Source organism: Saccoglossus kowalevskii, chromosome 7 (assembly GCF_978046115.1).
Source record: "Saccoglossus kowalevskii chromosome 7, keSacKowa6.1, whole genome shotgun sequence".
In the NCBI taxonomy this organism is placed as follows: Eukaryota; Metazoa; Hemichordata; class Enteropneusta; family Harrimaniidae; genus Saccoglossus; species Saccoglossus kowalevskii.
In genome coordinates this window covers 5,005,731-5,066,781 of record NC_140647.1, presented here as the reverse complement: position 1 = coordinate 5,066,781, position 61,051 = coordinate 5,005,731, and the positions used below count along the sequence as shown (strand labels likewise).

General features: G+C 34.3%; 3 protein-coding genes and 1 long non-coding RNA gene across 5 annotated transcripts; 3 read left to right on the top strand and 1 right to left on the bottom strand.

Annotated features, from left to right (window-relative positions):
- Positions 1-2,376: 2,376 nt before the first annotated feature.
- Positions 2,377-40,150, top strand: LOC100376120 (plastin-3-like). Its single transcript, XM_002736566.4, has 13 exons — positions 2,377-2,518; positions 14,558-14,713; positions 15,716-15,869; positions 23,595-23,700; positions 25,888-26,098; positions 26,459-26,719; positions 28,113-28,193; positions 28,952-29,087; positions 35,377-35,465; positions 36,148-36,343; positions 36,678-36,787; positions 38,345-38,491; positions 39,390-40,150. The coding sequence occupies exons 1-13, from the start codon at positions 2,432-2,434 to the stop codon at positions 39,540-39,542; spliced, it is 1,887 nt and encodes a 628-aa protein (XP_002736612.1). The 5' UTR covers positions 2,377-2,431; the 3' UTR covers positions 39,543-40,150.
- On the bottom strand, positions 21,989-23,339 carry LOC144344813 (uncharacterized). Its single transcript, XR_014929958.1, has 3 exons — positions 23,119-23,339; positions 22,486-22,675; positions 21,989-22,017 (listed from the first exon to the last, which is right to left on the bottom strand). It is a non-coding gene; the product is annotated as an uncharacterized LOC144344813 (long non-coding RNA).
- Positions 40,151-44,276: 4,126 nt separating the features above from the next.
- On the top strand, positions 44,277-52,235 carry LOC100376427 (peroxisomal trans-2-enoyl-CoA reductase-like). 2 transcript variants are annotated; one of them, XM_078010840.2, is made up of 8 exons: positions 44,277-44,417; positions 45,532-45,665; positions 47,553-47,718; positions 47,921-48,002; positions 50,287-50,383; positions 50,617-50,721; positions 51,104-51,218; positions 52,091-52,235. In XM_078010840.2, exons 1-8 carry the CDS (start codon positions 44,288-44,290, stop codon positions 52,183-52,185), a joined length of 924 nt encoding a protein of 307 aa, XP_077866966.2. In that variant the 5' UTR covers positions 44,277-44,287; the 3' UTR covers positions 52,186-52,235. The 2 variants fall into 2 exon arrangements, with proteins under 2 accessions (XP_077866966.2, XP_006818808.2); XM_006818745.3 differs by lacking the exon at positions 44,277-44,417 and adding an exon at positions 44,863-44,990.
- Positions 52,236-56,481: 4,246 nt separating this feature from the next.
- LOC144355827 (uncharacterized) lies at positions 56,482-60,759 on the top strand. The gene is made up of 5 exons (XM_078010846.2): positions 56,482-56,710; positions 57,164-57,413; positions 59,022-59,162; positions 59,310-59,484; positions 60,363-60,759. Exons 1-5 carry the CDS (start codon positions 56,703-56,705, stop codon positions 60,542-60,544), a joined length of 756 nt encoding a protein of 251 aa, XP_077866972.2. The 5' UTR covers positions 56,482-56,702; the 3' UTR covers positions 60,545-60,759.
- The last annotated feature ends 292 nt before the right edge of the window (positions 60,760-61,051 follow it).

Below are 61,051 nucleotides of genomic sequence, written 5' to 3'. Positions count from 1 at the left end.
AATACATAGATGGCTCTGTTCTGTAGAATACTATATTCTCACTTGGTATTTAGTATTATTATAAATTAAAAAAGAATTTCATGGGCAAACAAGTAAATAAAAAAGGTGTGTCACTGCACAGTTTTTGCATCTTGGAACCTTGGATTAGTTGCAGTTTGCATTTATAGAAGTGTATTTTACCAAGAATGAGAAGATGAATTGTGGTTTGAGACGATTCTTTTCAACCGAGTATTATATCCTGAACACTTGGGAGACCATCTGTTGAAATGCATTCTGGGAACCACCTCAAGAATTTTGTCCAGAAATTACGGGAGAAGGTACAATGATATATAAATGATACATTTTCAATTTTACAAAAAGTACACAAAGGGTTGTCAAGCAGTGGAGAATTAAATTTAAAGAGATCTGAATTAAAGTACAATAAGAAAATTATATTTTAATGATCTAGCAAATAATTCTTTTTTCAGGGTTTCTGTGGGCTTCTATTGAGGATGTGCTTCTAATAAAACAAATATGATATATGGAGTAAACACAACCAAGGTTCTTGTGATAAGTTAATCGAAAGAAAGTATTTCATGTTAGCATCTTGATTGGTCAAAAAAAAAATCATTAAAAATTAAATGCATTTTCTTTGTATAGTTTTAGTGGAAACCACTTTTCAGCAGACTGAAAAAAATGACAGATTTTTCTGGCTCCAAAATTGTATAGTTGCACAGTTTTTCCTTTTTTTCTCATTTTACAATATTTTGATTTTTTTTTTATATTTTTGATGTATACATGTCATAGTAATTACAGTTTCTAGGTGTGGCAACAATTGTGACAACAGATGGCACTTCTGATTCACGTCAGTGTACCAGATACCTCTCAGGTATATATGCAAATTAGCAATGGTATGCCCATATATGGACTTTGTGATGGCAAGCTGAAATCTTCAATAATAATGTTTCATTTTAGAATACAAGTGCATATTATCAAGCCACCTTGAACTTACAAGGTTGTTTGTTTAAAAGGATAATTTGAAAGCAATTTTAAATGTACCCAATTTCTGATTCATGTACCTCCAATACTCACAGGAGTTTTTTCTAAGCTTTCTTCGATTTTTCATTTGTATTCACGTTTGTATTGTAATTTATTTCAACTTCGAATGTGTTTGCATGTGTAGCTATTTAAAATATATATAGCCATATACTTTCTTTGATACTTCTATTATAATTATTGCATGTTCATGTTTATTAATTTAACTTTATTAGAGGGTCGACTTGGGGTATTTTTATAAGCTGTTATCAATTATTTTTATTTTCGTAATAATGTAATTTAAATAAAATAAATAAAAGGTGAAAAATGTAATCAGCTATTTTATTCGTCCGTAATTTTATTTTTTATAAGCGTATAAAGCATTTTCTACATTAAATGTCTCAATTCGTACGCAATTTCTATTTTTTATTCTTAAACACAAATTATCAAAAATAATATAAAATGTGATTAGGAATTAGCTTTATCTGTAAAGTGTAAAAACCTATTTTTTACTGTAAATGGAACTTTCATTTATTTCCTGTAAAAACGTAAAATGCCGTTTTTATTTCCTGTAACCTGTACCAGTTACCCTCCCCCCTTGCCCACCCCCTTTATTAATTTAACTTTATTACTCAGAGACTAAAAAGATTGTAATTTCTTTTCACACTTGAGGGCGCCACTCTGAGAGATTGAACCAACAGTAGTTATCCTACGAGTGTGGGAAAAATGCTACATGACATGACATGACATGAACCAAGAATTAATGGTTTGAAAATTATGTTCTAGTCTGTATGCTTGCTTGCTGCGTTCGCTGCAATTTAATATCGAAATTGATGTCAAAACTTTACAAGCAAACTTCCATCCAATCCCTGTTTACTCGTCTGTGCTCAAAACAAAGCCAGACGATGATTGGATTATAACGCAGCCGAACAATGGAATTATTGTAGAATGAATGTTTTCATTTCCATCGTCATCATCAATATCACTCATTCATACATTCAACATTTCGTCAAAAATATAATTTTAACCGCACATTGTAAATATCAGCCCCATTCTTCCCCCTTCCCAGGAAAAAAATAGCCTCTATAAAAACCCGTATTGGAACATGCAGCTAAAGATGGTATGATGTCAAAGTCGTAGAGCCTAATGCAATTATCTAGACGCAAATTCGTTCATTTAAGAATCAGTGTATTAACCTAACGTTTAAAATTAACGTTTTCAAATTTGTATATGTAAAATAAAATTTAATCATGAAAGGGTTTATCAATAGAAATTTATTTTACATGTTGCATTGATGTGAGCATTTCTTACCGATAGGGAACTACTGATAATAATTCAATGACTTCATTCACGTACCGTGGACCCACCCATTCTGTTCAACTCAACTCAGTGGTTCAGCTAGCATTCCTGGTACAAGATGGCGGATTTGTCGGATGATGAACTGTGCGAAAAGTATGGTATTACTTTGGACACCCTCGATGAAATTAAGACTCAATTTCAGGAGGTTAGTAATTTTATCTAAAAGCCCAATTGCTTACTGTGTCGTGTTTAACTTCTAATCGGGAATTGTTGGCTGAACAGTGGCTATGTGTCAACCTCGTCTCGCCCTCACCTCACGCAAGACCGGTCGGTATAAAAACTCGGCTTCTCGAAAGAGCACTTGCACTAAAACTGCGGGGCGCCTTTCGTATAAACATAGTGCGCACATCGTTGATTTGCGTGCATAGTAGAGGTTCTTTCGTACTATGACATTTTCACAAAATCATTTTATACATTTTATATTTCTACGACTCCCGAGAAAGTCTGTTATATTGTCTAAAATCCACGCCCTCCAACAACGACTTGTAACATTCTGGTAGACTTTTTGCGAGTGAGATTTTTTTAATTATTTCCTTCGTAAAATTTCTAGTTTTAAACATTCCAACTAAACCCGTTAATATCACAAAGATATTTTTTAATGAATTAATTTTATGACGAAAAATTGGAATTTTAATAAATAATACTTTTATTACGTATATTAAATACTGATATTGTGTAACTCGATTTGTTATTGTGCAGAACACATTTTCATGCTGTAACATAATATTGAATTCATGAAATATTTTTTTCATATTTTAAAAAAATTAGTAAAATGTTTCAAAATAATAATTTTTGACTTTTTTCTGTGTTTAGCATCACATGATTATGAATTTCAAGTTTCATAACATGATCTCACTTCCTCTCTAAGTTGTTATAATATCAACAGGAAAGTGTTAGCATAATTATTAATTTTAGAAATTGTTCATAAATCACATCACACCTGTCAGTGTGATTCCAGACATTCCTACAGCCTCAGATTTATATGTGACACAATAAAAACATGCCCTGTTTATTAGTTTAGGTGCCTTTTGTTTCCAGTGTGACCATATATGGTATAACAGTACCTGGGTTAAAGGTGGTATCCCCCATATGCCATGTGCTGTTGTGTCTTGACTCATAATTTTATTGACAGTTTATCTATACAATAAAAGATTCAGTTATCTTGGGCTAGGTTTAACCCCCAACTTTGACATTAACTGCCAGTTCACTTTGCATGTCTAACTGAATTAGTTCGTCTAACTGGAATGCATGAATGGTGGGAATTATTGATAGTTTCATTGTTGATGCTATCTTTTTAATAATTTAATAATAAATCTTTCAACAGTGCCATTATTTTATGCATAATGTGCAGTGATAAGACATTGCGATTACTAGTGAATGACATTTCTGAGACTGAAACTGTTCTCAATTTGTTATTCTGAGATCCACTGTTTGTACCATGAAATTTCCGCTATTTGCGAAAACATGTCTCCCGCAGTTGAAGCAGTTTACTGTTTTAATTTTTTTCCAATTTAGAAATTTTTTCAATTTGTCAAATGACCTTGGGTTGAGTGTATGCTCACCATAGTGGGGTCAGTGCACAGGTAAAGGTCAGTAGTTATAAGGAACTCCTACTTTATAATGGGAACGTAGGTTTTTTTTTTGAATGAAAACTATTTTCTTTGTTGAGACGCAAGGGTGTGATGCAAAGTAAATAGCTTGCAGTGTAAAACAATTATTTTACTGTATAGCAGTGATGCCTTAATTCTAAAACCCCTCTGAACTATTGTAAAAAAATCTATAATTTTTTGGCTACTCGTGATTTTTAGCATAAAGCTGTCTTTATGATTCATCTTCATTGTTCCTGCAGTTGAATAACAAGCTGAGTTGACATTATGACGGCCTCCTCCGAGTCTTCATTACTCATCAAAAACCTATCATTTTTATTTGCAGTACAGTATTCAATCTATGTATCACCAAAATTTGGTTTTAATTTGTGACAAAAAATACTAACATTTCCAACAATGATTTATTTTTTTAATTAGAATAAGCCATCATCAAGACTTGATAATTATGTTACCAAATAAAAATGGGATAGAGTGATGTTTTTTTTTCTCTGCTTTTGAATGGGGTCAATAAAAGAGTATACGTAACAAAAATTGGAATTAAAATGGTTTCATTTTTGCTGATAGAGAAGTTGTAAAAAAAAAATGAAATAAAGTGAACCCTTCCGGGGTTGTAAGGGCGATGGTCTTTAACATCTGTTGTTCGTTATTAACATATTTAATGTTTATGTTTACGATTTATTATTAGAAATAAAATACAGTATTCTAGACTAAAATAAAATGTCTGGGTTTTGCTATGTTTTGGGTTTATAAAATAAAATAAAAAAAATGTGTTATGAATATTATCATTTTCTGGTCATCAGTAATTTATCTCATCCACTCAGTAGTTTCAGTTAAATTGTGGAGTAACAACACAACAAAGAAATTATGAGGCTGTTTTTAAATATGCCTGTAAATTGGCAGACAGTTTTCCAGTCATTACTTTCTAGAACATTCATGCTTTGAGACCACTTCCTGCATAGAAATGGAACAATAGCATACAAGTGTAGGCTAGACTATTTATAAATATCACAACGACTCTCAGCTCTCACAATTTAAATGATTAAATTCTAATAATTCAGAATACATTGCTTAGATCTGTTATTCAGTTCATATTCTGTTTTAATGTGCTTATTTTACTGACTACAAAATGTACCAAATTTAAACCAAGGGAACGTCTAATTAACATATAGATTTAATTAGTCTTTTGATGAAACTGAATTTAAAACCCAAATATTGAAATTTTGACTCTGAATACAAATCTTATTGTGTGCATTGGTGGAAACTTGGGGGGAGGGGGTAGTGTGAGGGGAAAAAATCTTCAGAGATGTATCCATTTGAAAAAAAAAAGTGCAATACAATGAAAAAAATATATGTATTAAAAACCTCTATTACTAAAAGCAGCAAAATTGGTTCTCGCTTAGTTTGAGATTCTGATTGCAATTCAAATCTGTTGAACCATTAGTTTGTAGCAGCTATTACAACAACTTGAATAATCCATGTTATGATTCATCATGCAGTCCGGTGCCAATGTTTATAGTGTATTATGTATATAATGTCAATATATTCTATTCTTTTTAACCGTTAACCATGCAGAATAATATTAATGGGTACATACATGTGCCCCATGTTATATCAATATTTGATATACTCTTATTTTCCAGGAATTTTATATAATTTGTTGTTCTTGGTTCATTGAACTCTATTACCGTACCCGGTATTGTTATAACAAATTAATAACGTGACTGTCATTTATAGATTAGAAAGGATAGTTTTAAAAATATCCATTTCATCATGTGTTTTTGGTTAATTTGATTTGTTTTAATCCTGTACTGGCTTAAATTGTGAGTCTCAAGACGTAATTAGATTCTCACGAAAAAAACAAAACTGATAATTTTTACTGCCATTAAACAAATAATTTCAGACATGAAGTTATAATTTTTGTAATTTAGCAGTAAACACACAAAAAATTAAATCAGCCGTTGTTACATGTGCAAAATACAAAGATATTTATTTGCACTCGTCTGCAAACAAAGACTTTCAAAGTAAAAATCCTTTTGCGAATGGCTGACTAGCCAGACAGAGACGTGTTTGGCATTGGTAATTACATTATATTTATTCTGAGTATAGTGTTTCACCAACAACTTAGCTGGTCAGTTGCTGTCAGTGCCTCGTTTGCCACTGAATTTTACAGACAGTAGAACTAAATTATTAATGCTCTTGGCGATGTTCCATGCCTTGCTGGTCTGTATTTTGCATTTTCTTTATATCTAAGATACTTACCAAGTATTTTTTCAAATAAAAGAAAAACATTCAAGTTTCCTAAAAATTGTGCTTTATAAATATTCAGGGTTCGAAATAACAACTTTTTTGGAAGTATGCTGGGCTACCAGTTTTAAGAGTTGGTAATGCCATAGTAATATTGGGTAGTTCATCAGGTTTAGTAGGTACTTACACCCATGCAAAAAGTGTACATAGAAATAAATTAATGTCATTTGGCTTAATTTGTGTGGAACCCCCATAATTTGGGGACAAATTGATTTGTTTAGAAAATGAAACATTAATATTTTGTAAATTTCTAGTAGTCCAGGTAGGGTACTAATTCCGAAAATGGAAGCCCTAGGTCAAGATTTAAGTAGTCTGCGTGCCTTGGGCTTTTGTTAATTTCCAGCCCAATCTGGGAGGGGTCATTGTATCATGAGCCCAGGGACTGAATCATTGACACTTACACTATCCTGTAAATAATGTTTAATGGTAGTGCATTATACCTTCCCAATAGATCATGTCTGAATATAGTGGTTCACATGTGATGGTTGGCTGCATACAAACCAGCATTGCAAAGTCATCCCAGCCCATACATATTTAGTATATTACTCCACCAATGTTTAAAAACATAATACGTATTTGAACATCATACTGTCTGAGGGTGTTTGATGTATAATTACTATTTTATTTTCCATTATTTGGCATTGCTGTTAAAATTATCTTTGAAGGTCACGTTGTATTTTACATTGTCCTTGAATGATTAATGTTCAGGTGTTGAAACCGATAACTCTCTCGTTAGTTGGCTGCTTTGTCCATTTTCAGCTACATGTACCCCATTGTTGCCTTTATGGCTTTAATTTATTTTGGGTTTCCAGTTTGTTTAACATACACGTATCACCACGGTGTCTCATAGCTAGCTTGGTGTAAAGTATCATTGATGATGTCGTAGGTTATCTGAAGGAATTGACTTTGGCATGTTGCAATAAAAAAAAATGGCATAATTGCCATTCAGATATGCTATGTGTCGTTACTATTTGTTTTGGAGTTTTAAGGGTTTTAGGGGTCATCAGAGCATGTATGCAATGAGCATTCATCTTTGTAATTTATCTGAAGCATAGCACTATTTATATGTTAATAGAATAGTAGTTGGTAGTGGAATTGCGTGCCAACTCCATTTCAATAAAAATAAATTACGATAACTCAATGTTGAGCATGTACATTATTAGACTTGGCTGACATACTTTGTCTATTCAAAATATTTCTTAAATCCTGTACCCTGACAATATATCTGTGCCTGCCATACATTCATCTCATTCCCACGTGTGCTTTGATAGCTGACCTATATATTCAGTTTGTACAAGTAGGGCCCATACTTAATTTGCTATCTATGTCAAGAACTTACCCTAGCAACGGTCATTGCCATAGGAACTCAATTCAGTTTATTAAAATTTTGCAACTGGAAATTAAGAATATTGATGATGTGCTTAGAAGTATATTAAAAACCTTTCTAAACTAAACATAGATGAACAGAATATTTAATTGATCTTCAGTTTATCGAGTTCTGTTATCCAGTTTTCATGAGGTTTGGTTTCCTGATTTTACATTGGCTGGTTCACAGTGAAATCTGCTAGTAAACCTATTGTAGATATTGTTGCGAGGTGGTTTACTGTTAATAGTATTAGATTAGGTGTGTGTCAATTGAGGTACATGATTGTTGCTCTGGTCATTGGACAAAAGTCAGATGACCCAAACTACCCCACAATTGGTATGTTACAACTGGATGCAAGTTGTTCAGATTGAAACAGAAATGTGGTAATTTTGAGTTGCTTTGAGATTATATATTGTTTTCTCGCCAGGAATCATCAATCACTAATACCATAAGACTTGTCGTAAAAAATGGTATTTGCTCTATTAGAAACGCATATATTTACATAAATTACAGACCGAGGTGTTTCTATGGTTAAAATTATTTTGCAGCAGTAAACGTTTTACTAGTGTACCTGGTTGTAGCAGCAAAATTTAATCGTCACGAACACTAGTTAAACACTTTGAACACTATAAATTTTTCCAAACAAAATCAACTTTTCTCACCATTCACATTATAAACCCACATAATTTTTTAGCATGGAAATTGTCTATTTGGTTTGAAAATTATTAGAAAAATATATTTGTTAGCTCCGCTGTCGAATTTGTCGAGCGGAGCTTATCATATGAGTGATTGTCTGTCGTCCGTCGTCCGTGTCAATGTTTTACTTTTTCGACTTCTTCTTGAAAACTACAAGCCTGAATGCTTTGATACTTGGTGTATATGTACCTTGGGTAGACCTCTCTCAGATTTGTTCATTTCATGATCATATCTTCAATTCTCGAATTTTGGTGAATATTTTTGTCATTTTTGGTAAAAAGTGATATTTTCGACTTCTTGTTAAAAACCGCAAGTCCAATTGCTTTGATATTACATATATAGGTACTACATGTGGATCTCTCTCAGATTTGTTCATTTTGTAATGATATCTTCTTTTCTCTAATTTTAATGAATATTTTTGTCATTTTTGGTAAAAAGTGATATTTTCGACTTCTTGTTAAAAACCACAATCATTTATGGTGAAAAATAATATTTTTGAATTCTTGTTGAAAACAGCAAGTCCCATAGCATTGATACTATGCATATTGTTCATTTTCTAATGATATCTTCTGTTCTTTAATTGAAATGTGCATTGCTAACAGCGGAGCTATCTTTTAAATAATATTTTCGTAATATTTTTCCAAAATTTTGTCTCTAGACTTGTATTGTAGCCAAAAGATAATTATTCCTGTTTAGTTCCAAAATTATCTAAACAGTTTTAGATAAAATGAGCAAAAATATTGCACCAAAAATTTGGCGAGAATAATTAGTGCTCAAAGGGTTTGTATTTTTCAAAAAATTTTGTTTAGAACCAGATGGATATAATTCCCCCTTTGCCTTTTATCCTTGACCAACATTCAAAAAAATATGCAAAAAAATTTAGCAGGTTCATTATGTGAAATATGACTTCGCTGTTCAAAGGGTTAACCATCATATTGCAAAAATGTTTGGTGACAAATTTCTGAGCTTATCTGCTTTGTTCCCATCACCTGGAATAAATTGTGGTGTTATGTTACAGTACAAATGTATCCTCTTACTGGCATTCTATGTCTATTCAATGAACCCAATGTACTCTACCAGCTGCTCTGTAATTTGCATTTCACATCAGACATGGCTCATCATACCTGCTTGAATTATTTTTTTTTTCTGTTTTCTTATAAAATATTTTTATCATAAATTTTTAAATTTTCAACTTCTTTACTCCAATATGTTTCAACTTCCTGCAATAAAAAAAGTAGAAAATAGTTCCTGTAACACTAATAAAACCAGCTGATTATCTTTTAACTCGTGAGTAACGTGTTAATGCTAACAATGTATTATAAACACTAGGGATTGATTCAGAATTTTCTTTTCATCTTAAGAGCAAAAGAACTAGTTTCCATGGATGCCCTCAAATATAGGCAAATCTATTCCCATTTCACTCAATTTTAAATCTTTTTATGTTAATTTCCAATGAAGTCCTGATTTTTTTATAAGCTATCCGATGATTAGTGAATTTCATGAAGGCATGAATATGTTTTATGGAAATTTATAAAACATTTACCCTGAAGTCCCTTGTATTTCATTCAGACCCAAAGAATGTACTTTATTGCCTTTAAAAGCCAATTGATAATGCCAATTATCATACTCGCAAGTCTTTGTGGGTTTTCTTACTCATTGCCCAATTTACTGCCATTATTTCATTAAGTAATGATTAGTAAATTTTTGTTCAACTTTCATTTGAAATTTATGAAACTGCTATAAATGTTCATGCCCTCATGGAATTTACTGTAGACTGATCCATCATTTGATTAAATTTGGTGGCTTGAGAAATGTATATGTTGGTTACACTGAGAACAGGTAGTCAAGAATTCGGTGGCATTTTTAGGGCGTTCCCTAACTTGGTGTTTACACATGTACATGTATACATATGGCTTGTCTCCATATAGTCAATACAATCTCAGTACAAACAGTAACTTGTGTTGTGGACCAAATCCATGTAATGGGTTAGGCTGTAAAAAAAAAAAAAACGTGGCAGGGTGTGGTGCATTTTGAAATAATTGAACAATAAAAAAAAATCTAATATTATCGTGCCTGTATGTGAACCTCAAGTATGCGCAACTAATGGTGCAGAGTCCACAATAACCGCCAAGATCACATTGAGATTGGTAGAGCCACAGCCCCAAATTGTGTTCCATTCTCGTTCGTCATCTCTTCCCATGACCTATATAACGTGGTATTAAAGCCGATGAATGCTATGATGGGAAAGAATGAAACTTTATTTGAGAGGTTAAAAACAAGTCGCGTGGTTGTCTCTCCAAACGAGAGGTCAGTGGTCGCTTGCGTCTAAGGTCTATTGTTACTTCACAATTGTCAACGGTCATAATTGCAAAGTATAATCATTTTGAGCAACTCTTTGCTCAGCAATATGATATATTGTCATGAACTTTAGTACACAATTATAAATACTGTAGTATTGAAAATTGGAAATTCCATTAAATCAACACTTAGCTCAGATTTCCTTGTAAACAGACTAGAACAATTCGGCCACATTCCACTTGCATCGCAGGAAGTACAAATTAAATACTACACTTGTAATATTTGGGAAATGAGCCAATAACTGTAAGAACTTAGTTTCAATGACCTTATCAGTGATAACCTCTCATTAGGTCACTTTAAAAGGTTAGATGTTGTATACGAAAAAAACAAACTAATATACTCAGTTAAATCTTTTTCTGACCCACAACCTTTGCCATATTTTCGCAAATTTGATTATGAAATTAAACCAGTTACATAGTTGTCTTATCCTTTTCACCACCATACTTTCTCGCCCAAATTATTCTCCACTTTTTAGCTCCGCTGTTGACTTTGTCGAGCGGAGCTTATCATATGAGTGATTGTCTATCGGCGTCCGTCGGCGTTGTCCGGCGTCCGTGTCAATGTTTTACTTTTTCGACTTCTTCTTGAAAACTACAAGCCTGAATGCTTTGATACTTGGTGTATATGTACCTTGGGTAGACCTCTCTTAGGTTTGTTCATTTCATGTTGATATCTTCAATTCTCTAATTTTGGTGAATATTTTTGTCATTTTTGGTAAAAAGTGATATTTTCGACTTCTTGTTAAAAACCGCAAGTGCAATTGCTTTGATATTACATATATAGATACTACATGTGGACCTCTCTCAGATTTGTTTATTTTGTAATGATATCTTCAATTCTCTAATTTTGGTGAATATTTTTGTAATTTTTGGTAAAAAGTGATATTTTCGACTTCTTGTTAAAAACCAATAGTTCAATTGCTTTGATATTACATATATAGATACTACATGTAGACCTTTCTCAGATTTGTTCATTGCGTGATGATATCTTCAATTCTCTAATTTTGGTGAATATTTTTGTCATTTTTGGTAAAAAGTGATATTTTCGACTTCTTGTTAAAAACCAAAAGTTCATTTGCTTTGATATTACATATATAGATACTACATTTAGACCTTTCTCAGATTTGTTCATTTCATGATGATATCTTCAATTCTCTAATTTTGGTGAATATTTTTGTCATTTTTGGTAAAAAGTGATATTTTCGACTTCTTGTTAAAAACTGTATTAAAGTCCGATTGCTTTGATACTATACATATTGTTCATTTTCTAATGATATCTTCAGTTCTTTAATTGAAATGTGCATTGCTAACAGCGGAGCTATCTCGGCCGATAGGCTGCTTGTTTCTTATATTCTTCAATATTCCTTGAAATAAACCCTAATTTTGGAGCCAACAAATAAGATTTGTGTCAATTTTCAGTGTTGACTAAAAAAAATGGCTATTTTTGCCCTAATCTTCAAAGGAAAAGTGCAGACCATAAATGAGAATATTTGTGTTGAAAAAAGGGAATTAAAAGGTTAAATGATAGCTAGTATGGGGAGAAACTGATTCTATCTACCCCATCATCCCAAATTATAAATATGCACTTGTTAAAAATTCTTCTTTCAATCATAAATCATCTTTTTCTAAAAATATATCACTCTCTTCTACTCTATCTCTCAGGTGAGTATGTAACTATTTTAACACTACTAACAATGTGTCTTTTTTCTGTTCATTAATTTTAGTTACTAATTATTTAATATTCTCTTTGTAGGTTAATATTCTTCATTTCTTTTATTTAGTTGTCATATCTTTTGTTGTAATGTTGCCACCACCTTCCAATATAAACACTGCTTTGCTCTGACTGCTTTTGCTTATCATAACATAAATCCTTCTGAATCAGTAAATTTTTAGTTACTCCATATACTAATACATTTTATTTAATATTTCTTAGCTCACTCTCACTGGGTTACACAATCTCCAATTTGTTTAGTCATTTCCCATCTCAATTTGTCAATTTGCTTCAAGCTGCAATGTGAATCTGGTTGGTTAATCAAGTTAATTAACAGAATAGGGAATTAACTGCATTAACCTGCAAGGTTCTGCCATTTATATATAATACAAATCGTGATGATTTATATCACCTAATTATGCTTGGTGAAATCGAAAGTCTTGTTCGTGGAATCATGATTCATTCTCGGAAATTTATGAATATTTGAGATGCATTGGGGGAACATTACTATGAATCGTAAATTTCTATAGTCTGTACAAGCAAAGAGATTTCTCTGTTTTGGAATAAACAGTACTAATCAAAAATTCGAGAGATGTTTATTAGCTCCCAACAGCTTTCTCTTTCTAAACACACTCGCTGTCATCCTCAGCCTTTTTTTGGAATTTTCATTTTGTTGTGGTTGATGGTGTCCTTGTCTACTGTAAAATTATCAACTTGTGGACTTGCATTGACATGTGTATATTAATGATTGATATTACTTTGCAAGTTCTAAATTTGTAATAATCTTGGATGTAACCTGTCTTTGTTAGTGTTATGTTGTTGCCATGTAATGGTGTGTAATCACTCAGCTCAGATTTGTAATGCTCAGAATTGTTCATCAATTCTCAACATTACAGGAAATTGATTGATTGGGAAATGAGCTGAATTGTTACACCACTGTTTGTGTATTTTGTACAATGAACCATTGTTTATATATACCACACATGATTATACCACTATCATTTGCCTGCACTGCATATGCCACACTGTTATTCCACTTACATTTATTTCATGCATTTATTACATGCAAATCACACTGTTGCTTATACCACACATACAACATGAGTGGATATACCATGCTGACACTCTTATACCACACGTATTTATATTCCACAAATGCTAATACTACATACTTATACCACTCTTATTTACACCATACACCCTTTTATACCATGTGCTTTAATACTTCGGTTTATTTTAATATATTTTTTAATTTTATTTTTTGATTTGTTTTTTTCCTCTATTAAAAAACTTCCGACTACAATTAAAATAATAAGTCATTAATAAAAATAAAACTATTTACTTTATCAGAAACAAATGTATGACCCGAAAATCTAATTTCTTTTGACAAACTCGTACCAATGTAACCAAGTCTGTGGATATTTATGTATGTGTTTGTGCATCTAGTAAAACAAATATGCAACAACTATGGATCCTTAAGATTGCACTTTTCTGAAACCTAAAAAATTTACTAAATGTACGTTCTTCTGAAACACTCTCTCAGTGCATTTAAAATCTTATTTGGATTTTCTGGTCACATAATAAACACCTACTATTCTGCATATTCTTTGTTACATCTGACCAATCATCAATCAGATTAGCTTCTAATATAGTTGCGTTATGTTTGGATTGAAATGCGACTCTATATAGGTTTGCGATTTAATTGGAGTTTAATTAAACTCAATGCAATTCAACATCAGGTTTAATTAAATAAAAGTGGAAATAACATCATGCATCCTGTGACTTAACATAAAAGTGTTTGCAAAGCTTAGCGTTAGTAAAGGGGATACATGTAGGTATTATACAATTATTATACCATACCTTCTTCCTTTACTTACCCTAAGCTATGCAAACTTGACTTAAATTTGACTATAAGTATTAATATTAATTATGAAAAATAGGTGTAAAGTTAAATGGACATTGCCACAATGTTGATAATACAAACGCGCCCACATGTACACATACACACACACGCATGCATGCACACACTCGCAAGAACATGCACACGTACTCACACTTGTACATACCCTGGTCTCCATTGTGTTGTACTGCTTCTACCCCATGCAATGACACAGTAGAGTTGGCTTCATCTTCATACACACAGTTTGACTTGGATGGCAATGGCAGCATCACAACAAAAGAGTTAGGCACAGTTTTCAAGAATATAGGTATGGACTTACCTCAGTATAAAGTTAGAGACCTGGTGGCCTCGATTGACCGGGACAAGAATGGAATGATTGAAATCAATGAATTTATTGAGGTGAGTTTCTTTTTACTTTTTGTTGTATCTCTATTCCACATTCTGGCATTGTGTCAAATTGATACATCTGTACCAAAGGCCTTTGTAACTGTGTAATGTATGTAACTGTCTTATTGGTGTATAGTTTAGACAGATTTCGTGGTAATACCAAAATTTTTGTTATTTTGTTCAATGTACTAATCACTTTATTCTGTAAACTGTTTAATTTTTTTTTGCTATGAATTTTCACAAATTTGAGGATTTTATGGCATTCATGAAGAGAAAAAAAATTTGCTTAAAGTCGCTGTCTCTTAAATCCTTGTGTCTGTAGTTTCATGATTGCGATCCAGTCATTTTGTTGTCCTGAATAAACATGGTTGTGTGTAACTAAAGGCAATTTCTGTGAAACTTAATATTCTTATAGTGCGTGAAACTATCTGAACCCACACTCAGAGACTGAGAACTTGTTTTTTTTTTTTTTTATAGATTGGTTGTGTTTGTAGGTTTTTTTGTTGAATGACTTTGTTACCATTCACAAATAAACATTTATTCCATGTTTTCTTCCAAAATTATGATTATTTATGAAAATTAGGTGTCTATTTGCAGAACAATTATAAACGTAGAAGGAGCACTTTGCTGGAAATAGTTTGTCATTGATGTTAAATGTATGTCATCTATAGTGTGAGGTTACTCGTTAGGAACTTGTCAGTGATCGTACTTATTGGCATTATTATACCTGTACTTGTTACTGGGCAATACACTGAGAAACTATTTAACTACTGAACAGCACTTGAACTATTTTGTTGAATATTTACAGTTTGCCGACTTTAGTATACATGTGCACATATCCATATTACAACTCAAAATACTGGGGTAGGTCTAGGTACTTTTGGATGAAACATCACCTCAGAAATATTAGTGCACTTGCATATTATATTTTATAACAAAACTGAGCTGGACTAAATCTTGGAATTGCTACTGAATCTTGTCTAACATGTACTAATTGTGTATTTGTCTCAACAGATGTATTCTGACATGAAATCTAAGGAAATTGCACAAACATTCAGACAAGCTATCACTAAGAGGGAAGGTATTGAAGCTAAAGGTGGCACATCATATGCTTCAGTGGAAGGCACAACACATTCTTTGTCTGAGGAAGAGCAAGTGGCATTTGTCGGTTAGTACGCAGGATCTTCATGAGATTATGCTTATGCAGTGTTCTCCCCAGCATTCAATTTGTGTGCGGGGCCGCCACGCTGCTTTTCCTGCCCGCCACTGTGGTCTCGAGCCGCCACGGTGATTAGTAAGACCGCCACAGTGCTTTTTTCATTGTTCATCCTGTGAACTGTATTACGAAATATAGAAAGAAATACGTAGCTATCAGGGATCTTGCCACACTTCCGACCAAGACTATTGTCCGACGTACCGACCGACACACATCCTGCCAGTTGTGGATTATAATTTGTAAACAATAGACGTAGTCGCACGATGTGGTAGTGACTTATAAACAATACAAGTTAATTTTGTAAAATTAGCACCTCTTTGTTCGTAAGTAAATACTTTAACGATCGACGCAGTCTTTAGATTGAAAGCTAACATTTTTTCAAAATCAATTCCACCCCGATATAACATGGGCAAAGCGGAGTTCACGATCTGTTTACGCTACTCAAGAAAAAAACAACGTGTTTATTGCGTGATTGGGTAAAATACATTTGAACTTTTATCATCGCGAATCGTGTAAAAACTCTTCTTTCAAGACTTCTTTTACCTTTTAAAAATTGCTTATCACCTATTTCGAAAACCGTCATGCAGTTTTCATCTGAAATCCATACCAACACATCGTGCTACGACATCACTTTACTTCCGCAATGTAATTTTTATGATCACTACCATTCGGAAAAACTTCGGGTTCTGCTGGCATTACCATGCGGTATTCTGATTGGTTAATGGCGTTTTTGACCCATCGGGTCAAAGGACACATGCCGGTCAACTAATACGTCACAATTATCATGGCGATCTTTGTTTTTCACCGTAGCGATCGAGTGATCAAAAATAATCGCTCAAATTTTACGTTTATATCATATAAAAAAATAAGTAACATTTTTTCATGGCATGAATGAGTATGAGGAATTATTGGTATAACCGGTGTATAACATCGCGAAGTAAGTTAAGTCACGTCGTAACTTTGATGATCGTTTGGAAGTTTTATTTGTTCGTTCATTACTGTAAATGTAAACGTTTGAGAAGCTGATGGTACGAATAATGAACAATTTTTTGAAGGAGAATGGTTTTTGTAGTAAATAAGATCATGGAAGTCGAGAACATATTCCTGGCTGAAATGCGTTTCATTTAGCCTTTTACAATTTATTTGTTTGTTTTTAATAGTCTGCAGCATTTCCATTTCGATTTGACAATTTTTCATTTTTAAATTCAAACTCTTCTAAATTGTGAAACATAATATTTTGACTCCAATAGAAAAAATATTTGCACTGTGACTGAGCTCATTAATATCCCAAAAAAATAGTATTTATAACACTGTATGAAACAAATATGTGCCACATTGTTTTTGAAAATATATGTTGTTTGTTATGTGGATGTAAATGTGCTTTGGGCAATCTCTATTATTATGTAAATGATATGCAAATTAGTCCGCCACAGTGGTTTAAATTCCTGGGGAGAACACAATCTGATTAAAATAAGATCCTGGTTTGGGCTTTTTTTTTTTTTTTTTTTTAAATAATATCATTCATATTTTTTTCATATATTCTATTTATTTTTTTCAAAATTTATTTGCTGGTATTTTTTTGAAGTTTTGGTAATCGTGAAAGCCCACAAGGATCTGACCAACTACCTATACAAATCACGTTCAAGTCTCGTAGAATCAGCAACCAATCAGAACTCGTGTTACAAATCACTTTCTAGAGCAGGAGAAGCGACACAACAAACAAACACATGAACAATGGTGGACTTGTTTTTTTGCTGTATTTTTTCAGAAGACGTATACTAAGCTACATTGAACAGTGCAAATACGTAAGTTATCGCTATCGATTTCAGTAACCATTCACGTGCCTTGTTTTTTGAGCTGCCATTCACTAATTAGTATAGCTTAGAAAATGACTAACGTTATGCATTATTGATTTGATTGTAAGATTTCCGTGCCGTAACGAAACAATCATAGGCGATTTTAGTATGTGGTTGGTTGCACAGGCGCTCGGAACGTTTCCTGGATAATAAAAAAATGACCTAAACTGGGATCGGCATAGTTAGTCAGTCGCCGGTTCATTGCCGAAATCATTAGAACTTAAAAGACAAAAGGTCTCTGCCGAAATCTAGCAGGAAATAATGCTTATAAATGACACTAGTTATACAGGGTTGGCTTAAAACGTAGTAGCGGCAATTTTGGGCGTCTTTTATCATTTATAAACAATATTTTCTACTATACTTCGGCAACCAACCGCATACGTTAGATCGTCAACTTCACGTCCCAGTAACACATTATACTACTAGTAATTGTGGAGGTAATTGGTTTTGTATTTTTTCCACACAGATTAATCATGGCAACCCAAACAAACCTGTGTGCAGTTTGTGATTTGAAGTTCCACGATAATCCAGATATCTAATGTGATGTTTTACAAGATATACAATTACCATCATGGTCTCTATGTATACAGTTGGTGTTTTCATCGACCTAAAAAAGGCGTTTGACACTATAGATCACAAAATCTTAGTCCAAAAATTATGTAATTATGGCATTCGAAGTGTTTGGATAACAGGTTACAGCAGGTCTGTATTGATGGTATTAACTCAGATCTAATGAGTATAATTCATGGCGTTCCGCAAGGTTCAACTTTATTTATACTATATGTAAATGATATCTGTAATGTATCATAATTGTTAAAGGTTATTCTATATGCAGATGATACTAACATATTTTTATCTAGAAAATATGAATAATTTACACTTATGGTTTATGGCTAACAAATTATCTTTAAATATTACTAAAACTAACTACATGATTTTCTATTGTAAAAATGTAAACAGTGTCCATCCAATCAATGATGTTTATATTGAAAGAGTGTATCATACTAAATTCTTATGTGTAGAACTGGACTGTAAATTCCAGTGGAAAGAACATGTGAAAAATATTTAGTTAAAGTTGCTAAAAACTTAGGTATTCTTTAAAAATTAAAATACCTGTTAGACTCGTCTGTATTTAACCCTTATATTGCCATATCTTGTATATTGTTGTGAAATCTAAGGACATCCATATAAAACTACTCTAATTTGTTTATTTTTACTCCAAAAAAATCTATAAGAATTGTTACAAAAGAGTGATACTTTAGCCATACAAAACCGTTATTTTATAAACTAAATGTATTAAATCTAATTGAATTAAGAACCATGCTTGTAATGTATAATGTTTATCATAAAAAAGTCCCAGAAAACAACTTGAAGTACTTTACAAATACCCATGAAGTACACAGCCATAGTACAAAACATTTAGATTTCTGTATAAAATATAGAAGAACTACTCAAGTCAATGTGTATGTCATGTTATGGAATCAAACTTTGGAATACTACCGGTAGTAATATCAAAAATTATATTAAATATTGCTATAGTCAAACAAAATTTAAACACCTCTATGTAAAGAGTCTGTTAGATAAATACAATATCTATTTAATGTTTAACTTATTTTGTCAATTATTTACCCCTTATATTATTTACCAGAACCTTGCCATGCCAAAATCATCACATTCCCTATAATCACAATGTATACAGGTGGCAATGCTTCTTGTTGCCCCTTTTCTATAGCTGTTATATCTATCTGCTTGTAATTTTAATTTATTTTTGTATGTCACATTTAGTGCTATAGAAATAAAAGGCTTTATTTTGGTTATCATCCATATGTGTGATTTGTATGGGTTTTAATGACAAGCTTGTAAAAGCTCAGAATACAAATTGGAGGTGTTCATGATGTAAAAATAATTTGCACGAGTAAATTATCCCCAACAGTAATGCCATGTAGACACATCAATGTATAATATCCCTATCAAATTTGGTGCAAATCCTTTGATTTGTTCACAAAATAATTTTCTGGAACACGCCTTAAACTCACACTTGAGCCAAAAATGAATCATATAATTTGTAATAAACAATTATTTATTTACATTAATGATGTGTTTTTTTTTACTCTGATTTTAAATGCATACATGATCAACAAAGTGATATGTACATGTACATTGATTTATTCAGTTTGGTCTGCTTCCAAACTTTCATTAGAACATGAAGACTGTAATGAATCTGCCAGTACAGCATCCAATTCTAAACTGCACGTGACTCATCACTCTCTGTATTGGCACAGTAATGGACCATATATTTTTCTACACAGTTAGCATGAGAGTCGTAATTACTACAAGAACAGTTCCGTTCACATATATCACAGCAGTTGTGATGTGATTCCTTGTTTTTTAAAACACTTAAGTCTTTACTGGATGTAAAATCTTCAAATAATTTAACTCTCCTACAAAGAGTATCATTTTTGACATAACTTTTCAGTTCTGGACCACAGTCCCTCTATCCCCGGTCTAGAAACGGTCATTGTATTAGGTGTGAATTGGTCTCCTTCCCTGGCAAAGGCGCATTGCGAGTGTGGGCAAAGCATTGTCACGTGATCAGTACGTGATTTGACATCGTCAGTGTTATGTATTTTTTTTACAACTTAGTTGTTTATTACAGAATTCGTACTTTTTCACATAATTTTTTAATCAGGATATCTGTATAAGGTCATATTTTAGCTGGCGAGTAGTTCTTTAATTCATATATTTTACCAGCAACGACACATTTTCGTAACAAATTTTCATACCTTTACCCAGATATTTGTCGTTTTTGATTTTGGGGTGATTGAAATTAACTCAATTTTATTTACCATACTTCTCGGCGCGAAAACAATATTTGTCTTCGATTTTGACATTTTATAATCGAAACATATCATTAAAAATTGGTGGGCTGATTTGTTATTTGTTACACCGCATTTTATTAATGTTAAATTGAGCGATTTTTATGGATGCTTTTTAGATCGTAAATGCAAATGGCGACGTTTTAAATGACAATGTACTCAATTCTGTGCTAAAAAAATCATTTATATACAATCATTGAAGCATTGTTATATACTTTTACATAGAATAAAGTCATTAGTTGTTGTATAGTTGACTTGAACTGTTATGAACCCCCCAAGAATCAGAAATATCACAGGTTTTTCGATCGACTACGTTAACATGAACGACGCCATTTTGACAAGATTTTTTTAGCGATGTCAGCATGTTGGCACGCCAAGTTTTTTCCCTATTAAAACGAGAACATTAACATAATTCCCGATATTAATCTTTGAATTGCAGGAACTGGATGTTTATGAGTTGGTAGGCTGGTGGTGATGCATATCAGGGTTCAAAAAACCCAAATTTCATAGTGATAATTTTGTTTACATGTTTGTTTACGTTGTGGTTGCCCGAATTTGAAGTCAAAGTGAAGTCATACAATGAGGTATCGCTTTGCATGACGGTAACTTTTGAAGGTATTGTAATCTGTCTGACTTCCTGACTCCCTCGGCCCGCGTGTGAACGGTTTGTTTACCCGCACTGCGGTTCAAGACAAAAAAACGCTAGTCGTTTCCAGACCGGGGATAGAGGGACTGTGTCTGGACAATGTCGCGTAACATTCCACCGTGATAAAATAACGTGGCATGAGATGGTTTACCATCTCTTCCAACTCTGCCAGATTCTTGTATATAGCTCTCGAGATCAAATGATGGCCCATAGTGAAGTACATGGTATATTGATTTCATGTCAATGCCCAAGAGCTGTTGTACAAAAAATAATCTCAAAATTAGAAGTAGATAATTTAGTAAACTCTTTTAAGTGTGATTCCTGGACTATATTATCCGTCTCGCTGTAATTGAGGGTATTCCTCCTTAAAAAAAAAATAATAAGTGTTTCTGTTGCATCAATAGATGAACAGTTTACTATTGTCCTTTGGGATTCATGTAGATCTTCTCGTAGCTTGTCGACCATTCAATAAAATGATGATGGGATATCTCGTTGAATCTTCAAAACAGATAGTCTGATATTATCTGTTTGGGCAAATATTTACAACTTTGCAGTCTGCATAATTAAATTTTCCTTAATCTGATTTTGCAGACATTTTGATGCTGTTGCTGTTAATGCAAAAACTCCGACACCAGGAAAAAAACGATCTCAGTTCCCCAGTTCGGGATGCCCCTTCTTGTGCCTTTCGTCTGCTTTTGTTACTTGCATCAGATTTTTCACCCCTGTTAAATTGATCAAAAAAATTATGCTAAATTTAGATGTTAAAGAGATTCATGTTGAATTCAAGATTAGGTCATGTTTGTCATAGTTTTATCATTATCGGTACTGGGCCATCAGAATACTCAAAATAAAATAAATAAAATCGAGATTACAAGAGTCCAAAATGTGGTACATGTATATGGTGATAATGTTTTTGTTTGTTTTTTCACTTGTTTCTCAAAAAAATCTCTGACATAGGATGAAAAAATTGTATATTAATATAGTGTTACAAATCCTAATATTGTTGAAAAATTTCATAAAATTTACATAAGAATTTAGTCAGTTTCCAGATTATATATACAATGGAAGTTCTTTCCCATGATGCAGTGAGTGGTTTAGAATTACAGATCGACTCAAAATGCCTCTAGTGTCAATTATGGAAATAACATGCATACAAATTTTACAAGCAAGCATACAAGCAATATACTTACCACTTTTGAATAGTATGAACTTCATCAACTACCAATAATACAATCTTATCACCATGATGTTGATGTAGCATGTCTATGAAGGTGTGCTTTGTTTCTTTGGGGTACCATATATATAGGTTGGCAACTTTCTATCAATCTGGATATCTCTGGCCATTTTTGCACTAAATCCCAACAAAGTCAAACTGTCTATCTGGAAGAATTACCAATTAATCAATCACTTAGAAACTAATCACCAAGATATTAAAATAATAACAGGAAGTATAGATTTCGAAATGAGATGAACCAGTCAAATTAAACAATTTCCAGTGACAGTAGAGGATAGAGGGACTGTGACTTGGTCTTTCATTAATGAGACAGGAGGCGACAATATTAAAACACAATCTCCTTGTATCTTTGTTAATGTGACTAACATGAGTGGTAGGCGACTGACTAATTATGTCGATTCTACTTTAGATCATTTTTTATTATCCAAGAAACGTTCCGAGCGCCTGTGAATAACACTGTTGTTTTTATTTATATCCACACAAGTACGCATTTTCGCCTATATAAATATTGTTACTTGACTAAACGTCCACCAATACCCGACATAGTTCAATCATAATAGGAAACATGTCATATTCAACAAATACTCACCTCATGGTCAATTATTTGTTCCGAGTTTCTCGCTCGATTGGCCGGTAAGCGCCGCCATTTTTTTCATTTTTTTTTGTGACCACTTCATGCGCACGCGCAAAGTGCATCACCATGTTTTCGTAAGGCGCTCTGTGATTGGTTGACTAATCCCGTCAGCGGAGAGGTACTTGAACGCGATTTGTATAGGTAGTTGGTCAGATCCTTGTGGGCTTTCGCGATTACCAAAACTTAAAAAAAATACCAGCAAATAAATTTTGAAAAAAAATAATAGAATATATGAAAAAAATATTAATGATATTATTTTAACAAAAAAAAAAAAAAAAAAAAAAAGCCCAAACTAGGATCTTATTTTAATCAGATTGGGGAGAACACTGCTTATGGCATATTTGTCTTTAAACTTCTGCAGCGCATTGTAGATATTTGATGCATCTAGTTTATACTATTTTTCAGATTTAATTTATTTTTTATATTCTCAGATTATATTAATTCTAACATGGCTGATGATCCTGATCTGAAAGACAAACTACCCATGAAACATGGCAAGGAACTATTCAAAAGTGTTGGTGATGGAATCATGCTATGGTAAGCAAGCCATCATATAACATAAATTAAATGATTTGTTTTGGGTTAATCAAAGTTGTTCAACATAGAGTTTGAGCTAGCGTTGGACAGTGTAATGCAATACCAAAGTCTGGTCTAGTTTCAACCTTGGTGAACTGACTGTCTGTTGTCCTTTTTTGGCAAAAGTCTAGTGTTTTTAGCTCCGCTGTTGACTTTGTCGAGCGGAGCTTATCATATGAGTGATTGTCCGTCGTCGTCCGTGTCAATGTTTTACTTTTTAGTCCCCGTTCGGACATAGTCCGAAAACAGGGACTTATGTTTTGCCCTGTGTGCGTCCATGCGTGTGTCCGTGATCACCTGTATCTCGAACATGCATGGACTGATCAAGTTCAAACTTTACTTGTACATCACACATTATATGGGACATATGCACATGCATTTTTTTCATGATCCGATTAACGATAGTCGAATAGCAGCCATTTTAAGGCCGAAAATGCATCAAAATCACATATTTTCACCATTCCGGACCCGGATCTCAGTTATGCATGGACGGATTTTGTTCAAATTTGGTACATACATTAAACATAATAGAACCTTGATGCATGTCATTTTTTTTTTTTGGGATCGGGTTTGAAATGGCAGACTGGCGGCCATTTTGTTTTAAAGAATTCAGTTCTGGATCCGTATTTGAGACATGTCTGGATTGATAGAGTTCAAACTTCACACACACAAGGTACATCATGTCACAAATATGTATGTGCATTTGTTTCATGATCTCATTAACGATAGACAAATGGCGGCCGCTTTAAGGCCGAAAATGCATTGAAATCGCACATTTTCACCATTCCGGACCTGGATCTCAGTTATGCATGGACGGATTTTGTTCAAATTTGGTACATACATTAAACATAATAGGACCTTGATGCACGTAATTTTTTTTTCGGATCAAGTTCGAAATGGCCGACTTGGGGCCATTTTGTTTTAAAGAATTCAGTTCTGGATCCGTATTTGAGACATGTCTGGATTGATAGAGTTCAAACTACACACACACATGGTACATCATGTCACAAATTGATATGTATATTTGTTTCATGATCCGCTTAACAATAGCTGAATGATGGCCATTTTAAGGCCGAAAATGCATCAAAATCGCGTATTTTCACAATTCCGGAACCGGATCTCAGTCATGCATGGTTGGATTTTGTTCAGATTTAGTGCATATATTAAACATAATATAAGCTTGATGCACACTAATTTTTCTTCGGATCAAGTTCAAAATGGCCGACTGGCGGCCATTTTGTTTTAAAGAATTTAGTTTTCGATCTCGGACATGCCTGGACAGATCAAGTTCAAACTTCAAATACACATCATACATTATATCATACATATGCCTGTGCATTTGGGCCAGTCCTTTTAAGGTCAACAATTTGTCAAAATTGCACATATTCATCATGGGTGAATTTAGTTCACACTTCACGTTGTTTTGTTTTCCAAATCGGGTTTTAACTGAATACAGTTCAGCATCCATATCTCAGGCATGCCTGAACCGATCAAGACCACACTTCACACACATCATACAATGTGTTGTACATATGCAGGTGCATTTCGGTTCAGACCACTGAAAGTGGTCTGAGATTTTGGTCATGATCTGCTTTGAATGTATATGTCACTCAAATATGAACGGAACAGGAACGTGTCATTGACAATGACTTGTTCGACTTCTTTTTGAAAACCATAAGCCTGAATGCTTTGATACTTGGTGTATATGTACCCTGGGTAGACCTCTCTTAGATTTGTTCATTTCATGATATCTTCAATTCTCTAATTTTGGTGAATATTTTGACATTTTTGGTAAAAAGTGCTATTTTTTACTTCTTGTTAAAACCGCAAGTGCAATTGCTTTGATATTACATATATAGGTACTACATGTGGTCCTCTCTCAGATGTGTCAATTTCGTGATGATATCTTCAATTATATAATGTTAATGATTATTTTTGTCATTTTTGGTCAAAAGTGATATTTTTAAATTCTTGTTGAAAACAACAAGTCTACATATTGTTAATTTTCTAATGATATCTTCTGTTCTTTAATTGAAATGTGCATTGCTAACAGCGGAGCTATCTCAGCCGGCAGGCTGCTTGTTTATTTTATTCTTGTAAAACTGTGATTAATAATTTAATAATAATATTTCTATTGTTTTACAACAGCAAACTGATCAACTTGTCTCAGCCAGACACCATTGATGAGCGGGCCATCAACAAAGGATCTAAATTGAATCTTTACCTGAAACATGAGAATTTGACCTTGGCTTTGAACTCTGCCAGGGCTATTGGATGTAACATTGTCAATATCGGTCCTGATGATTTAATGCGTGGTACAGAACATTTGGTTCTGGGTTTGATGTGGCAGATTATCAGGGTATGTTTCTGACACTTGTGTATATGTGTATATATTTGTAGGACACTTTAATTCTCGCTGACAAATTATCATAAATTGCTTTCACAAGTAGTATTTTCGTTTGGGTTTTATTTTCTGATGAGTGTTATTCCTTTGGTATAATTCGATTGAGAGTGGCTTGGAATGGTTGATTGATGGTTCTCTTTAAAAGTAGACCTTGAGTTGAAAGGTGCTCAAAATTGAACCATTAGATTCCCGGTCGCCACAAAAACCAAAGATTCTCAGTATGCATACATATGAGAATGTCTGGCATTTTTAGTAATTTCTACCACACCCCTACCTTATTTTCTCCCTCCAATTTTGTTCTTATTTCTGTTTTAGGTTGGATTGTTCGCAAAGATTGATCTACAGCATAACCCTGGCCTCTTCAGACTCCTAGAGGAGGGTGAGGATCCGGACCAACTACTGAAGATGGCACCAGAAGACCTGTTGATGCGATGGGTGAATTACCAGATGGAACAAGCTGGACATCCCAGGAGAATTCATAACTTTAGTTCTGACATTAAGGATTCAGAGGTGTACATACATCTTCTCAAGCAGATTGCACCTGACAGTGTGGGACTTGACACTTCTGCTATGCAAGTGAGTTTTACATTTTAGGATTAAGTGAGGCATGTTTGGCAGTGACTGCATTCAATGAATTGTCTTGCTGTTTGATGGGATGTTATGTGGATGATTGACAACTAAAAAAAAACTAACAAATATGATTTTCAAAGCATCAATCATCTGTGCATTTTGGCCCCATTAATGAGTATATGTAATTGTGTCAAACAAGATTTGTGCTCAATTATGTAATAGAATTTCTTTTATTTCTGACTGTAATATGAATAATGGTCTGACCATACTTGTTTGAATATTGGTCATATATGTACTATGGTTAATCTATGAGTAATACTTGCATACAAAACTTGATCTGCTCACAGCAACGTATTGCTAAATAACTGCCAATGGTGAAATGTGGTTTTATCATGTAGGTTTCACACTAGATTTGATTTCATTTTTTTTTGCCCTTAAGGCAAAAAGAGCTGATATCAAATGTTACACTACTGAGCATGTTACTGCACATGTATGCAATGCATTATGGGTGATATCCTCCCACTTTTTATAATGAAAACTGTTATCACCCTGGAAACTCACTAAATTATAATAAGTTTTTCTTCACATGTCACAAAGCAATTTTGTTTTTCAGATATGAAGAAATAATCTCACCATAGAAAACTGCCAATTTTGACCATTTTCTAAACACTCCAATGACCCCTTTTTTCAATTTTGGTTTTCTAATGGTATAAACTTGTATAACTAAAACAATGACAAAAATTATTCAATCTTTAATTGGGCTGGAACATCTATAATTGGTATAACAGTAAAGTGAATTTTGTCCCCATGACATTCATAGCGTTCATATTGTGTTTAGATTTGTCATCCACCATGAGGAGAAAACAACTACAACTGATATGCAACCATACAACATAGCTTAGACTCATCAAAAGCAGTTTGTCACCTGTGAATGTGACCTGTGTAGTCAAGAGATCAGTCCAGTCTTTGTTAAATACCTAGAAACCATATCCATTTAAAAATATCAAAACATAGTAGCAGTGAAAATTTTCTGGTATTTAACTCATAATGACTTTTTCAGAAAGTTGTGTACTCAAATTTCCTAACTTCATCAAATCTTGAATATTTTTGCAATAGCAAAGCTAATGCATCTTGTGAAAAATTAATCATGAAGATATGTATCAAACAAGCAATTGAAACTTAAAAAAGTGACTAAAGTTATAACTATTGCGTTCTTGAAATAATTTCTCATGTTGCAGTTATGTAGTGCAAGTTGTTAACGCAGGTTGTCCACATTTGACCCCTTTCATGCTTACAACTTTCTATGATTGTGTAATTAGTATCGATAATATCTCCTAGTAGTGTTTTTGTGATGCATCTAAATGGGAGTGCTGTGAAAAAACAATAATTCGTCTTACAGGAGAGTGATCATTTGACACGAGCTGAACTGATGTTGGACAATGCAGATAAAATTGGATGTCGACAGTTTGTACAAGCCACTGTAAGCATACATCTCATTCTCAAATACTGTTCTTGTCTCGCATAATAATTTTTCCCTATCTCATTTACAACAAACCATGACCAAAATTGTTTTTTTAGTGGGCTATAGTATTATTTTTATTGATTTGTCATACATTACATGCAAAATGTTGGCAACTCATCATGAGGCCATGGTTTTATTTTTTGCTGTTTTTCTTTATGATATTGATGATATTCTACCATAAATAAGTGTCCTTCCCTCCCTACAGGTGAAAATTGCTTTAAATATTCTGAATTTGGTTTTGCATTTTTCTCAGTAGTTAATATGAAATAATAATGTCAACTAGCATTTTAATTTGATTGGCTTCAATTAAGCATATTGTACACCAGGAATATCTGGTCAATGGAATATCAAATGTGGATAGTTGTGATGTTTAATTCTCATTCAGACAAAACAGGGACTTAATGATTAACCACTGAGCGTCCATCAATCCGTATCCAGCCTTATTTCGTGCATAATTGTGTGATCAGATTCAAACTTCACAAATCCGACATTATATTAGACAAACGCACATGTGTTTACGTCACCATCAAATGCAAAATGGCTTACTGACAGTCATACTAGATGCAGTTCCAAGGAGCCATATCTCATACCTGCCTGAACCAATCAAGTTCATCCTTCACACATTAGGTATATCTATATACATACAGGTATATAATGCAAACAGGGACTGTCATTAAAAATGACTTGTTTTATATAAATTGCTCCTTTGTTTGCAGGATGTTGTGAGCGGCCATTCAAAACTTAACATGGCTTTCGTAGCCAACTTGTTCAACATGTACCCAGCATTAAAGCCACCAGATGAGGGAGAAGGGGATGAATTTGAGAGATATGAAGAAACTAGAGAAGAGAAGAGTATGTATAGAGACGTTATTATTATAGATAAATTAAAAAGATCACCCGATGAAATAAACCGTCAGAGTTTAAATGGTGGGCGGGACCACGTAGGGGAGTCTCAAGAACATGCTGCTGTTGATAATGAACAAGTTGATTCAGGATTGAATCTAAAAAGACATGTAGAGAGTTCAGAAGAGGGGCAGAATGGGGATTTTGTTGATGGGATAGAGGGTGGTGGGATTACACAGATTGATCAAGGAAAGATGGAGAAAGAGATGGGTGTTGCTGATAGTTTTGTGAACCCAAGAGAGGAAGGAGTGTCAACTGGGATTCAAGTGCACATATCACAGTTTGAAAGTTCTAATTTATCTGAAAATGAGAGTTGTCATGAGATTATTGACGATAGTCAGGATGAAGGGAGTGTTGATGGTGGGGAAGGGGATAACGTAAATGGAAGTGGTCTTTTAAATCCACAGCAGAGTATTGATGAACTAATCGATATCTCGCTTCAAGAGTTTGCTAAAAGTGTGTTCAAGGAGCGAGCAATAAGTCAGCTGTCTGACAAACAGGAGGAGGTGCCTCCTCCCCCTCCTCATGATAGTGGTATTTTAGACGTATATGCCTCTTTAATAACTGAAAGTGAAAGTGTGACTGAGCGACTGCCCGTCCTTACAGACAACATCCAACCAGATGCAGGTAATACTGATGAGATTTGTGCTTCTCCCCCCAAAACCAAAATAGATGAATCAGTTGTGTCAAGCAGCTCTCCTCTGAAAACCACTGCCCTCAATGAAAAAGTTGAACAGATACAATCAAAACCACCTGTTTTTGCAACCGCTGTGTCAACCACTGCAAGTCCGATAATCACCACTGATTCTACTGCTACAGTAGAGCCGGCCTACAGCTTGTATTTTGGTATAGCCACAGCTTGTTTGGGTGTTGTCATGTACTTTTACCTTAAGAGTTTATTCTAACATCAAAATGTTGATGTAGATTCTACTGCCCTGGAATTTTATTTCACTGCCAAATCAGGTAGAGAACAGCGAGTATTTACCATACTTCCTTGAATAAAAAACCATATCATGCTGTTGTGTCCAAAATCCCCTTGAATAATCAAGATAATCACCAAATTGCCAAATATTTTCACATGATTCCTACTAACCATGGTGCATAGACTTTAAATGATGGCATGTAGTCATTCATGGTGATAAACAAGAATGCCTTATTAATTTAAATTGTTTCTAAGATTAGCAGGTGATTTTTATTTTTTGTATAAAAATACTAGTGCCAAAATTGTTACTGTTGGCATTTTTGCCATATTTTCTTTATTTCTTGATTCTCTAATCTTTAATTTTTAATATTGTCAAATCATGGATTATTTAAGCTTCGCTGTGCTTTGTCTGGTTTCCTGTGAGTAACTTGTAGGCTGCATACCATCAATGTTTTGTTAATCATTTTTTCATTTATTCATTCATTCATTCATTCATTCATTCATTTGTTTGTTCGTTCGTTTGCTTGCAATATGTGTAGTTCATGCTTTTGCACTCTGCATTGTTGTTGACTTGTCTGTGACACATCTCGCTGCACATTGCGCTTGCTACACAATATTGACAGTCTTGTACTTGCTGCGACACATTGTACTTGCTGCGACACATTGTACGTGCTGCGACACATTGTACGTGCTGCGACACATTGTACGTGCTGCGACACATTGTACGTGCTGCGACACATTGTACGTGCTGCGACACATTGTACGTGCTGCGACACATTGTAGTGCTGCGACACATTGTAGTGCTGCGACACATTGTATTTGCTGCGACACATTGTACTTGCTGCGACACATTGTACTTGCTGCGACACATTGTAGTGCTGCGACACATTGTAGTGCTGCGACACATTGTACTTGCTGCGACACATTGTACTTGCTGCGACACATTGTACTTGCTGCGACACATTGTACTTGCTGCGACACATTGTACGTGCTGCGACACATTGTACGTGCTGCGACACATTGTACGTGCTGCGACACATTGTACGTGCTGCGACACATTGTACGTGCTGCGACACATTGTACGTGCTGCGACACATTGTACGTGCTGCGACACATTGTACTTGTTGCTACACATTGTACTCGCTGCGAAACATTGAACTTGCTTGCGACACATGTAGCTTCACATTCCAACACATCTTGCTGCACGTAGTCTAGCTGTGATACCTGTTGTCTAGCTTACCCACCCATGTGGCATATTCCTGCTACACATTAGCTTGATGCATACTGCACTTGCTGAACCTGTGACATATCAAATGGCTGCATGGTCACTTCTTTATTGCACATGACAGACATACTCTCACACTGCTCATTTGGTTGTCTGCTGTTCGTCGTGAATTATACCTGCTCAAAGTATATCCATGAACAAATTTTATACTTCCAAATTAAAGTAACAAATTGTTAAGACCCATGTTTATTTCTCAGAATACTTCTTGTTGACAGACCTTGCTTAATGTTCCTAAGTGTCTTTAAATTTACTGATACCATGTGGCCAAAACCATGATATTTCTAAACTGACATCAATAATGTTTTTACATTAAATCCTGAAAGCTTGGTGCCAAAATTGTATTGAGATATTTGAAAACTAATCTACAATGTCGTAGATTACCGTATGTCTTTTTCAACTCATTTCATACTAAATCCATTTAAACTCCTGACAGTACTTCCATTTTTTATATCAGTTTTTCTACTATTTGATCATGGTCATCCACATACCTGCCAAACTTTATTTATTCAAGATATTGTGGTTGAATTTAAATTTGCTGACAAAACAAAGTAATTTCTTTAGGAATCACAACTCTTTAAAACTGACTACCGGTAATGCTTTGATAATGAACAAAAAACAATATTTATATACCATATTTTAAATCACTTAAATATTATCTTTTAATATCCTGTACATTTCTATAATAAACACTAAAATTTTAAAATGCATAATGAGGTTATTGCGATGATGTACAAATATGATGGGCAAAAGTGTCAATTGATGTATAACTTTATATCGCAACTTTGTACAACTTTCATCGCAACTGTGTACAAACGGAGTGCGTACTTTGTTCTATCCTCGTAACCTTGTGCATCTTCATGATCGATTGAGGTGCAAGTCCATGACTGGACAAGATGTTAAAAGCTGTGAAACTTTATTATAAACTTTGTTGTGTAACTACCATCTTGAAAAAGTAATTAAACTTCAGCATTCCTTATTTGGAATTCTCATATCCCAATGGTAGGATGAAGATACCCAGGTCACTTCATCATTCCTTATTTGGAATTCTCATTTCCCAATGGTAGGATGTAGATACCCAGGTCACTTCAGCATTCCTTATTTGGAATTCTCATTTCCCAATATGGTAGGATGTAGATACCCACGTTGCATTATCATTCTGTTTTTTTGTATTCTCACTTTCTAATATGGTAGGATGTTTATGGAGATCTAGTGACAGGTTATTTATCTATCTCTGTTAGTTACAGCATGCTGTAATTTAGTGATATTGCCCAGGGTATCTGCATTCTACTATATTAGAAAATGTGAATTACAAATATAGAATGCCTACTTGTATTTTGAAAATAAAGTTCATAGTAGGAAATTTCCAACAATTGCAACCAATTACCTCATTTTTTTAGCTTCATAAATCAAGCGATTGTATCAGAAAGATGTATAATATGGTTATTACGAGAATATCGCAAAGTGTGCTACTCCATCAGTTTATACTTTTACTGTGCTGTTTTTGTGATATCTTCCCAATAACCTTATAGTAACATGCAGTGCCTTCCTAGGTTCACATGGTAACATCAGTACTATACTCAAAATACATCTTGGTAGATAGACCCACCCCTTTTTCAAATATACTTGGTGCCACCATTTCAACATTGTTAAGACACAAAACAGAACTTTATCATGGCAGTGTGAAATAAGGATTCATTTATGGGATTGGTTATTATTTTTAAGGGTTAGGTTTTCATAAATTTTAATATTCAAAGAATAACAATGCATTGTGCAAGTTGATAAATCAGCATGTTAGTCTGTGGAATTGAGATTATCTGCTGGGATCCAACTGAAACAACCACCTTGTTTGTTTTTCTAAAAAAAACTCCAACTAGTGTCTTTAACAGAAGTGACATTTTTGTGTGAAATTTAGACAAATCAAATGCTTCTTATTGGTGCAAACTGATCTAAGATTGGCTTAGCTGTGTGAAACAAAAGTGTTTCTATGGATTTGAGGACAGCAGCCTCATTTTTAAACAAATGCCACAGTGTAGTGTCAGTTTTTGTGTGTGTTTTATTGGTTCTTGGGAATGAATATTGCAATTCAACCTGCTCAAGACACATGTGGCATCAGCATTGTCTCTTTCAGAATGTCTGTTTCTATCTACACTTCAAATAGCATTATTAGAATAGAATATATAGCAAATATTATATCATAAATGCACCTATATTTTATAAGCAATCTTTATCCATGGAAATAATTGATGTACACTTTACAACACTCTTCCAATTTGTGCATAGATTTATTTATTATATACACCAGCAGTCCTCATTATAGCTGTATTTATTATATTCCTCCTTTCTCGCTTTGAAGTAAACTTTAAGTGGGAAGAAATAAATAACTAAATATAGTAATAAGAGGACCTGTTCATATTGTAATAGCATAAGTTGGTTTACTATTGTACCCTCAACACGTTTCATCTCTAGTATTATCAGAAATGAATATTCTGTGATTATGCGATGGTACTGTTGAATGTTTCTTTTGTAGTGGCACCTTGTCTTAGTTTTTTTAGGCTTCATCATCTTAAAATTGATATTGTGTTTCTTACTGAAAGATTGTCACTTAAAGCATATGTAAAATATTTAGGTTGACTCCTTTCAAGTTCAGTACTTAATCTTTGCTAGAGCACAGTATCAAATGAAATGAAGTTGGTCTTCTGTTATTGTCGGCACTGCCTTTGTATTTCTAGAGCTTTTGTATCAATTAATAATTTTCCAACTGTGGTTTGTTTTCTGTTACTTTTCTCTTTTTCATACTAAGAGTGAATGGGTGCATGTTCAAGTGTGTAGTCTACGTCAGTGCAATACTTTTTGTAAAATTTACATTTAAGTTATATTAAAAACAAAATTAATTTCTATTCCAGAATTCCACTGCATTTCACTTTCATTTGTTTCGCATCTTTTACTTTCATCATCATGTATCTCTTGCTCTCTTATGGTGATTGGGACGTTGTCATTTTTGCCTCGCCACCTCATTTTTGTTCCATGACCTCATCATTTTTAATATCGTCCAGCTTTATGGCCAACTGCCCAACAAGCCTTCATCAGCACTTCTCACTGTATGGTTCACCGAGAACATCCCAGACTTCGCTATGGATTGATACCCGCATTCAAGGGACTCCACATGCCAAAGATGTATTGCAGTGAATTTTTCACAAGGAGGATGATTGACCCCATATAAACTATTCCAGGTGTTCTCTCTGTTTTTTCATACTAAGTACTTCATGCTTTCTTGGTCTCTTAATCTCATCTCCATATCACCTTATTCTTTTCTACTCACCAAAAGGTTTTTGGTTTGAATGAGGCACAAAGTAAATTAACCCATGCCTGCTAACATCCTCATTAAAACAATCTAGCTGTTTTTTAACTTGATATGTACAAATTAGTGAATAGGAATCAAATTTTGCAAACCAATCTGTTTTCACTTTGCTCAATACTAATTTATTAACTCTCCGAACACCAAAATAGGTCATAATTTTTTCCCCAAACATTACGATAAAATTATGGAAATAGTTGAAAAAAAGTTTTACCAACAATTTGATGACCCTCAAGTGATATTTCATCTACGATGTTCTCAACTATCCAGACAAACCAGCCCAACAAATTGGTAATACTTGATACAAACAACAAAATAAAGACTATTCGAATCTTAGTTAAATATCTGAATACTTAGTGATTGCATGTGTGTGTTTATTAGTTATTTCAAATAGTACAGGGTTGAATTCTGTAAAACCTACTTCATTGCATTATGTATACTGTGTTGACACATCGCTGGCCGCTGCATCCTCAATACGTTTTGATTTGAACCATGGCCAACAAGGTGTTAACATTGTTAGAATCAGGAAACAAATACGAGTGTATGAATTTTGAGACCAAATTTTGTTATGATCTTAACAGCATGATAGCATGATTGTATAAATCCACTTTGTGTGATACTTTTTGTTCCCTGCAACTTGTCTTGCAAATAAAGATTATCTTTGTCATTATTGCAGCTTTCCGTAATTGGATGAACAGTCTTGGTGTGAATCCATATGTACAATATTTGTATACTGATTTATGTAATGGTCTCGTCATATTACAGGTATTGTTCCATTTATTATATTTTGTCTTGAAAAATTTTGCTGCGTACTTTGTTCATGCAGGTGTAAGAAAAATGCATTACTGGTACATCAGCATACAGAGGGGAGGTTTGACCTCCTTTTGAAGGGGTCATTCCATACATTGAATATGCAATGAATTATTGGTTGACAGAGGATTGTTCAATACAATAGTATTGAGAGATCTTGAAGGGAATTTTAGATCAAACCAGTTTTTTTTGGACAGTGATATCAGCACACTGGTGTAAAATTAGACAAGTACATAAAACTAGGCCGAAATGGAATTGTTTTACATCCATTCACAGCAATAAACCTCAGATGTAAATAGACACAGAAGTCTTATTATAAGTGAAAAAACCACAAAACTTTACCTCTCAAATATTGTTCCATTCTTTTAAGTCATAGCATTGTAGCCAGGAGATACAATGGCAAGAGAGAATGGAACACTATTTGATGTGCAAAAACAAATCTTTCGGCGCTCTCACTCTCGGCACCCATTTATCGTGAACCTGTATTAAGTCGTATTTAATGATTCTCAAAACTCTTGAGTATGTACATACTTGAACACACTCTTTTGCACACTCACTCATGGTCTGATATTCTTGTGTCATTTGCAATTAACTGTTTACATTGCCTCACCAGTTTTCTTGCTTTTTGTGCTTACAGCTCTACGACATGGTGAAGCCAAACTTTGTGGAATGGAGCCGAGTTACCAAACCACCATGGCCAAAGCTTGGTGGTGGTAAAATGCAAAAAATTGAGAACTGTAATTATTGTGTGGAGCTTGGTCAGAAAATGAGATTTTCTTTGGTTGGGATTGGTGGGAACGACATTCATGATGGCGTTGAAACACTCACATTAGGTAGGTTTGCACCTTTTCAGCATTATGTATCATACAGACTGCTGTTCATTCATGGATCATTGTAAGATATTACACTAAAATATTTTACAGCAATACATACTTACCATATATGTGAAAAAGCACCCCATAATAATTTTCAATGTTGTGATCTTAAATTGTTTGTGAATGGCTATAGACATACATGTACTGTACGGTCCAGTACAAATCTGGAAAACTTAAAATAGACACATTTCCTTTTTTCAATACATTGGTGTTAAGGAGATTTATATTAAAAGTTATTGGGAGAGGGGAGAGATTATCTAATTCTAAAATACATTTTCTATCTTCTTGTTAGCTGTTGTATGGCAGTTGATGCGTGCATATACTTTACGTATTCTACAACAGCTATCTGGTGCTGATAAGCCGCTGTCTGATGATAAAGTTATAGAATGGTGCAACACCAAGGTAAGTCTAATTATTCAAATTGTAGACATTATAGAAAAGTGTGATGTCAACTAATATACGGTAGGCATTTCAACGGGCATTTCAAGTTTCAATTGTTTATGATTTTGGATTTCCACATTTTGATTTTTCATGGGAATTCAATGCTAATCAAATACAGGAAGCAATGAATAGTTGACTGTTCTTTCAAAGCTACCGCTAAAATAAATAGAATAGAATTCTTTTTTGTTGTGCCATCCAATTAATTACCCACAATGCCAATATTGTGACTTTCTGAGGCATGATTTAGCAAGGGGTCACTGTGAAATCTTTATTTTGGGGGTGTTCAATCATTTGCTTCCTTTATGGACACTCTATTGTTTACTTGTAGCAATAAATACCAAGCATTTCTTGCAATCTTTTTAAATATCAAACTACTGTTTACTTGTATTTTGTGACCTATTTAGTTTGATGAATTGAGGTTATAAGTCAATCTAATGGTCCCAAATATGTAAACACATTGACAGGTTGAAAAACCTGTGGACAATATGCAACATTATATCCATTTAGTTGAGAAAAAGAAATATATAAAATGCAAAAATGTTGTGATGTTGTGGACTGGATTTGTATTATCCACTTTGATGATGTCTCTTGTATCAATCAGCTCTACAAACAGGTGATAACCACATGGTAGCTTTTTTAGCTCCGCTGTCGACTTTGTCGAGCGGAGCTTATCATATGAGTGATTGTCCGTCGTCGTCCGTGTCAATGTTTTACATTTTCGACTTCTTCTTGAAAACTACAAGTCTGAATGCTTTGATACTTGGTGTATATGTACCTTGGGTAGACCTCTCTCAGATTTGTTCATTTCATGATCATATCTTCAATTCTCTAATTTTGGTGAATATTTTTGTCATTTTTGGTAAAAAGTGATATTTTCAACTTCTTGTTAAAAACCGCAAGTGCAATTGCTTTGATATTACATATATAGGTACTACATGTGGATCTCTCTCAAATTTGTTCATTTCATAATGATATCTTTAATTTTCTAATTTTGGTGAATATTTTTGTAATTTTTGGTAAAAAGTGATATTTTCGACTTCTTGTTAAAAACGACAAGTCCAATTGCTTTGATATTACATATATAGGTACTACATGTGGACCTCTCTCAGATTTGTTCATTTTGTAATGATATCTTTAATTCTCTAAATTTGGTGAATATTTTTGTCATTTTTGGTAAAAAGTGATACTTTCAACTTCTTGTTAAAAACCACAATCATTTATGGTCAAAAATGATATTTTTGAATTCTTGTTGAAAACAGCAAGTCCCATTGCATTGATACTATGCATATTGTTCATTTTCTAATGATATCTTCTGTTCTTTAATCGAAATGTGCATTGCTAACAGCGGAGCTATCTCAGCCGAGAGGCTGCTTGTTTATTATTTTTGTCCATAATATTGTTCATATGATTTTAGACATTGGAGTAGCCAGTGTTTCACAGGCACCTTACGTTGACACATTGACCCTTAAACCACCCCACAATGACCTTAACCCTCACTCTATGCATTGTTGGTTTCAGCTGAAGAATGCCAAGAAGACATCAAGTATTCGTAGTTTCCAAGACCATAGTATCAGTGATAGTAGAGCGGTAGTTGATTTGATTGATTCTATACAATCGGGTGCTATCACTTATAAGAACTTCAGAGAAAATCCAACCAATGACACTGTAAGTACTTTATCTTGACGCATCATTTTATTATAGTTCAATCATCCTTGGCAGTGAAGAATTGTCAATTGTCCCTATCCAAGGGATCTGAACAGTTGTCAAATACCAGAAGGTGGGAGGGTGAAGTTCTATTGTCAATTTATTTCCTGAGGACACTCGATAAAGGAAATTTGAGAGTATAGTAACACACATTACTAGTCTGAGGTACAGGAAGATAATGGCTTTTAAAATTCGCTTTGTCAGGGTAATTTTTTAGCTCTGTTGTCGACTTTGTCGAGCGGAGCTTATCATATGAGTTATTGTCCTCTTCCGTGTCAATGTTTTACTTTTTCGACTTCTTCTTGAAAACTACAAGCCTGAATGCTTTGATACTTGGTGTATATGTACCTTGGGTAGACCTCTCTCAGATTTGTTCATTTCATGATCATATCTTCAATTCTCTAATTTTGATGAATATTTTTGTCATTTTTGGTAAAAAGTGATATTTTCGACTTCTTGTTGAAAACCGCAAGTCCAATTGCTTTGATATTACATATATAGGTACTACATGTGGACCTCTCTCAGATTGTTCATTTTGTAATGATATCTTCAATTCTCTAATTTTGATGATTATTTTTCGTGAAAAGTGATATTTTTGAATTCTTGTTGAAAACAGCAAGTCCCATTGCATTGATACTATACATATTGCTCATTTTCTAATGATATCTTCTGTTCTTTAATTGCAATGTGCATTGCTAACAGCGGAGCTATCTCAGCCGACAGGCTGCTTGTGTACTGTACTGATGACTTTATACCTTGCTATGTTGATTTAAGTGTTCAAGACGCACCATTTCCATGATATTTCAGCCAATTGTGTTTTGTATTGTTATCTAATTATAAATTTTGTTCGTACCATCAGGAGAAGTTACTAAACGCCAAATATGCCATTTCCATGGCTCGCAAAATTGGTGCACCTGTTTATGCCTTGCCCGAAGATTTAGTGGAAGTGAAGCCAAAAATGGTGATGACGGTGTTTGCTTGCCTCATGGCACGGGGCCTCTCCAAAAAATAGGATTGTATGCGGGACTCAATTTCAAATGATGACTAATTATTTGCACTTTTCACAATGTGTCCATCCTTATTGGAATAAACAGACATTAGATTATAGAGATTATAGAAATTATTATATGAAATAAATTGATCTATTTTGCTGATATTTAGCCCTATAATATTCACTCAATAAATATTGTCTAAATAAGCTAATATACATGTTAGGTATGAACATTTGTTTGCGTACATTATTCAGAAAACTTGTATGACTGCATGTCTCTGAGTCCTTCGATTGGCTGCCTTTAGTCATTCTGATTTGTAATATTAATCCGACATATTTAATGGGCATGATTTTTTTCTTGCAAGAAATTTGAGCGTTTTTTTGTCAACTGTCATGTATTTACACCTCAAAACCATACAATGAATTTATTCATTTCATACTCATTTATGCTTACCGTCTCTGCAGCATGTTTATATTTTGCGTTCCAAAATATTTGTATGTAATAACAGCTCATTTCAATTTCACTTGTTTTTTGTGCATGCAAAGTGTCTTAGTTCCGGTCGAGTTTTGAAAACGGCTGTCAAAGTCTGGTACATTGTTTACATCATTTTATGATAATACTTTAAGAATGGAATAAATAAATGGTTTGTATATTTTCTCAAGTAAGGGACATATCTATAAATTTTGCTTATTAGTATCAATTGTAACTGCTACTTTTATTTTTTATTCTCTAAGATTTTCAATATTGTTCATTTGTTAAGATTGATTGTAGTTGATAGAATATGGTGTCTTATTTGCATACTTTATACTGGTTTCGTGTACATGTGTTTGCTACAATATATAAAGAGTGATGAATATCATCTATTTTAAAGTTGTCCAATGTGTCACATTATTTTACCTGTCTGTCTGTCTGTCTGTCTGTCTGTCTGTCTGTCTGTCTGTCTGTCTGTCTGTCTGTCTGTTCTAAATATTTTTTAGTTAATTATGCAGTCTGTTCATAATGCTTGTAAATGCCAATACATATCACCGTTCACGATGCTGCAAATTTATTCCCCAAATGCCTTTGTATGTATTTATTTTACGATAGCTATACAAAGAGCAGGGGTTATAGCTGCTAACCGACATAACAATGTCTCTCGCCTTGTATACATATTGCCACTAGATCTAGCACAATTTTTCACCAGTAATAGTCGCATCACTTGTTCTGTGTTGATTTCAACACCCATACATAGAGTTACATGCTACTTGGAGTACTGTTTGACTCCCGTGTGCGGGTGGGTGGGGGTCGGTGTGTGTGTGTGGGGGTGGGCGTGTGGGTCTGTCTGTTCCACTATCTCAAGAACCATACATCAGTTTTTGATGAAATTTGGTGCAGAGATGCTCTGGGCGAATGCGGTAAAAATCCATGCATATTAATTACCTAATTTGCATGATAATTAGCTGTTCCATTACTTTTCCACTGATATCTAAAGAACCACTCATTGGATTTTGATGAAACTTGGCACACAGATGCTCCAAACTAATGCGCAGATTTGATTAGTTTTGGGTAAAAATCTGTGCAATATTAATTACCTTATTTGCATAATGATTAATCAATTTTCGGCTTTTCCACTGATATCTCAAGTACTAATCATCACATTTCAATAAAACTTGGTACATAGATGTCATAGGACACTGCACAGACCTGATAGTTTTAGGGTAATATCATTATATATTAATTAGCTAATTTGCATAATTAATTTTCAGCTTTTGATATTTCAAGTAGTAATCATCATATTTCAATGACACTTGGTACATAGATGTCATAGGACACTGCACAGACCTGATAGTTTTTAGGGTAATATGAGTACATATTAATTACCTAATTTGCATAATTAATTAATTTTCAGCTTTTGATATATCAAGTAGTAATCGTATTTCAATCAGACTTGCTACATAGATCTTCTAGGATTATGCAGACACCTGATTAGTTTTAATTGGATATTAATTACCTAATTTGCATAATGTTCCACTGATATATAAAGAACCACAAATTGGATTTTAATGAAACTTTTAAAGAGAACTATGCAGAAACCCAATTATTTTTTGGTAAATATTTATTAATCACCTAATTAACGTAATTAACACTGATATCTCAATTACTGATCATCACATTTGAATAAAATTTGGTACATAAATGCTCTAGGACAATAGACAGGCCTGATTAATTTTGATTAATATTATTCTCTAATTAGCATAATAATTCATAATTTTTTTGTTCTGTTCATATTAGTTACCTGATTTACATAATTAGTTTTCAGCTTTTCCATCAATATCTCATGTACAAGTAACTTTGAATTAATTTGTAATGTGTCTTCAATACTCTCAGCACACGGGAGTTCTTTCTAAGCTTTCTTTGATTTTCATTGTTTTCGTGTTTCATTCATTTCATGACATTGTTGGAGAGAATCGCTGGAATGCGGTCAATATTTTCATGATATGCGCTAATTTGATAGTGTACATTCAACAATTGATCAGGGATTAAGTATGTGATAATTTGATTGAATCGTGTCCATTGGTCACATGATTACTATTCTCAATATTTGTTAAAATGCGAATGAAAATATATCCTGGTTGTCTTGCCTAAATGTTTGGGATGCAAGGGACAACTTCCAAAAGTAGTATGCAAAATATTTCTGTCAAAAATTTTCAAAATGTTTCTCGTGAGATCAACTTGATATGTGGCACCAAAGCTTATGAGAAAAATGATTTTGATTGGTTTGAGTGCCATCTTGAATTTTCAAGTAATGGGGCCTAAAATTAAGCATTTGTTTAAAATTAAAGTTTTGACTAATCTCAATGTTGTACGAGTTCTTTTAGGAGAAATAATTGTAATCAGTCTTGAGGCTTGTAGCATCTGTGCACAAAGTGCATTACAACCATAGTTTGGTTGCCACATTAGATTAACAGAAAATTACAATGTTCAAAAATCTATTCCAAGCAATCTGCTCATCCAAATGAGCTTAGATTCAGTTTGGTCATGTGTTGTGGTTTTCATTTGGATTGAATGCACTCTAAAAGTAGCCTGAAATGTGTGTATAATTTATGGCAAAAACGTATCATTCTTGGCAACCACTGCCATGCTCATCTAAGCCAATTAAACTGAACTTGCATGCACGGATCCATGCGAGACTAATTGCAGCTTGATTTGTTTTTCATCATTTTGCCGACAGAGGGCGCTATGACACATTTTTCAGAAAGGGGTCACGCACACGACCACCACCCCTAAATCAAGCTGAAACCCTTGTGTCAACAAAATTTTCCCCTCAAAGTGCAGGAAATAGTGTTTCAGAGGGGCTAGATTTAAAAAATTTTAAGGGGAAGCATGCCCTTGGACCCCCCCCCCCCCCAAGTGAGATGGTGAGCAGATTTACCCCCTCTGTACCATCTCGCTTGTATTCAATGTAATTTATAAATTGGATTAATTTAGGTTAGACAAGAGAGTGGGTCTATCACAATCTTACAGTCCCAATTTTGACATATAAAATATAAATTTTCTGTCTCAACATTTCGTTATAAATGTGGTTTAAAAACGTCATTTTTCAAAAGTAAAAAAATGTGTGAATTTTGATGAAACAGCAGTTTAGAAACAGGTGTCAACCTTTACATTGTGTATAAGCTTTGATTCATGATCTGCGTTACTGAACAATAAGTTCCGTGCAATGGTAATAATTTACGTGGATCTATTCTCAACTTATTGAAACATCGACATCAAAAAAAGTCAATTTCTTATCCCTTTAAAGTATAAGCTGATATAAACGAAGCACGAAGTCAAGTTTTGATACGACTGATACTAACAAGTCGGTCAATCATGATTAAACCAATGCCACAACGCAGAAAAATTCGTCTTTCCAGAAAAAATCTCTTACAGAAGATATATTGATGCTGCTCCCTTTAATACTTTTATTAACCGTCATTCTAATCAAACATGTATAAATACAACAGTTATAGTGCTAAATCAAGATGAGGTAAATAGGCGTAAAAACTATGATGTATATATGTTCAGCTAAATGTTTATGTAGCATTGTTTCAATCGACTCAGCGAGCCTATTGAACGAATCTTAGTGTGAATGGTATTCCATAATTTAAAAAAAATCATAATCATGTTGTGTGGATATATATTCCAAGTTACTCGCCTAGGTTTTGGTTGGGAGTGCCCCGCAGGCAGTTGAAAACTTGGCCCAAAAAGATCAATTTATTAATTTTATGGGCGTTTTTTGGCCAAAGAAATGCACCAATTTTGCTATAAAGCATTGCATTGAAATCTTAAAATTAGCTGTCAAAACAGCGGCGTACACTCGTATACTTCCACTATGAAAGCGCCCACCCCTACCACCATCCCACCCACATTTATTGCCATGCCAACTGATTTTAGTATTTCTCGTGGTGATCACATCGATCACTAAGAATGCCAGGTGACAATTTAAATAATTTTACTTGATATCATTGCATCTCATTAAAACATCACGGGTATGATTTATTGTTAAATAAAAGTATAATCCTTCTGGAAAACACCTCTGCAAATGGTAGGTCCAGTACATACGAGCATTGGATTTATTCTCAGACTAGTAATACAATTTACTAGTCTGAGATTTATTCAGTATTCTATTTTAAGATAAATATTACTCAAATTTTTTATCATTATACAATAAAAAAATCTCAAATTTGACCCTTGATGGCGCTCTAACAATATTTTTAAGTACTTAACTCCGGGGGCTATTAAAGTTATGACGTCCGTATCGGCTGGGCCTGTAAGGAGTATTTTCCGGCATGGACTATTTCATTCCAAGGTTGCAATCGTAACTGGCGGTGGAACTGGTATTGGGAAAGCCATAGTCAGAGAACTATTAAATTTAGGTTAGTATTTCCATGGTATTTCTAAGTACTGTGACTCTGAACGTGGTGTGCGGTAAAACTGAACTTTGAATCGCGAGTGCAGTGACCCTCGGACCACTACAGACTGTGTAAGGATTACAGGGGCTCGTATAAACGTGTGTGGTTAGACGTTTTTCAACGGCCATAGGAGAGAATGACGTTTATTACTCCGCTTCACGCGCGGCTGAAAAACATACAAACAACTTGAATGCAAGTTTATGGCGGAATGTTTATATGAGCCCCTTGTTCTTATATAAAAAAAATAAATCGTGATTTCAGAGGGTAAATATTAGTCTCTAAATTATTGTCAGTAAAACAACACAGACTTTGTTATGTACTAGTAAGTAAAAACTTAGATCAACAGGACTTTTTATGGGTCTGACACACTGTGACCTCACGTCATGTGATCTACCCACCTGACAAATGTTGACAACATGGCTGCCGCTAGGGTTGCAAGTGTTTTTCGATCGGGATTATTTAACGAAAGAGTGGCGATAATTACAGGCGGGGGTACAGGAATCGGAAAAACCATTGCACGAGAACTGTTAAATTTAGGTAAGCGGGACTTGTGTCAGAAACAATAGTCACAGTGTGCATATCATACCGGTATTACTGTGCGCAATTAGCCGTTGTGAACATTACTGCAGTTCTGCAGCCTAGATTTACAGTCAATTCGTCCCAATTCACATTCGTCCCACAAGTCAATTCGTCCCAATTCACATTCGTCCCACAAGTCGATTCGTCCCAATTCACATTCGTCCCACAAGTCAATTCGTCCCAATTCACATTCGTCCCACAAGTCGATTCGTCCCAATTCACATTCGTCCCACAAGTCAATTCGTCCCAATTCACATTCGTCCCAAAACACATTCGTGCCACAAGTCGATTCGTCCCAATTCACATTCGTGCCACAAGTTGATTCGTCCCAAATCACATTCGTCCCATTTTAGCGATCTTTTTTTTTCTCATTTTTATTTTTAATAAAACATTTCCCGTGTCATTAGTGTCAATTTATTGTATTTTGGAAAGTTTTAGAACAATTCCATAGAACACTGTGTAACACATAATGATATCTGTTTAATGCGGTAATACACAGGATGTAAAGTTGTGATAGCCTCCAGAAAAGGTGAAAGATTAAACAAATCAGCTGATGAAATGAGACAAGAACTTGATAAAGACAGTCCTGCTAAACTAGAAGCTATCCAGTGTAATATCAGGAATGAGGAACAGGTACAGTAAAAAGTATGGTACATGCTACAGTAAAGAGCACAAAGCTGTGTTCATTATATAAATATATAGTGTAGATAATTTATTCTAGTTGTTTTCTGTTAGTAATATAAATGTAATATAAACATCAATACTATAAAACAGGTTGTTTTCCCATAATGCATCTGTATATTGTAAACTGTTTTAAATTCTCAAGAGACAAATTTTTGTGAATTTGCAAGTCAATGAAAATGATAAATTTTTGAAGCAGTGACATTTTTTTGGGGTTATACAAAACGTAGTGTCAGCAACTTTCACAAAATAATGTCTCTCTTTCGTTATGAAATCGTCAAAACACAAAAATTCCTAGCAGCAAAAGTCAAGTATTTTACAGTACATATTGTAAATCATATCTTAACCTATGCACCATATGTCATGCATGTATTATAGTATTAGGGTGTCAGTTTTGTAAAAATAAAATAAAGGGTGATCAATTTGTCAGTATATCAGTATATCAGGAAATAATGAGATGCCCAAGTAGTACAATTATATCAAGTTTTATGCTTCTACTCAAAAGTGCTCAATATTATGAAGTCATTCTGAGAATTTTGCAAATATGCATGTAGACAGTTCACTGATTATAAGGCCAGACTTTTATTATTCCTTGTTTCGCGAACCCGCCGAATGATCAGGAGTCAAAAATTAAATAAAAATAAAATTTTATTTCAGCGTAATTTCTCGCGCCCGCCGACTTGTGAGTGCAAAAAATTGCTAAAAAAACTATTTTCATCTTATTTTTTTTTCGCCCGCTGCCTAACAAATCCAAGTTGCATTTTCGTGGGGGTATCATGATCAAATTACCGAAGTCTCGTGTAGATCTATACTTTATGCGCGTTGGTTGACAGTGAATCTCGGGTATTGACCTCTATGCTTGAGACTACTAGGCGAACATGGCGGCGGCGTGGTTTGTGGTGACACGCCGTGAATCTGTCGTCAAAAAACTGAGAAATCCCTGCTGAAAATTGTGCCACAATTGGCGACATTGCCAACCAGGTTATACATGGAATAAAATTTTATTTCATTTCTTCTCTCCGATCAATGATCTTACTTATAATTCTTTGAGATTCACACAAATCTAATGGAAAAAAAGAATTAATTTTATTTATTTTTCGCCCTCAAAAAAATTGACCTAAAAAAACTTGAGAAAAAAGGAATAAAAATAGTCTAGCCTAACGATTGACATGTAGTGGAGGTTGATGCGTCACTGTACTGCATGAGTGTGTACTTTCTACTTTTTCCTGATTGTAGTAATAATTTAATGAGTGATAACAGCCTGAGGTAGCAACGAAGAATGTTTCGCAGTGTGCAAACGTTTGTTTCAGTGATGGGTAAATTCTATTGTATAATAATTGTTCTTATCAGCTGGACTGTATTTCTCCATGTTGTTTTCTATTCCTTTTAAGACATACATTTACATGTCCATCTTTCTACTTTAATTATTAGTTTTTATTATTAGTATAAAGTATTAGTACAGTGAGTTTCATTGAGGCATGAATTTAATGGCATTAGATCAGCCAGAATTTGAAGGAAACTGCAAAGACTCATGGGTAGCAGGCATTACTAAATGGTTTCCAGCCAATAAAAGCGTATTCTTTGAATTTGCCTTCATGAAATTTCCTTTATTATAAATTAATCATTATAATTTACCATAATTAATATTTGTATAATAAATAAATAAATAAATAAATAAATAAATAAATAAATAAATAAATAAATAAATAAATAAATAAATAAATAAATAAATAAATAAATAAATAAATAAATAAATAAATAAATAAATAAATAAATCATGTCTTCATTTAGTATATCAAATTTCTCATATGGTTATTTATAATCCTTTTTCAATTGCAGATTAAGTCTTTGATTTCTTTTACCCTGGACAAATTTGGTAAGATAGACTACTTGGTTAACAATGGGGGTGGTCAGTTTCCAAGTCGTCTTGGCGATATGAGCACAAAGGGTTGGAATGCTGTCATAGAAACAAATCTCACTGGTACTTTCCAGATGACAAGAGAAGGTAGATAAAGTCTACATGTCTTGTTAATTTAAAGTAATTTATTTGTTTTAAAGAGTTGTCTTGTGCTAAGCACAATTTGTCTTTGATGTGTAGTCTTAAATTTGTAATTAATTATACATGTATTTATTTTCTATATGTAAGTCATTGTTTCAATACCCTTGGCACACCAGTAGTTGTTTCTAAGCTTCCTTTGATTTTCAAGTTTATAACAGTTGGATGAAGGATCATGGAGGAAGTATTGTAAATATCGTAGTCAACAACTGGAATGGATTTCCGGGAATGGGGTATGTAACATCAAGGATATATAAGATAACCTCTAGGTATCCATGCACAGTGACATGCAATGAAGATCTCATTCTGCATGGTATCCATGCACAGTGACATGCAATGAAGATCTCATTCTGCATGGTATCCATGCACAGTGACATGCAATGAAGATCTCATTCTGCATGGTATCCATGCACAGTGACATGCAATGAAGATCTCATTCTGCATGGTATCCATGCACGGTGACATGCAATGAAGATCTCATTCTGCATGGTATCCATGCACGGTGACATGCAATGAAGATCTCATTCTGCATGGTATCCATGCACAGTGACATGCAATGAAGATCTCATTCTGCATGGTATCCATGCACAGTGACATGCAATGAAGATCTCATTCTGCATGGTATCCATGCACGGTGACATGCAATGAAGATCTCATTCTGCATGGTATTCATGCACGGTGACATGCAATGAAGATCTCATTCTGCATGGTATCCATGCACAGTGACATGCAATGAAGATCTCATTCTGCATGGTATCCATGCACGGTGACATGCAATGAAGATCTCATTCTGCATGGTATCCATGCACGGTGACATGCAATGAAGATCTCATTCTGCATGGTATCCATGCACAGTGACATGCAATGAAGATCTCATTCTGCATGGTATCCATGCACGGTGACATGCAATGAAGATCTCATTCTGCATGGTATCCATGCACAGTGACATGCAATGAAGATCTCATTCTGCATGGTATCCATGCACGGTGACATGCAATGAAGATCTCATTCTGCATGGTATCCATGCACGGTGACATGCAATGAAGATCTCATTCTGCATGGTATCCATGCACGGTGACATGCAATGAAGATCTCATTCTGCATGGTATCCATGCACGGTGACATGCAATGAAGATCTCATTCTGCATGGTATCCATGCACAGTGACATGCAATGAAGATCTCATTCTGCATGGTATCCATGCACGGTGACATGCAATGAAGATCTCATTCTGCATGGTATCCATGCACGGTGACATGCAATGAAGATCTCATTCTGCATGGTATCCATGCACGGTGACATGCAATGAAGATCTCATTCTGCATGGTATCCATGCACAGTGACATGCAATGAAGATCTCATTCTGCATGGTATCCATGCACGGTGACATGCAATGAAGATCTCATTCTGCATGGTATCCATGCACGGTGACATGCAATGAAGATCTCATTCTGCATGGTATCCATGCACAGTGACATGCAATGAAGATCTCATTCTGCATGGTATCCATGCACGGTGACATGCAATGAAGATCTCATTCTGCATGGTATCCATGCACGGTGACATGCAATGAAGATCTCATTCTGCATGGTATCCATGCACAGTGACATGCAATGAAGATCTCATTCTGCATGGTATCCATGCACAGTGACATGCAATGAAGATCTCATTCTGCATGGGTTCCATGCACGGAGGTCAAGATTTTCCCAGACAACCACTTTTGTCATGAGGTAACCAATTATGAAAACTGCATGGTTGCCATAGCGACAACCATGAAATTAAATATGGAAGTCACATTATTAACAAAGATCAATGTAGTATTAACATAGTACATGTTTGTGAGCAGTATAACTATGTTTTAAAAGTTGCATCGTAACTTGGACGGATACTGTAGCTAAACATTATTCAGGTTGTGTCGGGTTTTCACATTCAAATTATGTGTTAAACATAAAAAATTTTTGGACATCAAATATTTTCTGAGTGGTTATCCATCCCACTGGGTATAATTGTTAATTTCATCCCATGATGCATTGCGTCAATCAAACGTATTTCTAACCAATGACATTTACAGAACTAAATAACGGAGTGTATGGTTTTAAGGTTTGACTGAAATACACCATATTCTCTGGGCATTTTGACATTGAACTTGTAAACTTACGCAAGATCATACAGTAAACAGAAAATCACGGATTTCATATAATTTTCTTAGAATTAAGCAATTTAACTGTTCTCATAATTTTCACTGGTTTTGTTTATTTGTTCTTTGAACCTGAGTGAGATTACTGTAACCTTGATATATCACAAACATACCATTAAAATCTGTATGCACAGCTAGCATTGGTCACATGGGACCTTTCAGCCAATCACAATAATGTTTTCAAGAAGTATACTGTTATAATTGTACAACTAATCATTGTTGATTGGTATATTGTTATTTTCAGTTGTTAAGCATCCTATGATTTGTTATTGATTTGAAATATCATAACTGAAGTTAGGATTCATACTTGTTATACTTCAGACATACAGGTGCAGCCAGGGCAGGTGTGGTCAATATGACTAAGACTTTAGCATTGGAATGGGCACATGAAGGCATACGAATAAACTGTGTGGCACCTGTGAGTTTTACTTCATTGCAAACTTTTAAAACGTTCTTTGAGCACTAATTTTTTTTACCTGTCACAAAATGTAACCAACACATTTTTATTTATATTTTCCTTAAAAAAAATTGAACTACCGATAGATCTGCAATTATATCAGTTTGTTCCAAAATAATCAAAACATTTGCAGAAAAATTAATAGGCAAAAAGTTAATCTTTATCTGTGATGACCTTTGACCTTTCTTTCACAGGGAACTGTTTATTCAGAGACTGCTGCTGCAAATTATGGAGGCAGTGATATCTTTTCCGGAAGTATTCCCGATATGCCGACTAAACGACTAGGAACAGTTGAAGAGGTATAGGATATGATTCATCTGCTGTTTATCTACATCAAATATGATCTTTAGACTTATAGCCATTGCTCTGATGTATACCAAAAATGTTGAGACACTGTGCATTCCATGAAGTCATGGAATATTTATACAATATTTATAAAAAACATTTACCCTGGGAGATCTTTTTGCTTCATTTAAATTCAGAGAAAATGTTTTCATTGTAGAAGCCATTTTGTAATGATCATTACCCATGAATCATTGCAGGTTTCTTTCAGTCATTTGTAACTTCATACAGTTATCTTCTGATATGCCTTTAAATAATCTATTATCTCAGGTGACTACCTGGTGTGCAACTACATGTATGTCACCACCTTTAACGTTCTACTTTGTTGATATATTGTAGGTTTCTGCTGCTGTTTGTTTTCTTCTGTCTCCTGCTGCGGCCTTCATTTCTGGAACTACAATAAAAGTGGATGGTGCCGCTAGTTTGTTCAAACACCAATTATTTGATATTCCTGGTAATTAATTTAACTAATGAGTTTTGCTAAATGTTCTATATATCATAACCATATGGTATATGCGATAAAGAACTCACAAGAAGCAAATTCTTGCACTGTGTGAGTGTTATAACTGATTCCATTCTATAACTGTCAGTCAAATGTTTTTCTAACCAATAATGTCACAGAACCCCTAGGATATTTTGAGGTTGCCAATAATAAAATTGATGTACAGGAAACACAAGTCATTTCGTTTTAGGGATGACAAATGAAAGTTAATTTTGTATTGTGTGTGTCAAAATCGCAAAGAAGAAATGACACAAAACATGCAATTTCCAAAGTGTTAATATATCCTACAGTAAATTTGAGGATAAAGAAACTTGCTTAAAGTTGTTCAGATTGAATTTAAGTTTATATGCTATCTTTTTTATGATTTCATAATTATGTGTAAATATCAAAATTGCGGTCATTGAAATTTTTTTCAAGGAAACCGGATTCAGAAATGTACTGCATGCTTTATTCTGTAAATTATTGCTTCATGTTTAAAAATTGTGCTCTGTGACAGGGGTGTGAGGAAAAGTCATATATTATTGATGTGTATACTGATATTGTTAAAACATTTCCAAACAAAATAATATTTACTTTTTTGAGTTCCCATTGTGATACATACTTATGTGAAACCACCTGCCTATAGCGACCACTTGTCTTATGTGACTACTGTCACAGCAATATGTTTCTGCAGATCCTCCTTTGTTTGTTAGAGACCAAAATAATAATTAGTATTCTGTTGATGAAACAATATTTCTGTGTACTGGGCACAAGTACAGTTTGGTGTACACATCTGTGATGTTTGAGTTGTAAAGTAATATCATTTGCTTTTTTTTACTCACTAGATCATGACAAGACACCAGCCTACACATGGGGGAAGTCAGATGCACCAACACTGAAAGACACCGTAGAGACCACAGACATAAAATCAAAACTTTGATATAAATGAAATTGAGAGATAATAATAAAATTAATTTGTAAAATAAACAAGCTGCCTGTTGGCTGAGATAGCTCCGCTGTTAGCAATGCACATGGCAATTAAAGAACAGAAGATATCATTAGAAAATGAACAAATCTGAGAGAGGTCCACATGTAGTACCTATATGTATAATATATCAAAGCAATTGGACTTGCGGTTTTCAACAAGAAGTCGAAAATATCACTTTTTACCAAAAATTACAAAAATATTCATCAAAATTAGAGAATTAAAGATATCATCATGAAATGAACAAATCTGAGAAAGGTCCACATGTAGTACCTATATATGTAATATCAAAGCAATTGGACTTTTGGTTTTTAACAAGAAGTCAAAAATATCACTTTTTACCAAAAATGACAAAAATGTTCACCAAAATTAGAGAATTAAAGATATCATTACAAAATGAACAAATCTGAGAGAGGTCCACATGTAGTATCTGTATATGTAAAATATCAAAGCAATTGGATTTGCGGTTTTTAACAAGAAGTCAAAAATATCACTTTTTACCAAACATTACAAAAATATACATGAAAATTAGAGAATTAAAGATATCATCATGAAATGAACAAATCTGAGAAAGGTCCACATGTAGTACCTATATATGTAATATCAAAGCAATTGGACTTTTGGTTTTTAACAAGAAGTCAAAAATATCACTTTTTACCAAAAATGACAAAAATATTCACCAAAATTAGAGAATTTAAGATATCAGGCTTGTAGTTTTCAAAAAGAAGTCGAAAAAGTAAAACATTGACACGGACGACGATGAACAATCACTCATATAATAAGCTCCGCTCGACAAAGTCGACAGCGGAGCTAATAAAGAGAGAATTAATCATAAAATTAGCAAATCATACAGATGTCCGCCCAAGGTACCTGTTCAGTATCAAAACAACAAGCAGGCAGTTATGAAGAAGTAGATATTATTTTTGGTAAAAATGTTTTAAATATTCCCAAAAAACACCAGAAGGCCTGCTAAACCATAAACCAATGCCATATACCACATCCATTGTCATATAGCAGTACATGTATACATATGACAAATAATAAAGTCCAGTCAGCCATTTTGAATTTGATGCATATGTGAATTTAAAAAAAAAAAAACTTGAATGAATTAAAATTACCAGCAGATTGTAAAATGATTTTAATTATTTCATTGCTGACTCTCATGTTAATCATCCATTGGTCTCCTGTATATAAAACATTATACCTATATATTTATATATATATCATTTTTAGCTCCGCTGTCGGCTTTGTCGAGCGGAGCTTATCATATGAGTGATTGTCCGTCGTCGTCCGTGTCAATGTTTTACTTTTTCGACTTCTTCTTGAAAACTACAAACCTGAATGCTTTGATACTTGGTGTATATGTACCTTGGGTAGACCTCTCTCAGATTTGTTCATATTTCACTTTTATATTGTATCAAAAATGTTTATGCTACAGTTATGATGTTTTGATTAGTAGTGATAAAATCAGTGGCAATTTCATTAGGTACTTGCTCTGATGTATCAACATTTACCACAATCTGATTGTCCAATGTTTAGTGAAAACGATTGTAAAATAAACATTTAGTCTTGTGCGGCGTGTACCGGTATAACGCATGTCAAATACATTATTTGTTTATGTTTATGTTTATTAACCTCTAGTCACCAAACATGCAACTATGGCAATATATACGTTTTCAAAAAGTTGGGACATAGAGAACACGGTGGTGCATATCAGCTTAACGTTACGAAAGTTCTCGTGGACCCCGATAAAAAATAGTTTCTCACTGTGGGGCATTCCCTAGCGACTACCTAGCTTAGTGATAAAAGACCCATAGTCTCCGCGAAAGAGAATGGGGAGTGCCATGTCACCGTGACATCACTAAAATGGAACTATTTCAATTCATGACGGTAACCGAACCACGTGACCAATTGCACAAAGCTTCTTTAATTAATGCCATATTGGTAAATAGATACTACCCAAGGGTCAAATAATGGATCAAATTTTGTATATTCATAATATAGAATAGTGCTTTATTGACACCATAAAGATCAATGAAATTGAAAACATAATAACATTAGACTATACTACTAGTATTTTGATTATGAAATTAGTCCTTTCACACATACTTTGATAATACGTTATGACATTGTTAGTCGGTGTCTGTTTTATTTTTTTTACATTAGCGGGGATTCATTTTCATTTTCGCTGAAAAGCCATTTTTTGCTGTCTTATATGAAGTTTATTCTCTCAGATTTGTTTTGAGTTAAATGTCAAATATAGGAAAAACCGGTGTCCTCATTGGACTTTACTTTCCCCGAAAATATGGAAAATAAATTACAAGTGAAAAATAAAGTACTTTACAGTAATGTGGCCATGGTTAAACCGTAAAAGCTTGTACAAGAAATGATCCCATAAATCGACACAAACGTCAGTTACCCATCCTGGTTAATAATTCCACGACTCGGTGATACGAGGTCATCGCGTCAACTATTGCCAGTACCATCCAGCATTGTGCGTGTTTGACGTTAATTTTCTTCAGAGCAGAGACATCGGGACAACTTACCCGTTGTCCGTGATAAGGTAAGTCGTGAAGAGATTATGGACCAGTATCGCGTTTCACCAGAGTTACTAGTATCCGATGATATGAATACCATAACAAATCTTTCGTGACATGATGGGTTGCGTCCGAGCCGTTTGAACCTGATGCACACTTCAATATGCCTTCTGACATTAATGATTGTCCACGAGTTTTCCTATCAGCTAATCTAGCGACAAATATGCAGCCACTCTATGATACGTCGTCTTGTGAGATACGTAACTGTTTAGGTCCCCCCTCCCGGCCCATACCTGACGTGACCTTATACGACCTACCCGTCTGATTATTTTTGCACGTTGACCATACTTATATTACTACACTGCAGACGTATAAAGTCATCTTGTTGGGTTTTTCAAACAGGAAAAAAACACGTAAAATCAGTTTGCAAGTAGTAATACATGTAATGTGAATTATTTACATTGTGTGGGTTATTGACCATAGTACACGCAGTTCACCGAACTAATCATTCAACTCTGTATGGATTCCCCGATCTTGGCAAACTGGCAGTGTTCGTTACTTCTGGGTCATTCAGTCAGTGTATTAACTTGGGAAAAATTCGAGAACAAAATAGAGAGGTATTCTCCTACGACTGTCCGAAAGACCTAAACTGGCAGTGTTCGTTACTTCTGGGTCATTCAGTCAGTGTATTAACTTGGGAAAAATTCGAGAACAAAATAGAGAGGTATTCTCCTACGACTGTCCGAAAGACCTAAACTGACAGTGTGTATCTACCGTTTAAATGTCGGATTTGCAGAAAACACTGACACCCCTGATTCGCCGATAATGATTTGGCTTTGAACGTGCATGGTGGAAATTTTCAATATCCATATCACTCGAATAGACTGTCAGGATAACTAATGTTTTAGCAAGAAAAATAATATAATTGTGTTCAAATTGCAGAGTCATGTCAGACTCTGAGGAAATATCGCACGAGAATGCGGGTGCTGCTAACTACGTTGAGACGATATCATTGCTCACGATCGTAACAGCAATTACCGAACTTAAATCAGACTTGAAAGCGAAGCTCCACGCCCTGGAAGATAAGATTGACTCACATAAAGGAGATATATGTAAAGAATGGAAAGAAGATCTCAATCAGATGAAAGGGGAATTCCAGTCTAAGATAGAATTGACACAGAAATTGGTTACTGAGGTCGGCACAAAGGTTGGTTCCACATGGACATCGTTTCTGTAGCACTTTTGGTTTTGTTTCTCTTATACCACGGTCGGCTGAAGTACTTATTTGATTTAGAGCCCATCTGTGAATGCCATATAACCATTCTACAGTGATGACATTAGTGTAATTAAATTAGTGTAACTATGGATCATATGTTTACTTATTACAAATTCTCAGGATACATATATAATGATGTACAAGAAGCAAAATCCCTGTATTTTCTTGATAATAGGCACAATGTAAAACGAAAACACAAACAAGAAAAAACAAATTGTGTGTGTGTTTTTGAAATTGGCCATACTGTTTTTATGTTGGAGATAGACAGGGCAAGATATCACAAAATTGTTGTTCATCTTCGATCTGGTGTGTGTTAAAGAGAGGACATAACCTTTAAAATGCTGGATATTGAGTATAGCGTCCGTTAATGGTTACTTGAACAAAAACAAAATTTAATAAGTATTCCCGAAATTCAATATTTGACATGTACATGATTCTAACGTAAAACATTCTTTTAGTCAAATGACAGCGATAGTAACGCCGATGTAACTTGCTTACAAAAAGAGCCCAATCCCGGCCCTCCAGACAGGGGAGAAACACAGCCTGAACTCCCAAAGGCTTCAGACAGGGGTGAACCAAACGCCATCCAGCCATTCAGACCACCGAAATTCAAACGACGAAAACGAGGCAAAGGTCTTAAAAAGTTGTGTAGGTTAATAATGACAGGGTAAGTTTGAAGTTGACAAGGCTTTCCTTTAATTCGTAAAGTCGTCGTTGTTTCATTCAAAACACTGAGGTATTTGTACTGCTAGAGTATTGGCTTCTTTTCAAAGCTAAATTTCGTAGTCATGCTAAAATGAAGTACGATAAAAAAAAATGCGGCATTCTAAACTAACCTAAACAAGGACAATTTATTCCGCAACTTCTCCGACGAGAAGATTCGATTGTGTATCCATATATATTGCTAATATACAGGTTGATATAAAAATAATATTGGTTTCTAAAATTAGGAATAAAACCACGAATGAAATCATTATTCAATTAAGTCTAACAGTAATATCGTCGACTTGTTCACATGCGTAATCATGTTCTGAGAGACTGTGTGTTGGGGCAACCCATAGGACACGGTTGTAACGCTCGCATTTAACTAACACCATTATAACCATGGTTACCATTGCAGTACACTGAACAAACACAACGAAATGGTCCGCCATTTCCAAGAATACATAAAGAAAAACCCTAGACGAAAACGACACATCCAGTTACAAAAACAGTACAACGGCACCATCCAGTTCGATGACGACGATGATGACGACGAACCACAGCTATATTCCATACTCCCGTTCGGAGGTGGATACTCGAAAGTCGGGGACGCTGCGGGCGCTTTGGTCAACATATTTAGCTTGCTACAACCAGTGGTTTTACCAGCTGTAAGTCATGGTCACCTGTGAATTTCTGTGAAATAGAATTTGTATACAGTAATTACTATTTTTTACTTGGTGATAGTCTTCAAACGCCTCCTCGTTTGCTCTGGAGACTATACACGTGCGCAGGTGGTGTTCTATGCGTAATATTAAAAGACGCGATAGTGTTTGAAAAATGTCATGAAAAAATAACCAAAATATATAATTAAGAGTAAGAAATACATTCTGCACATCTAAACACATTTACTTCCAATCTACAAGTGCCAAAACTAATGGAGAATCCGGGCATCGATCCCGGTACCTCTCACATGCTAAGCGAGCGCTCTACCATTTGAGCTAATTCCCCGTATACGGTAGGCTTATACAATAGCGTTTTTAGACATAGTAATGAGGAAATATTTGTATATCATACTTATAATCAAAACTAAAACAGTGTTATCAACAGTAAACGAAAATATAATATACTCGATATTCAATCATAAGTTATAACGTCGTTTAATCGGACTCACGCACTGAGGGGAGTGATTGATAACTGTGCAACGTACTCTTGATACATGAACAACATTCCCTCTATGGGACTGCGCATGAACAAATAAGCACATCGAAACTCTGGCTATTGAGAACTGCACGAAATAAGCTGTATTTAAATCTGGGATGTACGAACGAATACATTTAAATGTTCAACTTCGCACATTCGAAAAAACTTTCGGTAAAACCCGAATGTACATTTTAAAAAGAGAGAGAATGGTTAACCGTTGTCGGCTTTATAGAAGTTTTGACCGCGGCTTTTTCCAATATTGACGAGCGTCAGTTCTTGAATTGTTGTATATAATTGGCGATGTAACAGAAAGATTTAAAAGTGCATCTTTTTAACGCGCGCGCTGCGGTGTGTTGAAAAACTTGTACTGTTGTACTTCTTCAGTCACGGTGATCACACAAAACACGAACTTCAATCTTTTTAGACTTAATAATGTGGCAAGAAAAATATATTGTGATTTGTTAATAATTCGTGCGATATTTATATTTCCCCCTGTTGCTACCGTAAGTTTAATAGTAGAAATTCCACCAATTACTGTAATTCGGAGGCAGCTGGGTACTAACATGGGTACTTGCCAAAGGCGTGATCTCTTCATGTTTAACTACGTTAAAATTAAAAGTTTATTTGCTAATAACTTATACGTTACAAGAATGTTTTTTTATATATATTTATTTGATAATAACGTACGAGATATAAATAAATAAATGAATATAAGTACGTCATGTTTGCAAAGTACGAAACCTCCGTGGCGGAAACTTATATTCGTGCGAAAAAAAACACGTGCGGCCGAAACGTTCGCCTTTGAAAAAAACTAGGTCGAAACGTCCTACGATCAAAACTGCCGACAGACTGCCGAAATATTATCATAGCTACCGACATTTTCACATGAATCGAATTATTATATTTTGTTATAGTATTCACGAGGTCAGACTAGGTTTAAATAAATGTATTGGCCAGGAAACAATGATTTCTACATTCAAGTTCTATTGTTATTTTGTATGTTCATGTGGATTTTACTGAACGGTGAAATTAAAACCCAATGAAAAATAAATGCATCCACAGTATTTCTTCTTCAGATTTCTTTCTTATTTGGACATTCTATTGTTACCACGGTGATGATGATAATCCAAGGTGTTGTGATGGTCGGCAATACAGCGATTACTGGATTAATGAATCTAAACACAAAGCGGTTTGAAAGAACTCGCCAAGAAGTTGAGGTAAATCAAGTGAACTAAATTCAAAACTTCCGGTTCTAAGTAAATAAATTTAAATAAAAAAAACAGGTAAATAGATTTAATCTTAATTAACACATAAATAGCCCTTAGTTACATTATAATTTAATTTTCATTTACATAATTCCTTAGCGAGACAAGGAACAGGCAGCTTTAAAGTGTACGCCCTCTGTAGGCGGGATCCCTGCTAGTGCGGTTGGTTCTATGAATCAATTGACTTCAGAACAAGGATGCCATTCTTGGGATGATGGAGAGGACGATGACAAACTTACTCATCTTCTGATTGAAGATAAAGATGATGATGACGGTACAAACAATATGTTATATTAGAAATGAACAATTATTTTTTTTTGGGGGGGGGACAATATTGAAATAATTGGCCACTATATTGTTTTTGATTGCTCGGATTACGTAGACTAGTTTATCTTTACTTTTAGATGAGGGTTTGATACTCTCTCTCTCTTCATTTCAAAGTTACTGTTCCAATTTGATTACAGCGAGTACTAAAATTAACTGATCAGGAAAATCGATATCTCCCGATCAATCTCCCGATCAATCTCCCTTGCATTGCTAGCAATGTTGTTTATAACTTTTGATTTTAACCATTGGGAGGAAACTACGCTCATTGGCATATTTTAACATGTAAAATGCTTCTATAATTAAATATTTGTACATTTTTATATTTCATACAATTCTTTTGCAAAAAATCTGAGGTTTTAAATCAAAATCCACAAATCTAATTTTGAAATCTGTGTTTGAATCTGATTTGTTTTCACTGCGCATATCCCAGAAACTTTGTGTTGTACCTCTCTAATCTGACTTGGTTTGTCAACCAATTGGAGTGTACCTCTCTGATCTGACTTGGTTTGTCAACCAATTGGAGTGTACATCTCTGATCTGACTTGGTTTGTCAACCAATTGGAGTGTACATCTCTGATCTGACTTGATTTGTCAACCAGTTGGAGAGTACCTCTCTCATCTGACTTGGTTTGTCAAGCAATTGGAGTGTACCTCTCTGATCTGACTTCGTTTGTCAACCAATTAGAGTGTACCTCTCTGATCTGACTTCGTTTGTCAACCAATTGGAGTGTACCTCTCTGATTGGACAACACAATCTAATGAAGTGGCCATATATAATTATTAAAATTGCTTAAACTTACACTAATATTTTATCTTCCCCACCAGAATTGGATGATGACGAGGATGATGCAACCAATATTCCATCTGGACAAGCGAACGTTGTTACTATCATGACGGTTATCAGTTTTGCCATACATTTCTATTTACTTGAACACCCTGTATGTTTAATCAGTACAGCTCTCAACAATTGTACAAGTATTATGCCAAACAGTACAAGTTTCAGCTAGATTGGGACATCACCTAGTACTTCAATTACACTATTTTGATCATATTTAATGAGTTTTAATTAAATGTCATTTTACATGTCCAAGTGAATATAATTTTACTCAACAGTGCATACATCATCTGAATAAATCTGTTCACAAGAAAAACAACTTCAGTATTTCTTTGTAATTACATTATTTTATCTGCTAATATCCAATAGTTAGCATCTAAATTGTGTAAAATAATGTTTTTGAGAAATTGATATTACTGAACAAACTCGTCATATTGCTATGTTGTAACCGAAAAAAACACTATTGTTTAAACTGATTATTCTAGTATTTATTGTAAATACTTGAGATGTCATATTGTAGCTTGTACCTATTACAGTCTTCTGATTTTATGGCCAAAGACCATATCGAAAACAAATATAATTACTAGAGCTTATACCAAGAACTGTCATTTTTAAAAAGCTTAAAATAAACCAGTTTTAAGATATCTGGTTGTTGCAATACTGAGTTGATTGCTTTGTG

Coding starts and splice junctions, on each gene's coding strand:
- LOC100376120 (XM_002736566.4), top strand. CDS start 2,432: ATGGCGGATTTGTCGGATGATGAACTGTGCGAAAAGTATGGTATTACT. Junction 15,870..23,594: donor AGAGCAAGTGGCATTTGTCG/GTTAGTACGCAG, acceptor TTATATTCTCAG/ATTATATTAATTCTAACATG. Junction 36,788..38,344: donor TAGAATGGTGCAACACCAAG/GTAAGTCTAATT, acceptor TGTTGGTTTCAG/CTGAAGAATGCCAAGAAGAC.
- LOC100376427 (XM_078010840.2), top strand. CDS start 44,288: ATGACGTCCGTATCGGCTGGGCCTGTAAGGAGTATTTTCCGGCATGGA. Junction 44,418..45,531: donor CAGAGAACTATTAAATTTAG/GTTAGTATTTCC, acceptor GGTAATACACAG/GATGTAAAGTTGTGATAGCC. Junction 50,722..51,103: donor GACTAGGAACAGTTGAAGAG/GTATAGGATATG, acceptor GATATATTGTAG/GTTTCTGCTGCTGTTTGTTT.
- LOC144355827 (XM_078010846.2), top strand. Junction 57,414..59,021: donor AACCAGTGGTTTTACCAGCT/GTAAGTCATGGT, acceptor TTTCTTCTTCAG/ATTTCTTTCTTATTTGGACA. Junction 59,485..60,362: donor AGATAAAGATGATGATGACG/GTACAAACAATA, acceptor CTTCCCCACCAG/AATTGGATGATGACGAGGAT.